Consider the following 72,089-nt stretch of genomic DNA (forward strand, 5'->3'; position numbering starts at 1 on the left):
AGTACCTTTGGTCTCGCATACCCAGTTTTCGCTCCCCGTCAGGGATGGGTGATACAGCCCAATGAATGAGAGGGGGAACAAGACAACTCGAGGAAGGTGTGTGCCTGATGGAGGCATTGTCCATATGTAGCCGCGTGAGTAGGGATGGGGGGACGAGGGTTTTAGTCGCTGGTATGGACCCGGTCATAAGTCATGCGAGCCAGCATGGCATATGCATCCGGATCACGGTGATGGGGAGCAGCATACGCTGCCGCGCGGAACTGATGTCTGACGCTCTCCAACTTGTTGTTGATGAAGGAGCTCACCCAGCGAAGTACACAGGGACGTCTCGTTGTTTTGTTGCAATTTGTCGTCCTGTGAGAGCGTGGTAATCTCGGTTATCTCGGGGGAGATGTCGTCCGTAGGTGATAGAGGTGTATCTTGCGGCGGCGGGGCTGTTTTTCTGACCAATCTTTCCGGTATCCAGAGAGGTTCTCTTCCAGATTCCTGTGGGAAGACACAGACCGCGCCTCGGTTCCAGCATAATACCGGATCCGGGCCGTACCACTTTCCCGTGAGGACATCTTTCCAACGGACATAGCCTCGTGAAGATGGCTCCTTTAACATGTGTCTCTCAGCGGGGGACATAGAATGATCTGTCAAATTCAAAAAGTTTATAGTAAACAGTGCAAGGGAGAGGCGCATTCGAGGGGTTTTGCCCGTGGCAATTCCCTCCTTTTGTTTTAAGAGAAAAGCCTTGAGGGTTCGATGAGCCCTTTCAATTATGGCCTGTCCCTGAGGGTTATAAGGGATTCCAGTTTTATGTTGTACCTGCATACGGGTGCAGAAATCTTGGAATGATTTACTTGTGTATGCAGGACCATTATCTGTTTTTAAAGTTTTTGGTTTGCCCCAGGCTGCCCATGCAGCAAGGCAGTGATTAATGACATGGGTGGTACGCTCACCCGTCTCCAGAGAAGCAAAAATTACTTGGGAACAGGTGTCAACTGACACATGAACATACTTTAAGGTCCCAAACTCGGATATGTGGGTGACATCCATCTGCCAGATATGTCCTGGTAGTAATCCTCGGGGATTAACCCCCACCGAAGGCACAGGGGTTAAAGTAGGGCATGCGGCACAATGGCGAACAATATCGCGAGCGGCAGCACGAGAAAGACCGAATTTGGCGGCAAGGGTTTTTGCGTTTACATGGAACTCTGAATGAAACTGGATAGCCTGCTCTTCTGGGGAAGAAAATTGGAGTATCCAAATGGGGCGTGTGGCTTGATCAGCTATAGCATTGCCTGTGGTCATGGGTCCAGGTAAGGAAGAATGAGCTCTAATATGAGTAATAAAGAAAGGAGCAGACCGATTCCAAATAGATTTTTGCAGGGTGAGGAAAACTGTCGCTACGGAGGATGAAGAATTGACTAGTCCTGCGGCCTCAAGGATAGACACAGAATTAACCACATAGCGTGAATCAGACACAATATTGACAGGTCCGGGGAAATCAGAGAAGACTTGGTTAACTATAAGAAGTTTAGTTACCTGGGGGGAGTTAGTAGCGAATTGGAATGTTTTTGGCACAGATCCTGAAACAACATATGCACCGACTCCTGTTTTAGAACCGTCGGTATACACTACTGGGGCTCCCTGTAAGGGCTTTTGGGATGTGGACTTTGGAAAAATAACTGGGTGAGACTGAACAAAGGTTAGCAAAGGATCAGAGGGTGTTCTGTTTGTAATAGTTGCGGAAGTGGAGCAGACTAAAACCGCCCAAGCATCAGTACAAGCGATTAGCACACGTACCTGTTCCATGGAATAGGGGACAACAATGGTGGATGGTTCGCGTCCAAAATGTTGGATAGCCCTCTGAATGGCTAGGAGAGTTATCTCCGCCACTGCCACGGGATAGTAACTAATAGATCTAGTAGATGACATTGAGGGATGGATCCAGAGGAGAGGCCCATCCTGCCATAGGACCGCGGTGGGCTGTTTAAGGGTGTCGAGGACCCAAAGAGTAAGGTCTCCCGCAGGGTCCCAACGTTTTAGGGCAGCTTTACTAAGGGCATCGTTGACAATTGACAGTGCTTGTTTGGCCTCAGAGGTGAAGGTTCGGGGGGAAGTAAGATCCGGGTCTCCTTTAAGTATATTAAAGAGGGGCTGCAATGCAGCATTAGGAATGTTAAGGTAGTGCCTAATCCAATTGATATCCCCTAAAAGTTTTTGTAAGTCATTTAGAGTGGAGATAGCATTGATTTTTATTTGAATTTTTTGAGGTCTAATTTGAGTAGGGGCGACTATAGCCCCAAGATAAGAAACTACAGACGACAATTGCACCTTATTAGGTGCAATATGCAGCCCTGCCCCTTCCAGCACTTGTTGGAGTGTACTGTATAAGGCCAGGAGCCTCTCTGCTGTGGGGGCTGCACACAGTAGGTCGTCCATATAATGTAGGCACCTGCAGTCGGAATATCGGTCTCTAAGAGGTTTTAGTACTTGGGCTACATAGACTTGACACATGGTGGGGCTATTAGTCATACCCTGAGGCAAGACTGTCCACTCCCAACGCTTGTCCGGTTGTTCCTGGTTCTGGGTGGGGACAGTAAAAGCAAAACGTGGGGTATCCTTTTTGTCCAATGGAATGGAAAAGAAACAATCCTTAAGATCTATTACAATAACAGGCCATTGGTTGGGAAGTGCCGAAAGCAGAGGAAGACCACGTTGCACAGGGCCCATAGGCTGCATCTGTGCGTTGACTGCCCTAAGATCATGTAAGAGTCTCCATTGACCTAATTTTTTTGCGGATGGCAAAAATAGGCGTATTCCATGGAGAGGTGGATGGGATCAAATGACCAGCGTTGACCTGCTCCAAGACCAGAGTGTTGACTGCCTCCAGTTTCTCCTGAGATAGGGGCCACTGTGGAACCCAGACGGGTACGTCCGTTAGCCACGAGATGGGTAAAGGCTCCACTGGTTTAGGAGGCGAAACAGTGACCCCTAGGAAAAACCCAGGCCAACTTTACTTGGTCTTTGTTTTGGTTCAATGGGGGAAGGGTGGCCCTGGAGCTGGACACCGAGTCCCTTGCCTGGGACGTAACCCATATTTTGTAGCATAGATCGTACTGCAGGGGAAGTGGTGACCAAAGCAACATCCATTTCTGCCAGGACGTCTCTCCCCCAAAGGGAAATGGGTAGAGGTAAAATGAATGGAGAAAACTGTCCTCTATGACCCTCGCTATCCTGCCATGACAACAAGGCTGCACTGATTTTTGGGAAATGAGCAAAACCAAGTCCTTGTAAGGTTTGTTCCGCCACATTTGTAGGCCATGTACTAGGCCAGTCCTTTGTTGCTATAATGGATTTGTCGGCTCCTGTGTCTAAAAGTCCCTTAATGTCCTTGCCATTAATCTGCAACACTAAAGTGGGACGTTCATTTAAAAGCATATGTAAGCCGGTAAAATTAATGCCAGAGGACCCAAAGTTACCAGTGCCGCGAACGTGGTTTTTAGCTGGGATTAAAGAGTGAAGACTGGGCAGTAATAACATTTGTGCGATACGGTCTCCAGGATTGATTACTAAAGGTCCCTGAGGGGCCTGAACCATGATCTTTACTTTACCAGTGAAATCAGAGTCAACTACCCCGGGGATCACAGCTAGCCCTCGGAGGGCGGCGGAGGACCGACCCAACACTAATCCAACCGAATCCGGGGGCAGAGGACCGGAGCAGTCGCTCTCCACTAATTGTACCCCCATCTCCGGAGTTAAGAGGAGAGGGGAGGTGGCGCGGAGGTCCAGGCCTGCGGACCCGTGAGTGGCACGGGCTGAGGGTGCACTGGGTGTAGCGCAGACACGGGAGGTGGAACCTGAGAGTAGATTTGATTTTGGGGGCTCCTCGCTGGGTTGGGGAGCCCCCTCTGGCCGTTTTTTGGCCCCTGGGCGCTACCTGTAAGTGGGTTGCCATCGATATCGAAAGCAGAACGGCATACCTCTGCCCTATGAGGGCCCTTGCGGCAACGGCGACAAGGCTCTATGCCTGAAGGCTGTGCCGTGGAATACCCATGGCTGAGATTGGGGCAATCGCGTTTTCTGTGACCCGGTTGATGACATTGGAAGCAAAGTCCTGAAGATATGGGGGGTCGGGTCGATTTAGATTTTGGACTGTTTTCTTTGACTTTTGCCAGCATCGCAGCTAGGCCCGCATTAGTAAGTGGCCCACCGGTATCTCTGCAGTATTTTAACCAGGAGTCCAGAGATTTATGTCTATATTGTCGAAGAATGTTTTTGCACTCTTTATTAGCCTGCTCAAAAATAATTTGTTTGACCAGTGGCTGAACGTCAGCCTCGGAAGGGAAAATACGCGACGCAGCCTCAAGTATGCGAGCGACAAAATCAGCGAAGGGTTCGGCCGTGCCCTGAACGATCTTGGTGAGGTGGCTAGCTGAGTCACTTGGATTGGACGCCTGCCTCCACGCACGTTGGGCACAGTTGGAAATTTGCCTGTATACTTGTCTAGGGAATTGGGTCTGGTCAGCCTGATAAGGTCCACGCCCTAAAAGCATATCAGCATTCCACGTAGGGTGGCCGTCCTCAGCATTTTCATCTGCCTGGTCATGACAGCACTCTGTATTCATAGATTGCCACAAAAGAAAGCCGCCTGGACTTAAACAGGCCCGAGCCAATTGGGTCCAGTCGCTAGGTGTTAAAATGGACTGGCCGACTGATTCAAGGAGTGACAATGTGAATGGGGCTGTGGGTCCATAGTCATGGACCGCAGCCTTAAGTTGTTTTAATACTGTCATGTCCAATGGTTCGTGCCGGGCCTCTCGCGTGCCCAAAGCCAAAACAGGGTAAGCCTGAGCGGGGGCAGCGGGAGCGCCAGTTCGCAACTGTTTCCAGGCTTGTTGATGAAACTGTCTGCCTGAAAAAGGTGGCACATTTGGGACGTTTAATGGCCATGGCGGCACGGGTGTTAGATGGGGCTGAGGCACGCCTACATGACCGCCAGTAGGAGGCGCTGCGTCTTTAATCTGATGGGCGGGCACGACATCGATAGGAGGAGCCGTAGGCACTAGAGGGCGTAAACAGGCATCTTTTAACTTTTGCCGCAGCTGCGCATACGTAGGAGGCGGGGATTTAGGATCGCCGTCCCCTTCCCCCTCAGACTCAGAGGAGGCGGAGCCACATTCGGAGCCTGAGGCCAGTGAGGAAGTCTGGCATCCCGTGTCCTTAAATTGTATGAGGTCCCGGGCGCCGTCCGAGCTCTGAGAACGAACTTCCTCGAGAGCCTCGCGAACCGCCGTAAGAGTCGGGCGGTCCGCTCCCACCGACCTCTCCTCTTGGAGGCACGCCCGCAGTAGTTCCCATAAGGGGAGAACAACGGGGTCGATATCGGGTTCCTGGGGATCGTTAACTGTGCGCCGGAGATCCTTTCCTAATTTCTCCCAAGACTCAAGAGTTATTTGGCCCTCGTGGGTGAGCCACGGCGCAAAGAAATCAACACTTCCAAGGAACCTGACAAGTGTGGTCTTAGAAACCTTAATCCCTTTGCTACGCAATAATGCTTTTAACGGATTAAGCAACATTGAATGGCTAGATGAATTTCCCATTTTCAGTTTAAAGCGGGAAGACACGTCCGCTATCTTATTTTCAGTTTAAAGCGGGGGAACAAGTCTGCTATTCTTTCAGTTTAAAGCGGGGAAACACGTCCGCTATTCTTTCAGTTTAAAGCGGGGAAACACGTCCGCTATCTTAGGGTGCGTCCACCCTCCAACCACGAGATATACCTCACTCGCGGGGCCCAGACGGTAAGACTGATCTCGCTTACCTTCTACTTACCGGGCAACGTAGAGGAAGCTCCCCGTACGGGCCACCAGCTGCTCGGCGCCGTCCTCGTCCAGCAAGAGACAGAGACCGAACACTTTGCACGGGGTTCCTTTATTGCTCGGCAAGCAGGAGATCCAGCTTCGATCTCTTCTGGGCAGGAACTTCCCTTACATCCGCGTAGCAAGGGTTTATATGCACAATACACGTCACAAATCAGGTGATAGGCTAGAAGCGCGGGGATAGGACAATCTCGTGGCAAGGCGGGAAGGAGCGAGCTAGAGCGGGAAATCTAAGGCGGGAAGGAGCGAGCAAGAGCGGGAACTCCCTGAGATGAGGAAGAACCCGGAAGCAGGGAGTCGGCGCCATCTTAGGGGCACGGTTCCTCCGGTCTGGTTCCCTACATCCTGATATACCCTAAAATTTTTTAACTCATGAATGAAATCCTCTACAGGTTTCACCCAGGTTGAGAATTCTGTACCCTTACTTGGCATTGTGATGAGTCAGATGGGTTAATAAGTAGTCAGAGTGGTCCTAGTGGACATTTAGAGTGCAAAATGCTTTCTTCCCACAAAATTATCTTTCTTAAAAAATTATTTGAAAGGCAGGGTTACAGAGAGGCAGAGGCAGAGAGAAAGAGAGAAGTCTTCCATTCGCTTGAAATAGAACATGACCCCGATTTCACACTGGTTCACTCCCTGTCACGAGCACCTACTGTCACGCAGCTCGACAGTAGCGAGTGCGACATACAACGCACAAGGGAAGAAAGGAACAGCAGGACACAAGACTGTCTTTCCAATGAGAGATTTTATTGCTTACGCACCAGGGTTTTTTTATCACACTACTCATCAGCATGCTCACTGAGGTCAATACACTTATCAGTATCAATATACTTATCAATCTATACTAATTAATACATTTATCAATAAACTTAACACCACTACTTAACCATGACTTATCTACTTAACTTAGCTACTTAGCTTAATGTAGCACTATTCCTTTAATGACTAGAGGACTACTGGAATCAACACCATTAATATCAATATCAATAATACTACTTGAACTTATTCATTAATCCATAGATCACAGTACACAGTGTTAAAGTAATTTTGAGGGCTATCTAATTATAATAGTATATGTATATCAAAGTCTCCAGCATTATTTACAGATACCTTGCATAGGGTCAAAACATAGTTATATTACACATGAGTAACATTATTTGTAAAAGCTGTGTTTTCAAGACTCGTATCATGGTCATGAAAAAGAGTGTCAGTGTTCAAGGTCCAGAGCTCCATGTCTCAGCAGAGATGGATCTCGGATTAGTCACTTACAGGCAGGAAGTCCTGGGAAGGTTGTCACTCTGGGTAGTAGGCTCAAAGTTCCCAGGTGGACAGCCAGGTGAGAAGTTGGAGAGGTCCCCTGCTGAGAGGCCTGGTCCGGCTTTGTGGTTAGGTCTGGCAGCAGGCTGATAAGGACTCCAGGCAAGGTGGTGAGGTGGCATCTCGGCTGGAGTTTTGATCCCGTAGTTGCCTTGTGTCGCTTAGCAAGGAGGCTAGTGAGCTGGCGCTTCAGCTCCAAGAGTGAGGAGATCCAGAGGTTTGCTCACACTGGGCCACACACACACACACACACACACTCACACCCACACACACACACACAGTTGGGTATTACAGCTCAGGGACAGCTCTGCAGGTCAGCTTGTGCTGCTACCTGATCTGTGCAGAGTCGTGGGCTGCCTCTTCAGCTCCAGATGTGTGGAGATCCAGAGGTTCACACACACCAGGCCATGATCCCGGAGAGGATGAAGAGTGGTGCAAGAGCTCCCTTTTTATCATCGTTTTCGGAAGTTCTCCAGCTTGCCATCCTCCAACTTGTCCAATCAATGCTGGTTCCTCCTTGCTTATAGTTGAACTGTCCAGTCAATATTTATGTTTCCTGCGGTATTGTCCATAGCACACTGTTATCTGACTGACCAGAGATGTCTGCCTGGCGTGATTAGGAGTGTTTCCCTAACAGCCATTAGGCATTGCCTCAGCTCCTGACTTATAACTCCACTTTGCTTTTTATTTTCGTGGCTAGTGGTAACTTCTTAACTCAGTGTTTTACTGTGTCTCCACAGTTCATCTCCTTTTCAGGTAAGCGGTGATCCGTGACTCTTTTTTAGATTCCTGTGTGATTTTTCACACTCCCTAAATGGCCCCAATGGCCAGAACTGGGCCAATCTGAATCTAGGAGCCAGGAGCTCCTTCTGGGTCCCCCACATTGGTGCAGGGGCTCAAGCACTTAGGCCATTTTCCAATGCTTTTCCAGGATATTGCTGAGAGCTAGATTGGAAGTGGAGCAGCCAGGTCTCGAACCGGCGCCCATTTGGGATGTTGGCACTGCAAGCAGTTGCTTTACCTGCTATGCCACAGTGGGGACTCCCAAAAGTTATCTTTAGCAAGATCAAAAGTGTCTGTCCCCCTCCCTGAAAGCTTCCAATTTTACCATGAGAATAGCGAAGGAGTGGTGATTCTTTGAGCTCCCTGTTTACTATAAAACAAATTAGGCATCCCACCCTTCTGATGGCTCTTTTGTTTTATCATGAGCAAGCCAAACAGGGTAAAAAATTGCAAATCATGTATTTTAGTGGGTTTGTCCCCACCTTATAGATAAATGTCAAGCTGATAAGTTTTTTCTTCCCCCAAATTGTGCTTAAAAATTCCAGTATCACCAACACCCTTGGGTTTTACCTCTCTTGGAGCCCCCCTCCAGGCCACTCTGGCTAGAGGTCTCTGACTCTAATAAATCTTGCTTTTAAATATTTTTAAATGCTTCCTCTCTGCTTGTCTTCTTAAAATTCTTCTTCCATGTGAGACAAAGAATTAAGATAATATTTTTTCTGCTGCTGTTTCACTCGTTATAGCATTGCCAAAAACAATTCTTTAAACTAAAAGTAAAATTATTTTTAATCAATCATGCTAAGGGACTGATTTTCTTTTCTAACATTTCTGTGAAGAATATTATTAAAATATAGTTTCTACAAAAAAAGTATACGTATTATTTTGTGCTTTGGCCAAATCAAAGAACATGCTATTTTTTTTCCCTGGAAATTGTGATTTTTGTGATATTTTCTGCTTTTTAAAATTTGTAATTTCTTGTCATTTTGTTTCTCATTCTATGTAACTATTTACTTTCATATCTAAGTTTTAATGATTTTTCCATTCCTCCCCATTATGTGAACTCCCAAATTGTATAAATGTCAACTCTATCAAAATTTGCATTTTAAGGCCACCACAAAACAAATCAAACATTGGAGTTAGAGGAAGGGTTTATTGTCAGGTGGGGGGAATCCTGACAGGCTAGGGGGAGAGGACTAGAGAGTAAGAGAGAGGAATCAGGAGGGAGAGAGGTAAAGAGAGGACATGTGTGTGGGAAGCAGGTCTTGTTATACCTTTGCAGGGAGGCAGGGAAGTAGGAGAAGTGAATCCCATTAGGATGGGGGGTGGAGCTGACACCTGTGGTTGGGCCATTTGGTCACCTGACTTCCAGCAGTGGCAGTAGGGGCTGGAGCCAAGGATGATGTCCTGGATGTAAGTCATTCCACAGAAAAGACTGCACCATTTTACTAACAACATTCCTGCCTATTGTTTTTTATAAAACAAGTGTTATATGGGATTACATCAGCCCCAAAAGTCCAGGAGGGGTGGAGGGATGATGATCTGTCTTTAGAGCTACTTCTTGCTGACATGGGGTGACAAGTTACTCTCTGCTGGCATGGGGCAATGACTCAAGCCTCTGTTTCCTAGGTGAGGAGCTGAGTATATCCCTATAGCAGCACTTGGGTGACTGCCTGGTTGGTGAAGGCTTTGGTTCTTTCCATTATCAACTCCTGTAAACAAACAGACAGGGTAATATAAAAGACAGGGTGAGAACAGAAGCCAATGCTCCTAAGAGTGGCATTAACCAAGTAATGAGAGGATTTCATAGAGGAGTGGAAACAAAGCAGTCTCTGAACCCTTGTGAAGACTGATGGATGTGGTTTGAAGCTGAGCCCAACCAAGACTGGGAGAAAGGCCACTCATCTCTTGCAAGTGTAGGGATTTGTCTGTAGAGAAATTTCTGAACAATCACACAACATTAAGTGTGGGGTGGGGAGGGTCATCAATACATATGGGTCAGGAGCAGAGCCTTTGATGTTAGAGTAGAGGCTATGATTACAAAGGAATGAGGCACCAAGTGGGCCAGACAGGGTCTAGAATAAAAGACCGGCTCATTAGAGGACCTAAGAAAGCTGATGTCCAAACTATGACTAAGTTTTCCAATTGAGAGGCCAACAGAAATTGACAAAAGGGGCCTGATAATAGTCAGGTGGGTTTTAAGGCTTTGCCAGTTATGAGTCCTAGGGCTATCTACCTCTTCACATGGGGTACATCCTAAGGGAGGTGTGAACCTCCTGGGGAAGGCACCCTGTTGACTTCCATTACCTAGCTGGCGCGGGAGGAGAGCTGGCCAGGTAAAAGCAGGTGGCATCTCTAACAGGAAATATACAGTTCTGTCTGCAATGTTACTGACACTACTTGGCCATCCCCTCAGCATTGGTGGTTACTTTGGAAGCTGGGCTGAGTGAAGGGCTTTTCAACTTAGAGCCACAAGATCTGTGGCTCTGTCTTGAAGTCCACTTCTAGTGACCCAACTCTTGGTTGGCAGAGCTCCCAGGGCTCTTCATAAGCTGACTTCTGCTAAAGCCCCCGGCTTTCCACATCGAAAACCAATGCAGTGTACTGGCCCGTTGGGTCTCCTTGATGGCAGATCACCCTGCAAAGCAGCCATTAATTTGCCTTCCACCTATCTTTACATTGCTTCTGATGCCTAGCTTTCTTTTCCTCCTGGTTTTTGTTAAAGCAGACCAGAGGATGAAAGTCAAGGAGGTGCTCAAGCCCCATCTCCAATGTTGGTGCCTAAACTAGAAGTCTATTGTCATAGGCATGATCTATTTTTTTAAAAAACTATATCATTGTTTTCCCTTTTTAAAAGATATTTATTTATTTGAAAATCAGAGTTACACACAGATAGAAGGAGAGGCAGAGAGAGAGAGAGAGAGGTCTTCCATCCACTGGTTCACTCCCCAGTTGGCCACAATGGCTAGATCTGAAGCCAGGAGCTTCCTCCAGGTCTCCCACATGGGTGCAGGGGTCCAAGGACTTGAACCATCTTCCACTGCTTTCCCAGGCAACAGCAGAGAGCTGGATCAGAAAATGGAGCAGCTGGGACTTGACCCAGTGCTCATAATGGATGCCAGCACCACAGGAGGTGGCTTTACCCCACAGGAATGTTCTGATAGTAGTTTTTCTGTGAGATAGACAATGCCCATGAGGATACCTATGTCTTCACTTTAAAACTTTCTCTCCCTTTGTTTGGTCTGAAAGGGAGCTTTTGCCTATTTGCAATGCCCATGACAAAGTAAATCTAGCTGCAAAATTATAATTTAAGCTCTCCTTTTGGCTATGCTATTATTATAGAAAAGGGTTAGCTATTCCTTTTATAAGGACTAAAGATCAAAGTGTACATCCTGGAGATTCCTTCAGTATAGAGCCAGTTTCCCACCTGAAAGAGAATAGAGATATGAGGGAACAAGTCAACTGTAGAATAGAGAAATGAGGAAGCAAGTCCCAGAATGCTTACTGACAATAGCAATATCAAATGAAGACTTAGCATACAATTTTAACTGTTAAATAATAACTTATGAAAACATTTATCAGAAGTTCTAATGCCTTCTATAAATTTTAAGACAAGAGTACATGTATTTGGAAATATCACTTAAATATCTATCACGGTGTAACTTGTTTGACCAGCAAACTCAAGCACAAACATGTCAATAACTTAAGCAGTTTTAGTTTCTTTCTAACAACAAATTTAAAAAAACTGATACAAAGATTAAGGTCATACAAACCAACATGTATCTTAGATTAACTTAGCAGTTAAAATTTATGAGCTATTTTTTATCTATAAGCCAATTAAAAGTTATTGTATGTAGACATACAATATATATACATGTATAACATAACATTATAAGATAGAACAATAAAACAGTTTCAGTAATAGCTTCTCAAAGTCTTTAATTGTTTTTTTAAATTACTGATCAATTTGAATTACTTACTGCTCTTAGTAATCTCGATTAACCATATTTTCTCTCAGTTGGAACCTGTAGTGCATTATCGGCTTCATCTTCTTACAGAGCCATCCCAAAGTACTGAATGTAGTAGAAGTCATTGGAAAAAAATCTCTCAGAACCTACAGGAGGACAGTTAGACACAGAACCAACAATGTTTAGTTTTATGAGCAGCAAATCTGATATACAAAACTGTAGATGACAAAAGACTTCAAATAGCCATGTTTAAAATTATAAACCTATTAACTAACAAGAGGCACTTGCTTACTACACACAATATTTTCGAAAGTACGTGTAGGGTTTTACAAAACATTTAACCCTTTTAGGCCTCTGGGCCTTTCTCATTGTGATAACTATCATGTCTGATAACAAAGAAGATCATTAAACTCTTTAAACTTTTGAACATTTGTATAAGTAGCATTTTACATTATCATAACTTAAAATTTAGCACCACTTCACATCTTCACAGTACCTCTAATGTAATCCAAATAGCCTGATTAGTTGGTGTCTCCACAAGATGAGAGATGGGGCTGACACTGTGGTGTAGTGGGTAAAGCCAGTGCCTGCAATTCTGGCAACCCATATGGGCACTGGTTCAAGTCCCGGCTGCTCCACTTCTGATCCAGCTCTCTGATATGGCCTGGGAAAGCAGCAGTAGATGGCCTAAGTCCTTGGGCCCCTGTACCCACATGGGAAACCCGGAAGAAGCTCCTGGCTTCTGGCTTCAGATTGGCACAGCCGATTGGGGAGTGAAATAGCAGAAGGAAGATCTCTCTCTCGCTCTGTCTCTCCTCTGACTTTCAAATAAATAAATAGATCTTTAAAAAAAAAAAGATGAGGAACATATCCTTTGACGTTTTCAGTGGCCCAACTGGAAATATCAAAGTCCAAATTCTTTGGGACTTTGATTTTTTTGAATGTCTTTCAAGGATGCCAAGAAGGCTGAAAATATCTGGTAGAAACAGGATCTCTTAACATCATGACATAATATAGACCAGATTTAGTTACTGTTACAAGGTGATTAGTCAGATGCTTTAGAATGAGTGTATATTCAAACAAACCATAACTTTTTTTTTTTTTGACAGGCAGAGTGGACAGTGAGAGACAGAGAGAAAGGTCTTCCTTTGCCGTTGGTTCACCCTCCAATGGCCACTGCAGCTGGCGCGCTGTGGCCAGCACATCGCACTGATCTGAAGCCAGGAGCCAGGTGCTTCTCCTGGTCTCCCATGGGGTGCAGGGCCAAAGCATTTGGGCCATCCTCCACTGCACTCCCTGGCCACAGCAGAGAGCTGGACTGGAAGAGGAGCAACTGGGACAGAATCTGGTACCCCAACCGGGACTAGAACCCGGTGTGCTGGCGCCACAGGCAGAGGATTAGCCTATTGAGCCACTGCACCGGCCACCATAACTCTTAAAAACTCAGTCGTTCCTAAACAGTCAAAGCTTAATGGGACATTACAGAACACAAGACTACTTTAGCAGTATTCTCTTTGGTCATTCCAAAAATTGGAAATAAGAACTTAAATTAGTTAGCACATGGAATATCCCACAACTTGGAACAATTTTAGCAGAATCAAAACTATGGAAGAGAAAATAGCTTACTGGAACTGGCTAGAAAACTGGCAGAGAATCAACAATTAAACAAAACTATTAAAAGGAGATGCTGCAGGTTTTATTGACTAGCATATATGCATTATAAAAACCTCATTGCTTTAATAGAGAATCAAATTCCACTTCTGTCAAATAGACTAAAAGATTTTGGTTTCCATCTGCTGATTTCCTTGATTTACATTTTGAAATCACCCTTTAGAATTCTCCAAATTAAGACATTTTCTAAATATGATAACACATTGAATTTCAACCTTAGTTACTTTCAAACAGTGTTGAACTATTTTCATATGGACAATTTATGAAAACATTAGTAAACCCAATAGTTTTTCTATGGAATATAAGGTGTTAAGAGTACCATCATTTACATTTAGACACATTTATCTCATTTGACTTTACCCAATTTACATTTAGTAATTACACCTGGATGACTGAGGATGCTGGTATTACATTATCTGAATTAAGGTCAAAATTACTGTTATATAGAATTCTACCCTTTTTATAAAACTCTAGCTATAAATCATTGACATTAAACCAGAGATTGCAAAATCCACCTTAGGGGCTATAATGAGTACTTATTACCCATTGTTATATCATTGGAAACCTGCCAAAACAAATTGTAAAACAAGTTCTGTAAGTTACAAAACAATATTTTTAAAGGTAGTAATCTCCCTGTATTCAAAAGAGGGAAATTTCTTCAAACTCAATGTCTAGTTACAGTTTATCAAATTTTCATACATGAAATTGCTATTTACCAAAGACAACTTTTTAGGGTTTACTTGAATTTTTTTTTTATTTTTTGCCAGGCAGAGTTAGACAGCGAGAGAGTGAGCGAGAAAGACAGAGAGAGTTATAGACAGTGAGAGACAGAGAGAAAGGTCTTCCTTCTTTTGGTTCACTCCCCTAATGGCTGCTATGCCTGCGCTGTGCTGATCCAAAGCCAGGAGCTGGGTACTTCCTCCCAGTCTCCCATGTGGGTGCAGGGGCCCAAGCACTTGGGCCATACTCCACTGCCCTCCTGGGCCACAGTAGAGAGCTGGACTGGAAGAGGAGCAACCGGGACTAGTACCCGGTGCTCAACTGGGACTAGAACCCGGGGTGCCAGCTCTGCAGGCGGAGGATTAGCCAAGTGAGCTACGGCGCCGGCCATTTGAATTTGAGTCTACTTTTCTTTCACCAGAAGAACACCATAGGCCAATGATGCCCTAGTCAACAGTCAGCTCTTTGGGACTGCCTCTGAAACAAAATATTCAGGCAGCTGCCAGACAAATCCCAAAGGTGACTGTGGGCTAGCAGCCCATGTGCCAGGGATAAGAAGTCCATTGGAGATTATCACCATTATGTTAGGTTTAACGGGGGAGAACATCCATCGGAGTAGATGGACACCCCTCTGGTTGGAGAGAGAGATTTTTAAGGAGGAGAATCTGATAGGTGACCGAGTAAGGGGCAATTAGGGAAAAGGAGATATATCCAGAAATAGTAATTAACCTGGTGAGCTGGCTGGTTTGAAGGGCCAATCTAGGAAATGGTCACTAATGGGACCAGGAAATCTAGTTTGTATGAATTGAGCAGACCTGGTGAGGTCAGCTTGACTTTCAGTTACCACATAGAGGAAAACCCATCAAAAGACCTGATTATCCTGCGTGGCTTGCTCATGATAAAAAAGAGCCATCAAAAGGGTGGGATACCTAATTTTTATTGCAGTAAACTGGGAGCTCTGAAGGATGGAATCACTACTCCCTTGCTATTCTTCTGGTAAAATTGGAACAGGAGGTGGATGGACAAAGACCAGTTGGAGGACAATCGCTGAGGGTGAAGGCACAGAGACAGCCCCTTTGCTTCTCTTGGAGGAGGGTGTTAGAGAGGATCATAGATAAGACAGGGGGAGTAGACTTTGGACAAGGGCTAATTCTGAGGTAAGGTAAGAATTCCTGCGTGAGAAGGGGAGGTACAGTGAGCTGAGACAGAGCTGGAGCAGCAAACATAGAAGAAAAGGGTTTTGGCTTTTTAGTGAGAGCTTTGGAAGTTAAGAGAACTTGAGCTTGAGAAAGTTCAGAGCTGAGATAGGAGAAAGCTTAGACATAGGAAATTTTTTCCACTTTCTCAAATGCTCACAGAAATGATACAGATGTTGAATAGTGTCAGGGTCAAACATGGACTGGTCATTGGATTAGGAGACAACCAAGAGGAGGGTTGGACAGAACACAGGATGGAGAAGTTCCCATGGTGAACCATAGAGTCAGATTGGCAGATATTGGGAGACCCCGAGATCACAGCCATCCAACGAAAGGATATGAGAACAGAGGGCAGGGGTTGTTACCCACCCACCCACTGGAGCCCAAGGCCTAGCCTGTAGAAAGAAAACAGGGGGTTGAGTCATCACGCACACACACTGTTGCCTAGACACAGAGTCTGAAGAGGCACCAGGCCATAGGTGTTGTAGTGCACAGCACCATGACTTCGAGGAGAAGTATAGTAGAACCAGAACCCATAGTAGAGGTTACTGTGAGAGAATCCCCTGATGCACATCTTACCTCAGGATTTTAAAGGCCGATGTGTGGATGGAGATCACAGTGCATTCAGTGGCATGTAAGGAGGTCCAGGGGTGTGTTTTGTGACTAGCAGAAAATCAGGACCCCAAAGCAGCTCAGATTGCTGAAGGGAGAGCAAGGTTGATGGAAGAGCTTAGATCCGAGTCACAGCACCAATGTAAGGCCACTGCCGAAACATGCCAAACACCTGAGTTAGAGGAAAGGTTTTTTTGTCCCGGGGGGGGGGATGGCTGATGGGCCAAGGGGAGAGGGCAAGAGAGTAAGAGAGAGAGTAATCAGGAGGGAGAGAGATCAAGAGAGGGCATGTGTGTGAGAGGTAGGTCTTGTTATACCTTTGCTGGGGGGCAGGGAAGTAGGAGCAGCAAAATTCATTAGGGTGGGGGTGGATCTGACACCTGTGGCTATGCCATCTGGTCACCTGGCTTCCAGCAATGGCAGTAGGGGCTGGAGCATAGGATGGTGTCCAGGATGTGAGTTGTGCCACAGACAAGACCATGCCATTTTACAAACATGCATCCTCCTTGACAAAAATGCATGCCAGAAGAAGAAATGAATACTGACCAAGCTTGACTTTGGGGTTGACTTGTCCTTTTACCTTAAGCATATTATTTAACTTAATTAGGTCTCTTTTTAAGGACCCTTCTACCCATGTTGGCATTGTTGATTTTTATCTGTGACTCAAGCTCGCAGAAAGTAAAAGTGAAAGGAATTCCACCACCATTTTTTGTTTTGCAAAACATGCAATGGGAAGAATTATCCTTTCTTGTATGACAAGACTGGACATTGACCCTCTGAATTCCCATTCTTTTCCTCATAAATGATTAGCTAAACTGTTTTATCCACTGAGATCAGCAGGAAGAAAGTTGCTGTTAACCTAACTTTGGTTAAACTTTCCTCCTTCCTCTGATTCCCAGAACTTTGACCTATCTTCAGCCTGAGTAGGCCGACCGGCCCTCCTGCAAACAGGCTGGTCTCAGGGTAAAACAATCTCTGATTTGCAACCAAGTGCTACACTTTCATTGCACTTGAACCACACCTGGTTCTTTCTATTGTTAATTACCCCTCTCTGCAAAAGAAAACCCCTTTTTGCCCAACTATGAAGACACTTCCAGACCTCTTATAGTCAGCATTCTCCCTATTATAATAGTCCTTTTCCCTCTCTTGTAATAATCCTTTTGCATAAAAGTATCTCCTTACTTAGTTCAGCTTTTTTGTTGTTGTTGTTGTTTTGCAATGCAAAATTTTGTCCGTTAAAGGGTTAGGAAAATGCTGCTGACATGTCATCTGTACTCCTCCAAATCTACTCTTCCTACAAGGGAAGCTACTGGATCAGTAAAGAGCACAGAAGCTCTTTAAAGCCCCATATTTGATCACTTTTATGCACTGAAAAGGCACCATTCATGTCTGAGTCTTTTATAAAAGTCAGCCATTCAATGAATGTTCACCTAAATATTGTACATTACTCTGAGAAAAGTTTTCCTGAATTGAAAATTCCATGAAAGCCTGGGTTACACTATTCCTTTATAACTAATGTAACATTTGGGAGCAGATAGATTTCTTTCATGACAAAATTCATATGTTGAAATGGTTTAAATTAAAGACATAACTGCAGGAGTAGAGTATTATTTTGCTCTGCCAATTTTTCACATTTCTGAAATTCCCTAGAGGTTCTGTAAATGGCATTTCTGACAGCAAATGTTTTTAAAAGCCCCAAGGACCCTGAGAAAACCACATCACAAAACATGCAGAAGATATTAAAACCCAGAAACTTTTAATATATTAGAGTTAGAAGAATTTTTTTTGGCTAGGTACTTTTCTCTAAGATTGATCCTCTGCACACCAGCTGCAAAACACCACTGACAGCAGCCATGTCTGAGAGGACATAAAGCAGGCATGTCGATAGTCATGAGAAGTCAGGAAGAGTTTATGGGGCAAGTTTTTAAAAGGAAACCTCCAACTTAATTTCTATATATAAAGCGTTCATATGCTATTTTAATCTTTATTACAAAGTGCGCAATAGCAATTTATCTTATTTTATATTGTTTCCTGTGTTTGTGAATTGAAGGACTTCTGAAAATTTACCTGCTAAAAAACTAGGAAGTGAACAACCCTGACAATGGTCACGCCATTTTAACTACCCCAGCACTATCTTAGGGAACTCTAGTAAAACATTTCCTGGAAATTGGGCCGAAACCATAAGTCAAGGGCAGGCAGCTGCGGTTTGAGATAACGGCGCCAGATAAAGGCATGGGAAGCACCCAACCGCCCCTTATCTGTGGGTCCCGGCAGACGGCAAAAGTATGCAAGGTATTTTCTGCATGCCCCCACCCCATTGTCTTATTGAAACCCTGTAACCACGCTTTTTTTTTTCTTTTCTGCTTCTGTATCCCCCACCCTGCTTGCTTAAGAAACTGCCCGCACTTCCCTAGCCCCTTACCCAGTAACCATTAACATATCCAATGGAATTGTAACACGACTAGATATGCTAATGTTGTGGTTTTAAGCTTTAAATACCCTGTAAAGCTGATGTTCGGGGCCGCTCTCTCTGCACTACACTAGAGGGTGCTGCTGAGACGGCCCATTTGCAAATGAAATAAACTTTCCTCTTGCCTTTGCATCGATTGGAGTGGAGTCCGTGTTTCTGGGGTCCGGTCAATTTGTGGGACGCCTGCTTAAGGGGTCTTACAGAATCACTTGTCTCCATGAGACCAAGAGCTACTTATGGGCCGGACCTGCAGTCTTCCATTGATTTCTCAGAGGAATGGGTTCCAGGACACACTCCCACCGTTCCCTGCACATGGCTACCAAAATCTGTGGATTCTCATATATATAATTCTCATTATATAAAATGTAGCGGTATTTGCATGTAGTCTTTGCATATCCTGCCATATAATTTAAGTCATATCTAGATTACTTATAATGTACAATATAATGTAAATTCTATGTAAATAGTTCTTATACTGTATTGGTTAGGAAATAACTAGAAAAACAAAGTCTGCACATGTTCAGCACAGCCATGTTCTTTCTTCCAAATACATTTTCTAAAACTTTTTATTTATTTATTTATTTGAGAAGTGGAGAGAGAGACAGAGTGAGCTCCCATCCACTAATTCACTCTCTCAGTGCTCATGAGAGCCAAGCTGAAGTAGGGAACTAGAAGCTCAATGCAGGTGTCCCACATGGGTGGCAGAGACCCAACTTCCCGCTGCCTCCCAGGATGTGCATTAGCAGGATGCTGGAATTAAAAGGGGAGCTGAAACTAAAGCCCAGGTACTCCAATACTTGATGGGGGGATGGCGTGTCCTATTCAGCTTCTTAACTGTCCCCCAAACATTTTTTATCTGAGGTTGGTTGAATCATTGAAGTGGAACCCATAGAAACAGAGGGCTAGTTATTTATAATTTCTCTTTGTGGCTCAGCATTGAGTAGAGACTGATAAATGTTTGGAATAGAACGACAAAAGATATTTCTGTCTGTGCATTTGTTCTCTTTTTCTTTCTTAGTGTTTCTCTCCCCTTACCGCTGCTTCTCCTTTCCTTTGTGAAAACACCAATTGTAATAGATACTCACTTTAAAACCACAAAGAAGCAATCATACACTCACCACCACGTTTAAAATGTATCATGAACTAGAACCTTTACAACCCTTGAAGTTCACTCTCCAAGTGGAGCTGTTTTTGGCACCCTCAGCTGTGACTACCAATCTACATTTTGCACTAATTATTCTTTTACTTTTCTTTATCGTTCTTCTACATACAAATGTATCCTTAAACTATGCTGTATATTCATCTTCCTTGAGTATGCCCTAAATGAGCAAAATGTGTCCCGGGACATTCCCTGAACCAACAGCACTGAGATCACCTGGAAGTTTGTTAGAAATACTGAATCTTTGGCACCGCCACAGAATTCTTGAATCAGGATTTGTATTAAGCAAGATCTCTAGCAGACTCACATTAAAATGTAAGAACCACAGCATTGCTTGAGAATAGCATTATATATTTATTTTATGGCTACCATAATTAATTATGCTAATTAATAGTGCTAATTACCTCCAATTGCTTTGCCTGTGAAATTTATTTGATTTCTATTTATTTGCTGTAAAACTTTTATTCACTCAACAAATGCCTATTGTGTGCCTTCTATCTGCTAGGCACTGAAGTAAATACTTAAGATTATTCAGAGAACAAAACAGGAAAAAAAAACCTCTTACACTTATGGTGCTGACATTCTTTTTAAAAAAGCTTTTAGAAACATTATTTATTTATCTTTGATGTTCTTGAAAAGACAGAGGCGCAAAGGGGAGAGACAGACACAGAGATCTTCAATTGGTTGCTTCATTCTTTAATGCCTGCAACAACTGGGGCTGGTACCAGGAGTCCAAAACTCAATCTGGCTCTACCATGTGGGTTGTAGGGACCCAATTATTTGAGCCATCCATCGGCTGTTGCTTCCCTGGGTGTACATTAGCTGGAAGCAAGTACTCCAATATAGGATGTGACGTACCAAGCAGTATCTAAACTGCTATGACAAATGCCTGCCCCAAGGCTTAGTAATGAGGAGGAAAAACAAAAACTCCCCAAATAATAAAGACACAGCTTGTGTCATAAGTGATAAGTGCATTGAATAGATGGAATTGTGCCTTCGGAATTCACGTGTTGAAGTCTTATCCCTCAATATCTCAGTACGTGAGTGTATTTGGAGTTATGGTCTTTAAAGAGGTAAACAAATAAGTTAAAATGCGACCACTGGAATTGTTCCTAATCCAATCCAAATGGTGTCTTTATTAGAGGAAATCATGACACACAGAGAGACACCAGGGATGAGTATGCACAGATGAACGAAGCACGTGAAGACAAAGCAAGAAGTTAGGTTTCCATTAGCCAAGGAGGGAAGCCTCAGAAGAAACCTAACCTGTGAAGCCTTGATCTTAAACTCTCAGCCTCCAGAACTGTGGTGCAATGCGTTTCTGTTGATTGAGCCACTTGGTCTGTAATAGTTTGTTCAGGCTGCCAGAGATAAGACTAGCAGAGTGCTGAGAAACAGGAGCGAAGTAAGATAGAAGGGAGTGCCAGGAAAGGGCATGAGTGCACTTTTAAATAGGTTGGTCTTGGTAAATTACATTGAGGAAGTGTCCTTTGACCACAGGCCTAAAGGAGTGAAAGAACTTTTCATGTGGGTATCTGATAAATCCTCCAGTCACAGGAAAAACTAGATGAAGGATCCAGGTGGAGAGTGTGTATTGGATATTTTCATGGAACACCGAGGAAGCCGGTATAGCTGTAGGACAGTGAGCAAGGGTGAGAGCCATAGGAAATGAATGCAGAGAGCTAATAAGACTTTGGCTTTTACTCTCACTGAGATGGGTAGAAATGCCATAGTGCTAGCAGAGGTTTAGCATGATCTGACTTAGATTCCGAAAGTACTACTCTGGTTGCTGTGTGCAAGACAGAATGTAGAACCTAGCACACACACACACAAAGAAGCAGTGAGAACAAGTAATGCTAAACTTCTACAAGTCACTCAGAAAAATAATGTACACATATTTTATTATTAATAATATTAATAATTATTCTGTAGATCATTTGTTGCAAATACATACTCTCAATTTGGTCCTTTTTTCCTAGTGTATTAATTTCTAGCATCTAAATTTCTTTTTTATTTAATGGTGAGCTGTTTGAGTGTCTTATATGTGAAAACTTCAAGATCATGATGATTACCACTAGATTCTAAAGGTACTTTATTCTTAAAAACTTTAATTTAAATTTATAGATGTGTCATTATTTCATCTGGAATTGAATTTTGTATATGGTTGCAGGTGGAGAACTAATTTCATTTTCCCACATGGATGGCCATCATACAGTACCACTTAACAAATAGTGTAGTCCATAGTTATCCATGATGTTATGTGAGCTTTCTTACTGGAACTGTTAGTTCATTTGTCTATTCTGGATCATTCCACACCATATTAATGAATCTACATTTTAAAATGAGTCTTTATTTCTGGTATTTCCTACCTTTGTTCTTGGGGGACATTTTACTTATAATTCTTTGCATCCATGTCATTCTACAACTAACTGAACACCAAAAAGGAAACCTGTTGAAGTGGACACTATGAGAAACAGTGACTTGATCAGCCCTTGTCCTGATTGTTGAAAAACAACTTAATACTTTATCCCTTTTAGTATTTTTTTGTTCTACTTAATATTATTGAACTCTTGGCCGGCGCCGTGGCTTAACAGGCTAATCCTCCGCCTTGCGGTGCAGCACACCGGGTTCTAGTCCCGGTTGGGGTGCTGGATTCTATCCCGGCTGCCCCTCTTCCAGGCCAGCTCTCTGCTATGGCCCGGGAAGGCAGTGGAGGATGGCCCAAGTGCTTGGGCCCTGCACCCGCATGGGAGACCAGGAGAAGCACCTGGCTCCTGGCTTCAGATCAGCAAGATGCACCAGCCGCAGTGGCCATTGGAGGGTGAACCAACAGCAAAAAGGAAGACCTTTCTCTCTGTCTCTGTCTCTCACTATCCACTCTGCCTGTCAAAAAAAAATATTATTGAACTCTTTAATTCACACACAATTACTCTTAGGTGTTTAAATTTAACTGAAAAGTGATCCCTGTTAAATATAAGAGTGGGAATAAGAGAGGGAGGAGATGTACAGTTTGGGACATGCTCAATCAGACTTGCCCCAAATGGTAGAGTTAGAAACGTGCCAGGGGATTCCAATTCAATCCCATCAAGGTGGCATGTACCAGTGCTATCTCACTAGTCCAAGTGATCAATTTCAATTCATAATTGATCATAATGATAGGATTAAGAGTCAAAGGGATCACATAAACAAGACTAATGTCTGCTAATATTAACTGAAAGAATTACAAAAGAGAGAACGCTCCAACATGGGAAGTGGGATACACAGCAGACTCATAGAATGGCAGATGTACTAAACAGCACTCTGGCCTCAGAATCAGCCCTTAAGGCATTCGGATCTGGCTGAAGAGCCCATGAGAGTATTTTAGGCATGGAAAGCCAAAACACTATGGCAAAAAAAAAAAAGAAACTAAATGAAAGATCTCTGTGAGTGAGATCCCAGTGGAAAGAATGGGCCATCAAAGAAGGAGGTGCCTTTCTCTGAAGGAAGGAGAGAACTTCCACTTTGACTATGACCTTGTCTAACTAAGATCAGAGTTGGCAAACTTAAAAGGCTTCCATAGCCTTGGCAACTCATGACAAGAGCTTAGGGTGATTACTGATGACATAAACAAGAGTTTCAATTTGTTAAGTCAACAACAGGAGTCACTGTGCACTTACTCCCCATGTAGGATCTCTGTCCTTAATGTGTTGTACAATGTGAATTAATGCTATAATAAGTACTCAAACAGTACTTTACATTTTGTGTTTCTGAGTGGGTACAAACTGTTGAAATCTTACCTAATATATACTAAATTGATCTTCTGTATATAAAGATAATTGAAAATGAATCTTGATGTGAATGGAATGGGAGAGGGAGTGGGAGATGGGAGGGTTGCGGGTGGGAGGGAAGTTATGGAGGGGAAAAAGCCACTGTAATTCAAAAGCTGTACTTTGGAAATTTATATTTATTAAAAAAGTTAAAAAATGAATGAATTTCTGAATTTTTCTCTATAAAGATTGTCCTTGTTATGTTAGACTCACCCATCATATACTATTTATGCATTGCAATGCCTCCTGGTCCTGCTCTGTCAGCATAGGCACTACTCCAGGGCATTACAGAAGATTTTAGGTTTAAGTGAATAGATACATTTGTTATACACATGAGTTTTTTTTTAAGATTTATTTATTTATTTGAAAGACAGAGTTATAGAAGGAGAGGGCCATACACCGAGATACACATGGGGAGGGATGGAGGAAAGAAAGAGAGAGAGGGAAAGAGAGAGAGAGAGAAAGAGAAAGAGAGAAAGATAATAGTCTATTCACTGGTTCACTCCCCAATATTCCATCCACTGGTTCACTTCTTAAATGGCCACAACAACCAAAGCCAGGAGCCTGGAACTTCATCTTGGTCCCTCATATGAATGGCAGGGTCCCAAGCACTTGTACCGTCTTCTGCTGCTTTCCCAGGAGCATTAGCAGGAAGCTGGATCAAGAATGGAACAGCTGGGACTCAAGTTGACACATGGGATGTCTTGTGTGGCAGGCAGTGACTTAATTCACTGTGACACAATGCAGGCCCCTACATGATTTCCTTTGTGACCTTTGAAAGGTTTGTAAAAGCATGACTCTGACAGTAAATAGTTGATATGAAGTGACCACTAAATTGTCATTTCTAGTAAAATTCTCTGTTCTTTCCTCCTCTACCTCTTCATCATTATAGTATCATTAATCCAACAGAAATAATAGCTAAAATATTATTTATTGTTAAGTACTTCTTTAGTTGCTCTGGGTATATTTTGGTGAAATCCTCTCTACTCCTACAAGATGCACAATATCAACTACTATCAGAGATCAGGAACCTGGATCAGAAAGGATAGTATTCTGCCCATGTTAACGGTTCAAAAGGGAGGTGTATAGTAGTAAAATAATCCAGAACAGCTTATGTTAATTATTAAGGCCTTTCTTAGTCTTTGCCAATTATTATTAGAAACAAATGGCTTCATAGTCACTACTTTTTATATTCTGCTTCTGACAATCTCCATAGAAATTTAGTGTAAGAGAGAAAACACACAAATTGCAAGAGAGCATGGCTAGCTGCCAGGAATTGTCAATGAGCTAGTCTCTCACCACCTAAACTTCTACAGTATTTTGTTGAGCATACTCAATATGTCATTTTGTAAAGCCAAATCATTTTCCCTTCAAAGTTCAGACCTATCTCGAAATAGCATCATAAGGATGAACCAATCAGACACCAAAGATCTCTGAGAATATATTGTACTAGATATACATTGAGTAGATAAGTTTCCAAGGTTAAAAATTGTGCTTCAAGATTTTGTTTCCTGTTATTATTTTTCTTTTAAACTGAAGGTGAGTATTGAAATACTTGTCATATAATACAGTCATGCTGCTAAATTCAAAAAAGCCAAATAGGTTTTATTTTTTAAAATTAAATATTCCCATTTGATTTTAAATCACAATGGTTCCCATGGAACCAAAATTATATACTTCAGCATAATCAGAGCCATTTATAAGTAATCAGAGTCTTTTAGGAAATATGTTTTATATATCCCATTGAATGATCATTAATTATTATGCTTATTTCTTTTATCATGTTCAGTTGGTTATTTAATTATCTTAATTCTTTAAAGGAATCATCCAAGTATGTCCATGCTTGATAGTATAATAAGAACTAGGGGATTTCAAAAAAATTAGAAATTAAAATGATAGAATATATAGTTTCTTGAGAACCTTTAGAGTTCACATTTATATCTACATGTAAAATATCATGGACATAAAAGACAACTATTAGACAGTATAGAATCACATAGTGATGTAATCAGAACCATATTATAGACATCTGTAGAGAGCTTTTTAATTCTGAGATTTATTTCAAGAAATATCAGTAGCAAATTAAATATCATTTCTAAGGTCTGATGTGATATTTCCTTTGTTTTGACAGATGACAGCTCAAACTTCATGAAAAAGATGTTTATAAGACACTAGATGTCACAAAATAATGTATTTTGTGTAATTAAAAATACAGAGCACTTCAAAAAATTTTGAGAAAATGAAATTAAAAGATAAGTTCAGGGACAGCATTTGACACCACTGTTAAGATGCCACTTGAGATACTCACAATCCATACTGCAGTGTCTGAGTTCATGTCCTGTCTTCACTCTTGATTCCACTTTCCTATAATGGAAACTCTGGGAGGTATCTAATGACCACTCAGTTATATGAGATGCTATTGTCCACGTGGGAGACCTGGATTGAGTTACTGGTAGTGGTTGTTGCCATTTGCCATTTGGGGAGTGAACCAGAGAATGAGAGGCTCTGTCTGTCTGTCTGTCTCTCTCTCGCTCGCTCTCTTTTTTGCTTTTCAAATAAATTAAATAAATGTTTTAAAAAATATTTATTTATTTATTTGAAAGTCAGAGTTGCAGAGAAGGAGAGGCAGAGGCAGAGAGAGGGAGGGAGGGAGGGAGGGAGAGAGAGAGATAGAGAGAGGTCTTCCTTCAGCTGGTTCACTCCCCAAATGACCACAATGGCTAGGGCTGGACCAGGCCAAAGCCAGGAGCCAGAAGCTTCATCCAGGTCCCCCTCCCATGTGGGTGCAGGAGCCCAAGGACTTGGCCAATCTTCTGCTGCTTTCCCAGGCACATTAGCAGGGAGCCAGATCAGAGGCAAAGCAACCAGGTCTTGAACCAGTGCCCATATGGGATACCGGCACTGCAGGTGGTGGCTTTACCCTCTGCATTATAGCACTGACCCCATAAATTTTCTTTTTTTTTTAAAAGAAGATAAGTGTGTTTTGCTGCATCAGTTTTTTTTGAAATCCATGCATACTCTTTTTATAACATATATTTTCATGATTTTTTGAAGATCATTTATATATATGGATCTAGAAATTTTTGCACCAAAGTAAATATATTTTTAATCCCATTCTCCATGAACTTTTTGAAGTATGCTCATCTGGACCTATATTAATGAGGATTCTCCAGGGAAACATAACCAGTGGTTATCATAATTATTGGCTACATATGAGTGCTATGTCTGTCTCTCTGTCTCTCTTTTCCCTATCAATTGATATACCCATAAGTCTATCTATAACCTTCTAACTATTTATTTTTTATTTTTCAACAATCTAATGAAGTACATATATATATATATATTTTTATACTTCAGGAGAATTATTATGAATAATTGGCTTATGTGATTCCAACTTTGAGCTTGGAGTCCCAGGGAGGTTAATGGATTAATAATAATTCAGTGTGAGACCAAAGGCCTGAGAACCAGGGGAGTTAATGATGTTAAAATTCAGTGTGAGTGGTGGAAAAATGAGATGAGATGCCTCTGTCAGTGAGTCAGAAAAAAAGAGTGAATTATTCCTTCCTCTACCTTGGTTCTGTTGAGGTCCTCAGCAGTTTGGATGATTCCTACACTGGGGAATCTACTTTTATCATCTGCCAATTCAAATGATAATCTTATGTGAAAATACTCTCATAGACAAACTCAGAAACAATTTAATATCCACACTCATGGCTAGTCAAGATGACACATAAAATTAATCATCACAAGTCTACCTTTGTGCAGTTGACACACATGTGTACCTCTTTCATCCATACTCAATCCTCTAGTAAAGGCATTAACCAGGCCCCAATGTCACCAAACATGATACAGCTAGCCTACATGCAGTCCTTACAACTTAAAATGTTCTTACCCCAACCCCAAAGAGGAGATTTCTCCTGATATCTTATAACTGAAATGTTACAATGTAAAATTCACAACACTTAAAAACTATGGCATAAAAGCAGTATGTCTTATGGTCAAAGCAGGTGTTTATAACTAACTGCCTTCTTTTTCCCACTCTATATTCTCTCTACCTTCAACTAGCATCTCAGCTGGCTGCCCTTCTTTATATGATGGAGCAACCCGAATGTTCATTCCTAAAAAGCATGGGCCATGATTATCTCTGCTTGTTGTGCTTTCCCGTTCACCTTGGCACGGCACATGGTAACACTAAATGGCACCCTAAGGTTTCTGCTGGGTTTCAGGTATAGTCTTCTTTGCCTGTACTGTAGTGTAGTAGTCCAATTTTCGTTTAGCAGTCAGGATCAGTCATCTCAACCAACACTGTGACTCTCAGTCTATTGATTCAGAGGCGTGAGAATTCCCAAATGGCCAGAAAGTAGTCATTATTTCAAGTGCAGTGGAATAGAATCATTGTTATGTCTCCTGGTAGAAGCATTCCTCCCTCTGGGCTAGGACCACAAGTACAGCAGATTGTAAAGTGGCAAGAACGGGAAACAAAATTCTTTTTCTAGTGGGTCCACTAGGAGTAATGGTGAACAGTGTTGATTTCCGGACCATCAAATACTGAAAATGGGAGAAACATTACTATACACTGAGGTGATAGAAAAAATATATAGCATTCTAGAGAACTTTGCCCAGCTCTGTAACATGTTGTCACCTAGTTGTCATTGTTACTAAATCTTAAAAAGACCGTCTCACCTTTTTATCAAACCAACATTTTTAAGATGATAAAAAATCATAGTAAAGTAGTGAATTCCATGAACATGGCCTTATTGGCACACTTCTTTCACAATCAAGTGACTTTGGTGGTCTGAAGCACTGCAGTGTGAAACATCATGATGATTATGTAAGTCCACAGATGGTAGTTCTGGCTGATGCACTGAGTGCAGGGCAGGTGAATCCATTCCCCGAGTACACATCTATTCCACTAGCAACAAAATGTTGTCCTTTTCACGATGGAAGTAAGCCAGTGTAATGAACTTGCCACCAGGTAGCTGGCTGATTATCTTTGGGAAAGGTACCATGCGGAGAGCTCAGAGTTGATTTATTTTACTGGGAGATAAAATTCTCAATGGTGGCTATAGTCAGATTTGTCTTGGTGAGTGCAAATCCACACCACTGAGCAAACATCCATCCATGCCACTATGACCACTTTGTCCATTTGCCCATTGCCAGTGACAGGGGTAGCTAGAAAAAGAGGCTGACTGGTATCTGCAGAATAGATGATTCTATGCACTTGATTTTTAAAAAGATTTATTTTATTTATTTGAAAAGCAGGGTTATAGAGAGAGAAGGAAACATGCAGAGAGAGAGAGAGAGAGAGAGAGAGAGAGATTTTCCATCCACTGACTAACTCCCCGAATGGCTGCAACAGCTAAAGCTGGGTCTGGCTGAAGCCAGGAGCAGGAGCTTCTTCCGGGTCTCCCACGTGGGTGGCAGGGGTCCAAGTAATTGGGCCATCTTCTGCTACTTTCCCAGGCACATTAGCAGGGAACTGGATCAGAAGTGAAACAGCCAAGACTCAAATGGTACCCATATGGGATGCCAGCACTGGAGGTAGTGGCTTCACCTGCTGCACCACAACATCAGCCCACACTTGATTATTAAAATCTTCTTCTGCTGAGGTCACCCTTTAGTGAGCACATTCACATGAGACATAAATATCTTTACATCTTTTTGCTGATTTACAGAGTTCTAATCATATACCTCTCTCCCAAATTTCCTTGTCATTCTTTCTATGATCATAATCCTTCCAAGTCCCTGACCCTCCGGCCAAACTACTGGTCACAGTCCATAAATCAGCATACAGTTGCATTTCTGGCCATTTCCTCCTCCAAGCAAAGTGAAGAATCTAGTATACTGCTCAAAATTCTTCCCACCAAAAGGATCTCCCTTTGTCCCTGTCCTTCAGGGGTGTCCTGGAGTAGGGCTGTAGAATTGAAGCTGTCCACTTTGGGATGATGCCTGCATATTCCATAGAAATGTTCATAAACCAGACATGAATCTTCTTTTCCTCTGTCAATTGATCAAGAGATATTCCCCATGAGGCCATAAATCATAGGCTAAGGGAGAGAAGGCAGTGTACCAAGTGTGAGAATAACAAGTGCTTGGACCACTTCATGTAACTTATTTGTGTCTTTAGGGCCTGCTTGACCTTATCATATGCATGCAACTACCACTGATTGAGTGCTGCTATGTATCCTCAGATTTTTGGCTTGGTGGTTCAGCTAATACTCATTTCATGATGGGTAGCTAAGATTGCATTATCAGTTGGTGGCCATAGTTAAATGTTCAATCTCTAATACAGCCTAGTTTCTGGCTAAGAGTTATTTCTCAAAAGAAGAGTAGTTGCCCGCAAAGGATGGCAAAATCATGTTCCAAAATCCTAAAGCCTTGCACTGCAAGTTACCTACAAAGGTCTGCTAAAGGCTTCAGATAGCATCGGAATCTCTGACTTATACTTGTATGACCATTGGATCTGTTGGATCGTATGGTGCCAACACAGAGCAACTTGCACTTAAGGGGCTATTGCAGAGCCTTCTCATGTTGTAGGCCCCACTCAAATCTGGTAACTTTTTTAGTTATTTGGAAAATAGTATGGAAGAAGATACCCAAATGAGGAATGTATTGCCTCTAAAATCCAAAGTCCACCAGGAAGTATACCTACTTGTTGGTTTTAGGCAGGGTCAATGCCGCACCTTACTACTCACCTTAGAAGGGATACCTCCACATGCTCCACCCACACAATTGGATCCCTGGAAATTTGACTGTGATAGAAGAACCAAGAAATTAAGTCAGATTTATTTTCTACACTCTAATACACAAATGTACCAGTTACTCTAGAGTAAGTAGCTACGTATTACTTATGAGGCCCAATCAGCATAATTTCATAAGACACCAGTGTGATGTCTTGTGGAAGGGAAGACAGTAGAGACCATTGCAAACTACCTTACGAAGTAAGGCTGGAAAGATAATACGCCCTTGAAGTAGGTCACCGAAGTTGTATCACTGGCCTTGCCAGCTGAAAGAAAATTGCTCCTGGTGGGCCATATGGACAGGTTTGGAGAAAGGGCATTTGCCAGATCAATGACTGCCAGGTACCAAGGGATGTTTTAGTTTGCTCAAGCAATGAAACTACATCTGGTAGAGCAGCTGCAATTGGAGTCACAAGCTGGTTAAGCTTAAGATAATCCACTGTCATTCTCTGAGATCCATCTGTCTTTTACAAAAGCCAAGTAAGAGTGTTGAATAGGAATGTGGTGGAAATAACCCCCTCTGAATTTTTCAATTCCTTGATGATGGCACTAATCTCTGCAGTCCATCTAGGGAAGCAATATTATTTTTGACTTAATATTTTCCTGGATAAAGGGAATTCTAGTGGCTTAAACTTGACCTTTCCCACCATAATAGCCCTCTCTGCACACGTGAAAGGAAAAAAAAATACTTAGAGTTCTGTCAGCAGCTAAGTATGTCTCTTCCAATTATGCATTCTGGAACTGGGGAAATAACCACACAGTGGTTTCAGGGAAATACTGGACTTGAGATACTGGACTGAGATGGACTTGATTCAAAATTCCATTGATCACTGGACCTCTAAAACCTCCTACTCTGCAAGGTGGGCCATCATGGTATCTTAAAAAATTGGTTTTGAGAGACAAAAAACATACACACACAGAAAGAGAGATAGAGACAAGAGAAAATGAGTGTTTACAATCACTGGTTCACTACACAATTATCTGCAATGGCTGAGTTGGACTGGGCTGAAATGGGAGCCCAGAACTCAATTTGGATCTCCCATGTGGGTGACAGAAACCCCAATGTCTTGGGCCATCACTGCTGCCTGCAAGGGTTTGCATTAGTAAGAAGCTGGAGTCAGGGGCTGGAGTCAGGGGCAGAGGTTGGATTGAAACTTAGGTACTTCAGTGTGGGATGCCAGTTTCTTAACTAATGTCTTAAAACCACTAGACTTAATGCCCACCCCTAATATGGTATTTCAGATCTCCCAGAATCAGAGTCAATTCAGAGTCAATATCCAATGGTCTCCCAAAGATATGAATATTTTATTTTCTCCAATATACAGTTTCACTGGTAGAAAACTGGAGAAGTTTGTGAGAAAGATTAGCAAAATAAATTTCCAGTAGGGTACAGGAGACCTGCATCAAGTGGACCTGTCCTCTTCATTAATGTGGTTCTGGGTCCATATGCTGTTTCAACTATGAGAAGTTATTATGATACCTCAACTTTCTGGCTTTATTATTCAAGTGAGACTTCTGTTCACTTGACCTATAGCATTTCTGCTTATATGGATTGAGAGAGGATTTAGTAGGTTTCTTATCTGTCTCATTTCTAGGAACACCATTACCAATTTGCAAATACCTTAGGTCTGCAGGAGTCAGATTATTCTGATTGCTGCTTTGACTCTATCATCTATTTTGGTGGCCATGGCCACTTCGTCTTTGGCATTTGAGTGCTGCCACATGGCCCCTGCCACCTGGGATCCAATTATTCCCATTTAGGTTTTCCAATTCAGTGACTATGGTTTGCACTGTGAGGTCTGGCATACAGAGAAGGACAATCACGGAGCTCTTCAAAAATGCAAATATTCCCCTTAAAAATGCATTCCTCACAGTAGTGGTGAAAAGTATCTCCTCTGAATGCTTCCAGTGGGACGAGTATGTTTTAAATGACAAATCCTCTCTAGTATTCCAACTCTCTAAGCCTTTGAATCCCTTCCATTGCATTGAATCAAGCATGCCTGGCATTTACAATTTGCACATGGAACACCTTGTGGTCCTTGTGTCAGTCATCCAACTAAACTGTCAGAGCAGCTTTGAATTCCTGAGCTACAACATTAAATGTAGAATGTCTACCTAGTGTGTCCATGTCAATAAATTTAGCATGACCCAACTTTATATTTGCTTCACCATTATATTTGTTTCACCATTATCACACTCTTAGTATCCAGTCCCACATATATTCCTTGTATTTATATCTATGTAAATTAGAAAACTCAAGTAGTTCTTTTGGAATGAAATGTGTCTCTTGATGAGGCACACAGTAAACCTCAACTTTAGGAGACTGATAAGATTACAGTCTAGTTGTAGTTCTAGAAGTCTTGGGTATGGATTATGAAAAGAATCAACACTGTCAGGAGAGATAATTACAGTTCCTTTGGGCAATGCAAAGATAATTCCATACAGATGGAGTTGAAAAGACTGGCATTATGGTGCAGTGGGTTAAGCTGCCACTTGCAATGCCAACATTCCATTGATATGCCGGTTCTTGGCCCAGCTGCTCTGCTTCCTATCCAGCTTCCTAAAATATGCCTGGGAAAGGAGCTGAAGATGGCCCAAGTATTTGGACCTCTATCACCCACATGGCAGACCTATATGGAGTTGCAGACTCTGGGCATCAGCCTGGCCCAGCCCCAGCCATTGTGGCCATTTGGTGAGAGAACCAGAGGATGGAGAATCTCTTTGTTTCTTCCCCTCTCTCTCTTTCTGTCAATCTGCCTTTCAAATAAATAAAATAAAATAAAAATTTTAAATGTAGTTGAAAAAGGAGATACCACAGAGGGTGGGGAGACTACTCCCATTAAGCTTAGTTCTCTGGGAACAGGGAGACTAATTTTACTGGATGTGATGGGACTTCTTTCACTGGGGGTGGGGTACTGCTTCCCCTGGAAATGAAAACTCATTATAATTTCTGGGCTTTAATATTCCCAGCTTTATCAGGATGTTTCCACACATTTTTCATCCAAAATTATAGGACCCCATTCTTTCCTAATCTAACAGTTGACACCCTATGTAGTTACGAGTTCAATTTGCATGTAATTCTGCCAGTCACATGACGAAGCTCTGTGTTTCATTCTCAGTAATTTCAGGCCTGAGGCTACAAGTGATGAGTCTCTTTGGGGGCACACATAGAAGCTCTTAGGTTATTTATATAGAACTTGAGGCAGAAATTCATATCACTGAGATTCTCTATTCTTGAAATAGGAACATTCAGAGCAACCAATCTCATTGTATTTGTCAATATTCTTACAGTATTTGAAGGTATCATATACAGTTATCAACTCCTTGCTTCTTATGAATGGCTGTTTAAAAGTATCCAATGTGGATACAACAGACTATCAGAGTCTTCCTTACTACCAAAAGTAGCATTTGTCATCTTTGAAGATGATCATGATAGAAAACCAATTCCAAACCCCAGAAGCAATTCATAAATCTCTTCATAAAATTCTATTTCTCTTGATTCACTCTGGGTATCAAAGCCTACATTAGTCAGTGTTCTCCAGAAAAACAGAGCCAATAGGATACACAAGATCACTTTAAACAGTTCATAGAAAAAAAGGGATCAAAAGAGAAGCTTATTTTTGTACAGTAAATATTTGAAATTTCTGCAGTTTTTGATAGTATGCATTTCTGTGAGCTTGTTGAAACCCTTCATGTGCAAAGCTTTTTTGCACCAAAATAAACTTATCTTCTAATTCCTTTTTCTACAAACTTTCTGAGTTACACTTGTTTATGGGTATATGTATACACACATATTTATTTGTATGTGTACATTTAAATATGCATACATATGTGTGTATTCATATATGTCTATCTACCCACATGAATATATATCTACATACCTAACTACAACACATAAATGAAGATGTAGTATGAGAATTCTTTCCAGAGGTTGTGGAAGCAGAAAAGTCTCACGATCTACCACCTGACAATGTGAGATCCAGGAAAGCTGGTAGTATAACTCCGTCCAAGATCCAAAGACTGAGAATCAGGTGAGCCAATGGTATAAATTCCGGTTTGAAGGGTGGAGAAAATGAGATGAGACATCCCATTTCAAACAGTGAGACAGAAAAAAGGGAATGAAATCCTATTTTGTCATCCGCTTGTGCTATTCAGCCCATTCACAGATCAGATAATGCTCATTCACTTTGAGGAGACAAACCTACTTTTTGAGTCAATGGATTCAAATGCAAGTCACCTTCAAGATCAACCTAGAAATAATGCTTAATTTAGACACTCCGTGGCCAGCCAACAGATGAAATTTAACTATCACAAGTTATAAATTAGGCGTGATTTAGATACATTCACATTTACAAACCCGAAGACAGATTTCATTTCCCAAAGAAGCAATAATAAAATAGGGGGTGGGATTATGAATTACAATAGTCACCACAATGTAATTAGCTTTGTCAAACACAAGAAATATGAGATTTTATAGTATTTCTATTATATGAAAATTCAAATTCCTTGAAAACAGATGCAAGCCTATATTATTATAATAAATACACTGGCTTCTATAATTTGCTTACATTTTCCTTATTATGCTTATTTAATAAACACAATAAACACTTTAATAGCACTTATAATATGACAAAATTATTACACCAGTTTTAAGCATCTCACAAATATTCATTCAATTAATTCTTATGACAAAGCTATGGATTAGTTACTGGCATTGTTTATAGTTTAAAAATAACTCTGTTTTAAAGATTCATTTATTTATTTGAAAGCCAGAGGTGCAGAGAGAGAGGGAAGGATCTTCCAACCCCTGGTTCACTTCCCAGATGGCTGCAATGGCCAGCTTTGGGCCAGGCCAAAGCCAGGAGATGGAAACTTCTTCCGGGTTGCCCACGTGGGTGTCAGGCATCCAAGCACTTGGACCATCTTATGTGACTTTTCTTAGGCCATAGCAGAGAGTTGAATGGGAAGTAGAGTAACTGGACATGAATTGGGGACCACATAGGAAGCCGGCATGACAGACAGTGGCTTTACCCACTATGTCACACTGCTGACCCCTTAAAGATAACTCTAATTCTTTAAGAAACTTTTCTTGTAATGGTCTGGATAGTAAACACTTTACAGCAATTTCCAGATAGTTGAACATGTGGAGGTTCCTACAGGGTGGTGTACCCTTTCCCACATGCCTTGTCCTATGCCTCTCCTCCATCTGGTATTCATCAGTTCCTTTGTAATATCTTGTAAAATAAGCCAGTAAGCTTTTTTTAAAAAACTACATTTCAGAGACAACACAGATTTTTGTCACATGCTATCATACTTTTTATAGCTTCTTATTTTAAAATATATTTATTTATTTGAGAGGCCGAGGCCGAGAGAGAGAGAGAGAGTGAGATTTCTTCCATCCACTGGTTCACTCTCTGAGTGGCTGCAACAGCCTAGTCTGGGCCAATCTAAAGCCAGGAACCAGGAGCTTCTTCCTGGTCTCCCACATGGGTGCAGGGCACAAGGCCTTGGGCCATCTTCTACTGCTTTCCCAGGACACAGCAGAGAGCTGGATGCGAAGAGGAGCAGCCGGGACTAGAACCAGGGCCCATATGGGATGCTGGCTCTGCAGGCGATGGCTTTACCTACTACACCACAGCGTTAGCCCCATAACTTTTAATATATATATATATATATATATATATATATATATATATATATATATACCATTGTCATATATATATATATATATATATATATATATATATATATATATATATAAACCATTCTTTGTAAAGGGCCTTAAAACAAAAAAAAGGAGCAAGGTCCAATCTTGGATGGATTTGTCCTACTGGATTTTTTGCAGACCTCAGGTCTAAAATGTATCATGCCAAATGTTCTTTTCAACTCAGGTTTCAAGGCAAGGTGTTACCTGCTTGAAAGCTATAAAACTGGAGTGAGCAAGAACATGTTGTTGAGGTCAGCATCCTACATGGGCTCTGGTTTGAGTCCTGGCTGCCTCACTTCCAATCCACATATCTGTTAATGAGCCTGGGAAAAAGCAATAGAAGATGGCCCAAGTGCTTGGACCCCTGTACCTGCATGGGAGATCCAGAAGAAGTTCCTAGCTCCTGGCTTTGGATTGGCCCAGCTCCTGCATTTGCAGCTATTTGAGGAGTGAACTAGCCAATAGAAGACCTTTCTCTCTGTTTCTCCCTCTCTCTCTCTCTGTAACTGCCTCTCAAGTAAATAAATAAATCATTCAAAAAAAAAAAAAAAACAGAAAAAAGTACCTGTTGTGTATCCTTGGGCATCCTCACTCTAAGGACCCACTCTTTCCTTCTCTGAGTTTACGACTGGAGGAAGGGTATGGGTTGACACAGATTGGAGTCTGGCTTTCCTGCGATGTGATATTCATTTCCAGTTAGACTCACTCCAGTGTCACAGGTTCAAACAGAAATCTTAACAACACAGTTACTTCATGAAACGATGATATTACAAATACCAAAGGAGACAGAGTCGTTAGACCATATAACTGTTCTTTTAAAATGATTCTTTTGGGATTTACACTGTGGCGTAGTAGATACAGCCACTGCCTGTGATACATCCCTATGGACACTGGTTTGAGTCCTGCTGCTCCACTTCTGACCCAGCTCCCTGTGAATGGCCTGGGAAAGGCAGTGGAAGATGGTCCAAGTGCTTGGGCCTCTGCCACACATGTAGGAGAGCCAGATGAAGCTCCAGGCTCCTGGCCTTAGCCTGGTACAGCTCTGGCTATTGTGGCCATTTGGGGAGTGAACCAGCAGACAGAAGATCTCCCTCTCTCTCTCTCTCTCTCTCTCTGTCTGTCTTTCTCTCTCTGACTTTAAACATTTTTTTTTAAATTTTTAAATGGTTCTATAAATTTATCATAAACCTAATATATAAATACTAAAAATAATAATGAAAAATTTTAGTGATATGAGGCAACAAGGATTCACAAATTAGTAGAAATTTTAGTCTTAAAAGCATAATTTTTGAAAGGGGATAGATAACTACAGAAATACAGATGCAAACTGAACTAGTGGGTTGGAAAACTATATTGACAAACCATCCCGAAGGGACATAGAAGTGGCATAAGAAATAGAAAATGCAAAAGAAGCAAATTAAAAGAGCTAAAAGTTAGAGAATGTTAGAAAATACATGTATAAGTGCTAAATATGTGCCAGGAAAATTTAATCCTCAAGACACAGGTGTACAAGCCTCAGCATATTTACAACAGAAGGACTCACCTTAAGACCTCTTTGGAGGATCTAATCAAATCAGAACAGAAACAAGTAAATGAGATGCTGCAATAGTTATACAAAATGAGGTTGATCAAATAACTTGACAAAAGCTTGTTGTTGTCGTCTAAAAATACTGCTGATAACAAAGAAAAGAATAAAAGATTATATTCATAATTACCTAGAATCCGAGTGATACAAAACAGCAACATGATATCAGGGGCATGGGTTGTTGACAGATCAAGGGTATGAGAACATCTAACAGTTTTCTCCAATTAAGAGAAAGGTATAAATATTTGATATAGATATCTGTGCATCTTTGATTGTGTGTGTACGTGTTTAGTAACGATAAGCATAAAACACATTGGATGAGTCAAATTCAAGTTAAAAGCCAGGATGGTAGAAACAATTCTAATTAAATACTCACAATAAGTATTCTCAACTAACTATTTAAAAGACGATGCTTTAGGGCCAATGTTCAGCATAGCAGTCAAGCTGCTTCTTGGGATGACCACACCCCATATCACAGTGCCTGGGTTTGGATCTTGGAACCCATTCTAATTCCAGCTTCCTGCTAATGTTCACCATTGGAGGCAGGAGAAGCTTGCTCAGATACTTGGACTCTTGGGGCCGGTGCTGTGACACAGCAGGTTAACGCCCTGGCCTGGGGCACTGGAATCCCATATGAGTGCTGGTTCAGAACCCGGCTGCTCCACTTCCGGTCCAGCTCTCTGCTGTGGCCTGGGAGAGCAGTAGAAGATGGCCCAAGTCCTTGGGCCCCTGCATCCATGTGGGGGACCCAGAGGGATCTCCTGGCTCATGGCTTCTGGTTGGCGCAGCTCCAGCTGTTGCGGCCAATTGGGGAGTGAGCCATCGGATGGAAGACCTCTCTCTCTCTCTCTCTCTGCCTCTCCTTCTCTTTCTGTGTAACTCTGACTTTCAAATAAATAAATAAATCTTTTAAAAAAGTATTTGGACTCTTGTCTCCAGAGTATACTGAGTTCCAGGTTCCTGGCTTTAGCTTTGCCCTGCCGTGGCTGTTGCAGGCAGTTGCAAAGAGTGACCCACTGGATAGAAGTATCTTTCAACCCTTCTCTCCCTCTCTCTTTTTCAAATCAGTCAACAAATGAAAATAAAGAAGTTAAAAATGAATAAGTAGGGCCCAATGTCATGGTGCAGTAGGTTAAGCTGCTGTCTGTGATGCCAGCATCCCATATGTGGCACTGGTTTGAGTCCCAGCTGCTCCACTTCTCATCAAGTTGCTTGTTAATGTGCTTGGGAAATCAATGGAAGATGACCCAAGTGTTTGGCTCCTGCCATTCATGTGGGAGACCCTCATGGGGCTCTAGGCTACTGGCTTCAATCTGGCCTAGTCTTGGCAGTTGCGGCCATTTGGGGAATGAACCAGCAGATAGAAGATGTCTTTCTCTTTTTCTCTCCATCTCTCCCTCTCTCTCTGTAACTCTGCCTTTCAAATAAATAAATCCATATTAAATAAATAAATAAATAAACATGACATTAATAATAGTAATAGTGTGAGGAGTCAGAGGGGTTAAAGGCAGTTGGAGTGGTCCTGGTGGAAACTGAGGGTGCAGAATGCTTGCTTCCTCTAAAAGTTGCCTCAAATTTGTGAAGTGTTCCATATTAAAAAAAAAAAAAGATTAAAAGTGGCTGCCCCATTCCTTAGGAATTTCCAATCTTACCATGAGAATATCAAGGTAGTGGCAGTTCCATCCTTCTGAGCTCCCAGTTTACTATAAAGCAAATTAGGTATGCCACCCTTTTGAAGGCTCTTTTGTTTTATCATGAGCAAGTCAGGGTAAAAAGATTGCAAGTGAGGTCTTTTGATGGGTTTGTCTCTGTCTTGTAGCTGAATGTTAAGCTAAGATTTTTTTTTCTCCAAAATTGTGCTTAAAAACCCCAGTACCACCAGCCCCTTTGGGTTTTGCCTCTTTGGAGCCCCCCTCCAGGCCACTCTGGCTGGAGGTTTCTGACTAAAATAAATTTTTCTTTTAAATTCTTTTAAATGCTTTCTCTCTGCCTTGTACGCTTGGAAATTCTTCTTCTATGTGAGACAAAGAACCAAGGTAATCTTTTCTCTGCCATCATTTCTTCATCCATAACATTTTGGTGCCGTGACTGGGATAGCAACTCCAATGTGACACAGATCCTGCTCGAATTTGATTCCAGCCAGCATAGGATCATCTCTGGGTGAGCAGGGAGAATTTCACTCTCCTCCGTAGCAACTCTCTTATTTTCTCAAAAACATTTTTTTAAAAGTGATTAGCATGGCCTTAAGACTCAGGGGTTAGGCTTGCTGATTAGGCCAGAGCAATCATGTGGAGCTGAGACGCTATTCTAACCTCTCCCATCTCTGGTGTGGATTGGCCCTTCATGTGGGGCTGGGAGAAGGCCTTGAGACAACTGATGGATTCTGGCTGGGGCTACATTCCAGTGCTTCTAGAAGGTCTCTTGGCTGGATACCAGACCCCAACAGCTGGAATGATATTGGACTGGGAAATGCACTTTCCTGCAGGGAGCAAGTCCCCTGCTCTTTTGGAGTCCTCACAAGCTGTAAAGCCAGAGGCTTCACTCTCCATACTTCCTGTTGCAGCTCTAGGAATGTTGGTCTGGTCCAACTCAGCTTCCTTTCGTGGGTATTGGCCCATTGTGTGGGACTGGGAGAAAGGCTTGGTGTAACTTTATAATTCAGGCCAGGGCCACTCTCTGGTATTTTTCAAGGACTCCCTGACCAGAAACCAGACTCCGACATCCTATTAGGGTGTTAGGCAGAAAACTGCACTCTACTCTTCTTTCTTCAGAGATCAAATTTCAGTGAGACTGGGTGCAATTTGGAGTGGGTCATGGTGTAGGAGTTGGAATCCCCAGCTTGCTAAATGCCGGTTCTGCTTTTGTACTCTGGCTGCTTGCTTGCCTGCTATGCTCCCCTGGAATTTAGGACCTCCTGCCCCCCACCAGCTCCCCTGGGATTTATGGCCTGATGCTTCCTGCCAGTTCCTTCCAGTGCCATCTCCTTTGAGTGGCCTTCCCGCCACATAACATATATAGCCTTTACGTTTAAATGAACCAATGAACATGTTAGGTCCCAATACCTTGCCATATACAGAGTAACCTATGTAGGAGATGACCTGCTCCCTTGTAAGTGTGAGGCTATAAAAACCTCTCTTATGCAAACAAGAGGGCCTTTTTCCTGTGCACTGCTAAAGGGCTGTGTGCTGGTAGGGGGTCCCAGCCGCCTGGTAACAAATAAACCTCTGCTTTTGCATCCACTGTGCCTTGTGTATTGATTGGGAAATTCGGACTGCACAATGGGCTCTGGGCTCCATGTCTCAGTGAGTTTTTTCTTCACTTCAGATCCCGACAAGATCTCTGCCTCTCTGAGTCTCTGGGTAATAATCTTTTCTCTACCGCCATTTCACCTGGAACAATAGTAGTTGACCTTTAATCTAGCTGTTAAGGTACCCATGTCCCACACTGAAGCGCCTGGGGTTGAATCCTGGCCCTGACTCCTCACTCCAACTTCCTGCTAATGAAGACCCTGAGAAGCAGTGTTGATGACCCAAATAATTGGATTCTTTCCTGCCACATGGGTGACCTAGATTCTGTTCTCAGCTCTTGGCTCCAGCCCCAGACCAGCTGCAGCTATTGTAGGCTGTCTGCCACTGAAAGAAATCCATAACTAAAAAAATTAGTAATAAGAGTAACAACAACAAAAACAAAACTCAGCCAGGAAACAACACACAGGTAAAAAGACAAAAACTGTTGACAGCAAAAGAATTGAAATCAATATGCCTTCAAATTGTTAACAAAAACATCTGGTTTATTATTGTTTATACCACATGACATACAAGTATGAAAAAAGGGGCTGGCGTTGTGGCATAATGGGTAAAGCCAGTGCCTGCAGTGCTGGCATCCCATATTGGTTCTGGTTCAAGTCCTGGCTGCTCTACTTCTAATCCAGCTCCCTGCTAATGTGCCTAGGAAAGCAGCAATAGAGGATGGCTAAAGTGCTTGGACCCCTGCACCCACATGGGAGACCCAGATGAAGTTCTTGGCTCCTGTTGAGGAGTGAACTAGCAAATGGAAAATCTCTCTCTCTCTCTCTCTCTCTCTCTGCCTCTCTGTACCTCTGCCTTTCAAATAAATAAAATAAGTCTTGAAAAAAGAAAAAAAGTTAGAAAATATGAAAAATATGAAAAAAGCACCATTAGGAAAAGAGAAATAAAGATATATATAATTAAATATATATAATATTTATATATTTATATATATTATATATAATATATTATATTATAATTATATAATGACAAAACATTCAATTCATCAAGACAATAAAATGATTCATATTACATGAACATCTAAAAATGTCATCAAAACTATATATAGCACAAATTGAACTAAAGGAAAAAACAAAAAAAGTGCACTTTTATTGTGGGAAATTTGGAGACTGTTTTATAGGCATATAACATTCATAAACATAAGTACAGAATAAAGAAGGGTAAAGAGAGGCTAAAAGAATTATGGTAAATAATAAATTAAAACCACAATCATGGGGCCAGTGCTGTGGCGTAGTGGGTAAAGCCACCTCCTGCAGTGCTGGCATCCCATATGGGTGCTGGTTCGAGTCCCAGCTGCTCCACTTCCAATCTAGTTCTCTGCTATGGCCTGGGAAATCAGTAGAAGATGGCCCAAGTTGTTGGGTCCCTTCACCCACATAGGAGACCTGGAAGAAGCTTCTGGGTCATGGCTTTGGATCAGCGCAGCTCCAGCCATTGTGGCCAATTGAGAAGTGACCTAGCAGATGGAAGACCTCTCTCTCTCTCTGCCTCTCTTTCTCTCTGTGTAACTCTGACTTTCAGATAAATAAATAAGTTTTTTTTTTTTTTTGACAGGCAGAGTGGATAGTGAGCGAGAGAGAGACAGAGAGAAAGGTCTTCCTTTTTGCCGTTGGTTCACCCTCCAATGGCTACTGCGGCCGGTGCATCTCGCTGATCCGAAGCCAGGAGCCAGGTGCTTCTCCTGGTCTCCCATGCGGGTGCAGGGCCCAAGGACTTGGGCCATCCTCTACTGCACTCCAGGGCCATAGCAGAGAGCTGGCCTGGAAGAGGAGCAACCGGGATAGAATCCGGCGCCCCAACCGGGACTAGAACCCGGTGTGCCGGCTTCGCAAGGCAGAGGATTAGCCTGTTAAGCCATGGTGCCGGCCAAATAAATAAGTTTTTTTTTTTTTAAAGCCACAGTCATATATTACCTCATGCCTGTTAGAATGGCTATCATAGATTTTAAAAAGAAGATAAAAAGTGTTAGTTATAATGTGGAGAAAAGAGAACCCATAAATGCCACTGCTGGGAATGTAAATTAATACCATTTTTAAGGAAAATTGTATGGGGGTTCCTCAACACATTAAAAGAATTACCAAATGATCTAGCAATACTACTTCTTAGAATTTATTTACAAAATTTAAAATTAATGTGTCAATGAGATGTTTACGCTTCCATGTTCATTACAGAAGTATTCATGACAGCCAACTTATAGAATCGAGATAAACTAAGTTTCTATTAAAGGATGACTGTTTAACGAAAATGCTCTCTCTCCCTCTGTCTCTCTCTGGAATACTGTGCAGACTTAAAAAGGGAAGAAATTCCTTAATTTGTGACAACATGGATAAGATTGGAGAACATTATGCTGAATGAAATAAACTAAACACAAAAAGACAAATACCACTTCTCACTCATATGTACAGTCTAAAACAATTGAACTCATATAAGCAGGGAGTAAAATGGTTGTTAAAAGGAGCTGAGAGGTAGAGGAAACACGGAAATGATAGTGAAATGGTTAAAAAGTCTAAGTCAAATAAGGTTCTGTACATTCAATATCGCTGAGAGTAAATTTCTCACATACTCATCACAAAAAATGGTAAATTTAAGAGATGATGGGTGTATTAAATAGCTTAATTTAATATTTTCATAATAAACACTGTATTTAAAAATGATTATACCAGTTTGTATCCAATAAATACATACAATTCTATTTTGCCAATATATAGTGAAACAAATAAATAAGTGGATATTATGAGAGACTCAGGAGAAGAGGAAAGGGGCAGCGAGAGCATTTGAAGGAATAACAGTGGAAAGTATTCCAAATCTGAGAAGAGATGTAATACAAATCCAAGAAGCTCATTGTACATCCATAAAGATAAACTCATAGAGACCCACACTGAGACACACTATATCAAATGTTCAAATACTCTTCAGCCAAAGCCAAAGAGACTCTTGAAAGCAAATAAATAAATAAAAAACAAAAAAAAACCAAATAAATAAAAAACAAAGCAAGTTACTATATACAAGGAATCCCTTATAAGAATACCAGTAACCGTCTTAGGGGAATGTTTGGAGATCAGAAGTGCTAAAAATAGTGGTTGCTTACTGATAGTTCTGTCTCCAGCAAAACTACTTCAGAAATGAGAGAAAGTAAAACATGGCCAGGAAAACAAAAACTCAGAGAATTTATTACCACTAGACTTGCCCCATATAAAAAGCTGAAGGAAATCCTACAAGGTGAAATTAGACACTAAGCAGCAAGTCAAAGCCAACCCAAAATTGACTGTGTAAGTGTAAAATGAAATAGTATACAACTTCTAGAAGAAAACATGAGAAAATGTGCGTTACCTTGAATTTGGTGATGACTTCTCTATACCCATTGATAAAAAAGCTATGAAAAACTTAGGCTTTATTAAAATGCAAAATTTTTCCCCAAAGAATATTTTTATTTAAGGAATACAGACTTCATGCATCTCATAATTGCAACTGTAGGAATATAGTGATTTTTCCCACCACACCCACCCTCCCACCCACTCTCCCACCCCTCCTCCTCCTTCCTCTCCCATTCCTAGTCCCATTCTCCACTAAGATCCATTTTCAATTAACTTTATACAAAGAAGACCAACTCTATACTAAGTAAAGAGTTCAACAATTTGTATGGAAAAACAAACCAAGCAAAACCAAAAAACCTGTTCCTCAACAACTGAGACAAAGGCTGTTCAAAAGTTATTGCATCTAGAAGTTAATTTCATTTCTTCTTATATTTTTAACTTAACTTTAAAGAAACACCCAAGAATAATACATCTTTTGTGAGCACTTAGACATAACTATAACTTATGAGACATAAGAATATCTTCAATTTAATACATTAAAAGAAAGTAAGTCCTTGAGAACAAGTTTTATCATTAATTAAGGAAGCACCTGAGAAAACAAGCAATGGAGTTGCACACTTAGGCATAACTAAAACTTATAAGACATAAGGATATCTACCACTTGATCCACTAAAATGAAATAAGTCTTTGAGAACTAGTTTTACTGTTAACTCTCATAACAACTCTTTGAGGACAAGGTCCTGTATGAGAAGTTAGTGCACAATGACTCCTGTTGTTAATTTAGTAATTAACATTCTTATGTATGATATCAATGATTACCTGAGGCTCTTGACATGAGCTTCCTAGGCTAAGGAAACCTTTTGAATCCACAAACTCTGACAGTATTTAGATAAGACCATAAGCAAAGTGGAAGTTATCTCCTCCCTTCAGAGAAAAGTACCTCCTTCTTTGATGACTACTTCTTTCAACTGGGGTCTCACCCACAGAGGTCCTTCATGTAGGACATTTTTGCCACAGTGTCTTGGCTTTTCATGCCTGAATTGCTCTCCTGGACTTTTCAGCCAGACCAGAATGCTTAAGAACTGATTCTGAGGTCAGAGTGCTAGTTGAAGTGATTGTCATTTTTTTTGAATCTCCTCTATGGACAGCTTCCTATGTTGGAGCATTCGCTCCTTTTTAATTATATCTATTATTATTACCATATGCTTAATTCTATCTACATGATCATTTTAATATTTAATCCTATCTATATGACCACTTTAACATTCAATCCTAGCCATATGATCACTTTAACACTTAAAATGCTATTTTTACCATCCAGTTTAAGGGGATTTGGGGCCCCATGCCAAGTTTTTAAACTGTACACTTAGAAGTAAGTCCATAGGAATGCATGCAGAACTATACAGCTTTACTTTTACAAACTTCATACACTTCATAATTACAACTTTGGGAACATGGTGATTCTTCCTACTGTGCCCGCCCTCCTATCCACACTCCCACCCCTCTTCCTCCTCTCTCTTTTAATCTCACTCTTATTTTTTACTAAGATTTATTTTCAATGAACTTTATGCACATATGATTAATTCTATGTTAAGTAAAGAGTTCAACAAATAGTATAAAAAAACCCAAAAACTGTTCCTCAACAGTCAAGACAAGGGTTGTTCAATGGCATTGCTTCTCAAAGTGTCAATTTCACTTCCACAAATACCCTTTTAAGTGCTCTATTAGTTATCACAGGTCAGGGAGAACATATGTTATTTGTCCCCTTGGGACTGGCTTATTTCACTAAGTATGATGTTTTCAAGATTCATCCATTTTGTTGCAAATGACTGGATTTCATTTTTTTTTACCACTGTGTAGTATTACATGGTTCATATATCTCATCATTTCTTTATCCAGTCTTCAGTTGACAGGCATTTGGGTTAATTCCATGTCTTAGCTATTGTGACTTGAGCTGCAATAAACATGGAGGGATGCAGATAACTCTTTCATATGCTGATTTCATTTCCCTTGGGTAAATTCAGGGAGTGGGATGGCTGGGTCATATGGTAGTTCTATATTCAGATTTCTCAGATATCAACATACTGCCTTCCATAGTGGCTTTACCAGTTTACATTTTCACCAACATTGGATTAGTCTACCTTTTTTCCCACATTCTCATCAGTATTTGTTGTTTGTGGAATTCTGGATGAAAGCCATTCTACCTGGGGTGTGGTGAAACCTCATTGTACTTTTGATTTGCATCTCCATGATGGTTAGTGATCCTGAGCAGTTTTTCATGTGTCTGTTGGCCATTTGGATTTCCTATTCTTTCAAAATTTCTCTGTGAAAGACACTGTCAAGATACTGAAGACAATGCACAGACTGAAAGAAAATACTTTCAATACTTGTATCCAAAATATACAAAAACTCTTAAAACTCAAAAATGAGATAACAAACAATTTAGTTTAAAAATACTTTTGAATTATTTTCTGAAATGGTAAATAACTAAATAAACAGAGTAGGTGGCCGGCGCCGTGGCTTAACAGGCTAACCCTCTGCCTTGCAGCGCCGGCACACCAGGTTCTAGTCCCGGTTGGGGCGTCGGATTCTATCCCGGTTGCCCCTCTTCCAGGCCAGCTCTCTGCTATGGCCTGGGAAGGCAGTGGAGCGTGGCCCAAGTCCTTGGGCCCTGCACCTGCATGGGAGACCAGGAGAAGCACCTGGCTCCTGGCTTCGGATCAGCGAGATGCACCAGCCGCAGTGGCCATTGGAGGGTGAACCAATGACAAAAAGGAAGACCTTTCTCTCTGTCTCTCTCTCACTCACTATCCACTCTGCCTGTCAAAAAACCAAAAACAAACAAACAAACAAACAAACAAAAAAAAGAGTAGGTAAAAGATCTAAGTAGATACTTTTCCAGAGAATAAAGTGCTGACAAATAAGCATATGAAAAGCTTCTCAACGCTATTTGTCATTAGGAAAACATAAGGTTCAACAGCAAGTGGATAACACTACATACTTATTTAAAAAGTAAAAACCAAAATAAACACAATTCAAATTATTGAAGGCACAGAGTAAGAATTCTTACTAATTTTGATAGGCCTGCAAATTGGTATAATCATTTAAGGACATAATTTGGCAGTTTTTTTTTTTCTTTTTAAAAAGTTTACCATAGGGATGGTGCTATGGCATAGTAGGCTAAACCTCTGCCTGGGGCACTGGCATTCCATATGGCTGAAGGTTTGAGTCCCAGCTGCTCCATTTCCAATCCAGCTCTCTGCTATGGCCTGAGAAAGCAGTGGAAGATGGCCCAAATCCTTGGGCCCCTGAACCCATGTGGGATATCTGGGAGAAGCTTCTGACCCCTGGCTTTGGATCAGCTTAGCGCTGGCCATTGAGGTCATTTGGGGAGTGAACCAGCAGGTGGAAGTCCTTTCTCTCATCTTTTCTTCTCTTTTCTCTGTATGTAACTCTACCCCTCAAATAAATAAATAAATAAATAAATAAATTCTTTAAAAAAAGGTCAACATAGTGTTAGTCTCAAATTCAGTACTGCACAATTATATGCTAACTTATTAACCTAATTTGAAAATTTATTCCCATGTAAAAAACTGCAAGCAAGCATTTATATAGCCTTAGTCACAATTATTCACAATTATCAAACTTTTATTTCCTTTAAAATTTGAGCATTTAAAATTCAGTATTTCCTGTAAAGCTTGATTCAATAAACAAATTCTGATACATTCAGATGGTAGAATATGATTCAAAAATGATGAAGAAAAATGAACTCTCAAATCATAAAAAAAGTTGTTTAATCTTAAATATTTATTGCTACATGAAAGAAGCCATTCTGAAAACATTACATACTACAATTATAATCTGGAAAAGCCAAAACTTTTGAGATTGCAAGAGACATTGCAAAAAAGACAAGTTCAGAGTAAGGGAAGGAAGGCTGAATATGTGAAACAAACATAGGAGACATTTTAGGATAAAAAAAAACCTATTCTATCTAATACTATGGTATCATGTCAAATGAAATAAACCAGAGTTAGAAGGAAAAATACTAAAATACTGTCTGTTTTCTCTATGTGGAAACTAAAAAAAAAATAGTCAACCCACAAGTAGAATAATGATTTATAGAGTCTGGAAAGTGTGCTAATGTTTCTGGAAAAACAGTGGAAGATGGCCCAAGTGCTTGGGCCCCTGCACCTGAGTGGTAGACCTAGAAGAAGATCCTGGCTTCTAGCTTCAGATAGGCCCACCTCTGGCCATTGTAGCAATTTGGGGTGAGCCAGAGAATGGAAGATCTCTCTCTGACTCTCCCTCTCTCACTTGTTCTCTATGTACATAGTGTGTACATTGCATGAACAATTATTATGCAAATAAAAAATATATGGGTTTTGCTCTAGGTTTCCAGCACAGAGCTCCAGAAACCCTTAGATTTTTGACTAATAGAGTGTCTTTGCTATTTTAATAATGTGGCTCACTCTGTGCCCCTAGAGAGCTTCACAATAGGAGTTTGGTATCCCAAAGTCCGATCTCTTGATTGAAGAGTTGAAACTTTGAGTCAGCCTGACCTTTACTGGGGGCAGACATTGATTTCAACCACATAGCCTATTATTTATCCATCATGTCTATGTAATCACACCTAAATAGAAACTGGACACTGAGGCTTAATTGAGCTTTTGACTTGGCCAGGAGGGTAATGCACTAGGATTTTGTGAGGAAAGGGCCCAGAACAGTCTGCATTGCTGTATCTATCCATTCATTTGGCAGTTCCTGATCTGTGTCTGTTATATTAAAACTGTAATCATTAGTATAGCCATTTGCTGAGTCCTGTGAGCATTTCTAATGAATGATCAAACGTGAATGGGTAGTGGGAGTCCTCAACTTTGTAGACTTCTAGCCAGGGCAGATAGTGGCAGGTATGAAATTATGGTAGTTTTGTGAATGACTGAGCTCTTAAATCTGTGGAGCCAAATACTGTCTCTAGGTAGCTAGTATCAGAACCAAATAGTATATTCAGATGGGAATGAAACAGAACAAAAGCATAGTTGGTAACACATGATACTGCATTTACCTATACCCATTTTATAGCACAGAGAGTAAAGAATAGCAGATACAAACTTTTCAGAAATCATATAGGAGATCGATGTATCTCAGGATTGAATGGGGATTATGACAAAGCAATCTGATTCTGTTACAATGTGCTGACCTATATAATTTTGGAAATGAGTGGAGTCTCTAATACTGAAGCCAAAAAGAAGTTTGCATAAGCAATGTTCTGAGTTGACAAAGGGGTTTTGTGAGGAATTAGAAGGGTTGACAGGCAGATATGGAAAGGGTCCCTGTTCTTAGAATGAGGAATCAAGAGATAAGACTAGTCCATGGAAAAAAAACCTCTTGTTCTCAGAAGAACCACCAAAAATTTGCAAAGAGCCTTCTTGCAGAAGTATCTGGCCCCTGGCTCTTTGCCTGATAGCTCCTGAGCAAAAGTCCTTAGTCACAAACATCCAGAGCAAAGGTTCCTAACCAAAAACACAGCACAGCAAACCTGGCATCTGTTGATTGGCTGTTATCCTGGCTGCCTGATAGGTTATTATCGTGGCCTGTGGTTGCTTGTTATCCAGGCCTACTGATTGGTTGTTTTCCCATTCTCAAGACTGACTGAAGCTTCATCCTCTCCAACACTCTACCTTTAGGTACCAATCAAAAAGGGTCTTAATTCCAGTGCCTCATTGATATCCCAGCCAGCCAATCAAACAAATCTTCCCATTTAACTGGATAAAAAGCCTCTGGTTGCTGCTGTAGCTTGGCATGCCCTCTCTTGGAAACCTGTCTCCTGACTAGCAGAAGATCCTTTGTTTTTTTTTCAACAAACCTACTTTTATTTCACTCACTCTTCCTTGTTTGTGACTTCATTTTCACTCACCTGTGACAAAGAACCTAAAGGAATGTGATACCAGATTCCTGTCAGTTTCACACAAGGCTATTGCTTAAGACTTTTCACACTACTATGCATTAGTACTGGAAAGGAATCATTTAGTAAATGGATGGTAGAAGGTAGGAACCAGATTTCTCACAACTGAACTGAGAATATACAAATAAGCAGGTAGTGTAGGCTAGGATAATCCATGTGGTGATGGATTAGAGTTGGAGAAATCAGTATGAACTTAAGTTTAGTTCAATATAAATATAGAAGGTAACAAATAGAAATATCTATAGATGTGTATATATACACTGGTTAGTATACATGCATGTATTTCTTTGTTAGCTAAAAGGGCCTAAAAAAATAATATCCCAGTAGCAAACAGCATGCCTAATTTCTAGTACCATCCTTCAATGATAGGATCAGGGCTCCTTGAAGAGCTGAATGATGCTAAGTCTGCAGCAGAAAATGTAGATGATGATATTGGGGCATTTTGGGGGGTCATAAAGTAGTGAATTGCTCAGTGGAAAAAATGATGGGATCATATCAAAGAGCACAAGAACCAACTGAAAGAGTTTACAGTGCCCAATGCTGGTATAATTTGAGCAATAAATTATTAGAATAAGTAGTGTTGGATTAAGTCCAAACTGAAGTAAATAACAAATCTGTTAACTTAGTGAATGGGTAAAGGGACAAATCATCCACATATATAAATTCCAAATATATGTACATAATCTTCCTTAAAGGAGAGTAAAATAATTCCTTAGTCCTTAATGTTGGGCTGTGCATGATGACTTCTTTCCAAATAGTATAGTGTAGAAGGGGCAAAACAGAGTAACTGTAAGAGCAAAAGTCTAATAAACACTATGTAAACCCAGTGATCAATATCAACATCAATAGCTGTAATTCATGTTGATAGTGTATACTTTGGTATGATGCAATAAATGTGGCATTTTGCATCTGATCTTCCCAAAACTCATTACTAAAGTTTAATAATAAATGAAAAAAAATAATAAGGAAAACCTTCGAGAAACACCAAATCAGGGGCCATCTATAAAATAGCTACTCAGCACTCTTCAAGACTATCAAAATGATCAAAAATAAGAAGTCTAGGAATGGTCATAGCCAAAGGAAACCTAAAGAGACATGATAACTGAATTTATTGTATTCATGATGGATTCTTGGAACTTTAAGGCGAAGACTTTAGGGGAAAACTGAAGAAATCTGAATAAAGCAATGGTGTATCAATTTAGGTTCATTAGTTGTTACAAATGTACTCATTGAAATGAAATGAAGGAAAGCATTCTGGAAAAAATTAGTATATCTTTTAGGAAGATTAGATATGTAAATATAAGCATAGAATCAAAAGAAGAGTAAAATTATAAATATGAGATTTAGGAAAGTCATTACTTCCTTTTGGGGAGACAAAAGGAAATGTTGAGTAATGTATATTGGAATCATAAGAATAGCAGGAAATTAAGAGGCAAAGTCTGAAGCTGTAATGGGAGCAAAGTAGGCTGTCTGCGTATGTACGGCCCGTGCCATAAGGATGTCTGAAGAGAGATAAATTTGGAATAATTAATAACCTGGTGAGAAGCAGTTTAGAGTGAGTCTAGGAACTGAATCTGAGCTCTTTTAGTAGCTGGAGATCCTGTGAAAACAAGGGAACAGCTGTTGGATACTCTGAGGAAGCATTAACTCAATCATGACAATTAGAATTTCCTCGCAAAAAACTTTGCTTTAAGTGCTGTTGAGGAAAATTAAGCAAGATGAACTGAAAAATACTTTGGTTACTGTGTACAAACAATGAATCAAATCAGAGGTAAAGTTCCCAGGAGATGGGTTTAAGAGCATCTGAGACTTTGCAAATTATCAAACACAACAAAGAATAGTCTTTCTATTTCCCCTCTCCTCCTTATCTTTCCACCGAAATTCATGAGTGTTTGGGGGGGGGGGAGAGGGGTTATGAGAGGCTACACTGACTAGTCTGTAAGGTAGATCTGAGGTTTAACTCATATACTTTTGAACTCAATGTACACAAGGTACACCTTAAGCATAATTATCATAGTAAAATCTAGACATCAGTCCATTTGGGGTCCACTGGAAGTTACAGCAACCTGTAATAACAGCAGCAGGAGAATAAAAAGAAAAACAATAGCCTTTCTAACAAAAGGCTAGAAAGTGCGCAAAGTCAGTAATTCTGCATATTGGATTAAAGTCATTTTATCTTGGAGGGCTAGGTACATAGCAGGAGCTTCTTAAATATTTGCCAAATCAGGCATTCCCTGGCATTTATTTATTTTTTTTTATGTTTTTTTTTTAAATTTTATTTAATGAATATAAATGTCCAGTGTACAGCTTATAGATTACAATGGCTTCCCTCTCCCATAACTTCCCTCCCACCCACAACCCTCCCCTCTCCCGCTCCCTCTCCCTTTCCATTTGCATCAAGATTCATTTTCAATTCTCTTTATATACAGAAGATCAATTTAGTATAAAGATTTCAACAGTTTGCACCCACATAGAAACACAAAGTAAAACATACTGTTGGAGTACTAGTTATAGCATTAAATCAAAATGTACAGTACATTGAGGACAGAGATCCCACATGAGGAGCAAGTGCACAGTGGCTCCTGTTGTTGACCCAACAAATTGACACTCTAGTTTATGGCGCCAGTAACCACCCTAGGCTCTCGTCATGAGTTGCCAAGGCTATGGAAGCCTTCCAAGTTTGCCGACTCTGATCATATTTAGACAAGGTCATAAAAGACAGAGTGAGGATAGTAACTAATGATCCTAAGAGTGGCATTTACCAGGTTTGAACAATTATACAGCATTAAGTGGGGAAGAGGACCATCAGTACACACAGGTTGGGAGTAGAGCCATTGGTGGTAGAGGTTATGATTACGAAGGAATGAGGTCCAAGTGCGCTAGACAGGGTCTAGAACAAAGGACAGAGTCATTATTAGAGGAGCTAAGAAAGGTGCTGTCTAAGCTACAATTAAGTTTTCTGACTGAGAGGCAAATAGAACCTCACAGAAGGGGCTTGATAATAATCTGGTGGGCTTTAGGCCCAGACCTATCTATCTCTTCACATGGGGTATATCCTAAGGGAGGTGTGAACCTCCTAGGGGAAGGCACTCTGTTGACTGTCATTACTTGGCTGGCCTGGGAGGAGAGCTGGCCAGGTAAAGGCAGGTGGCATCTCTAACAAGAAATTTACAGTTCTGCCTGCAATGTTGCTGACCCTACTTGGCCATCCCCACAGCTGCAGTGGTCACTTTGGAAGTTGGGCTGAGTGAAGGGCTTTTCAGCTTAGAGCCAATAAGATCTGTGGCTCTGACCTGGGCATCCTTCGACTCCAGGGCAGGTCCATTTCCAGTGATCCAACTCTTGGCAGAGCTGCCAGGGCTCTTCACAAGCTGACTTCTGCTGAAGCCCAGGCTTACCACATTGAAAGCCACTGCAGTGGACTGGCCTGTTGGGTCTCTTTGAGGCAGATCACTGTACAGATCAGCCATTAATAGGCCTGCCACCCATTCCTTCTGATGCCGAGCTTTCTTTTCCTCCTGGTTTGTGTTAAAGCAGACCAGAGGATGCAAGTCAAGGGAGTGCCCAAGTCCCATCTCTAATCTTCGGTGGCCTGAACTATAAGTCTATAGTCACAGGCATGTTCTGTAGTAGTTTTTCTAAGGTAGACAATGCCCATGAGGAAAATTCTATTCTCACTTTAAAACTTTCTTTCCCTTTGGTCTGAAAGGGAGGTTTTTTCTACTTACTGTATACTTCGCTGATGGCGAAGTAAATCTAGCTATGAGATTATTATTTAAGCTCTTATTTTGGCTATGCTATTACAGAAAAATGTTAGCCATCTCTTTTATAAGGTCTAAAGATTACATTGTGCATCCTACAGATTCCTTTATAATAGAATTAGTTTCCTACCTTGAAGAGAATAGAGAAATGAAAGAACAAGTTGGGCTTAGAATAGAGAAATGAGGGAGCAAGTCCTAGATTGCTTGCTGACAATAGCAATATCACATGAATACTTAGCAAACAGTTTCAACCATTAGATAACAACTTAAGAAAACATTTACCAGAAGGTCCAATGCCTTCTATAAATTTTAAGAATCATGTATTTGGAAACACCTCTTAAATATCTAACATGGTGTAGTTTGTTTAACCAGTAAACTTAAGCACAACCATCTAAAATGTTTTTAGTTTCTTTCTACCAACAGGTTTAAAACATATGATGCAGAGATTCAGGTCACATGAATTAAAATATATCTTTGATTAATTTTAGCCACTTAAATTTATGGACAATCTTATCTATAAGCCCATTAAAATAAAACTCTTAATAAAATTTTCCTATGTGGACATACAATATGTGCACACATACAACATAATAGACCAATATAGCAATTTTTAATAATAGCTTTTAAAATCACATTAAGATAACTATCATGTCTAGTAACACAAGATCATTAGACTTTTTAATTCTCAAACATTTGTATTAATAGCATTTTCCATTATAGAAACTTAAAATTTAGTGCCACGTCACATCTTGACAGTACTTCTAATATAATCCAAATAGCCTGATTAGTTGGTGTCTCTATAAGATGAGAGACATAGGTTCTTCGATTTTTTCAGTTGTGCCCAAACTGGAAAAACCAAAGTCCAAGATTTACTGGAAATTTTAGAGTCCAGATTGTTTGAAACTTTGATTTTTTGAATGCCTGTCAAGAATGCCAAAAGGCGTGTCGTGGTGAGGATCTCTTTTGGTCATGTTTATTAGGGATTCTATGAGCTTCCTGTATTAGGATGTCTCTGTCTTTCTCCAAACCTGGGAAATTTTCTGCTAGTATCTCACTAAAAAGGCCTTCTAATCCTTTCTCTCTCTCCATGCCTGCAGGTACTCCTAGAACCCGAATGTTGGTTTTTTAAGAGTATCCTGTAGATTCCTGACAGTATTTTTTAGATTTCTGATTTCTTCTTCTTTTCTTTGATTTGATTGTTTCCTTTCCTGTTCTCTGTCTTCTAAGTCTGATATTCTCTCTTCTGCTTCGCCCATTCTGTTTTTAAGACTCTCTAATGTGTTTGTCATTTGATCTATTGAATTCTTCATTTCATTATGATTTCTCGTCATTATCACCATTTCTTGTTCCACTAGTTGTTTCATTTCATTTTGATTCCTCCTTAATATTTCATTTTCACGAGAGAGATTTTCTACCTTGTCCATTAAGGATTTCTGTAGTTCAAGAATTTGTTTTTGAGAACTTCTTAATGTTCTTATCAATTTTTTGAGATCTGCTTCTTGTATTTCTTCAATCTCCTCATCTTCATAATCTTGAATTGGGGTGTCTTTTTCATTTGGGGGTGTCATAGTGTCTTCCTTGTTCTTGTTAGCTTGGTTTTTGCGTTTGTTGTTTGGCATGTTGGAGATATTTGGTTTCTTCACTGTGGTGTTTTTCCTGTTACACTATGGCTCTATATTAAGTGGACTGTCTGCTTTCAGTGGTGCCTTAGAGGCTTGAGATGAGCGTGGACTGAGAGCTGTGTTTGGTTCCTCAGGGCTGAGGGTGTGTCAAAGATGACACTCCCAGGTTAGGTGTGGTAAATCTCTCTCTTTTTTGATTCAAAAGGGAAGTAATTCCGCACAGCTGAACGTAATTGGAGGTAGTTAGCAGGCAAATGATATACCCACAGGAGCCAGAGATTGGAAGCTCTTGCCCAAGGACCACACAGGGAATCTGTGCTGCCCTCAGTGTGGGCTCCAGTTCTCCTGCAGTCTCCCACTGGGTTGCCAAGTTAGATCCTAATCTCCTGTTATTTCACCCCCCCAGAGTCAGGTTTTTCTGCTAGGCTCAGGGCCGCTGCAGACCTGAGGTCGCCCTGCTTATGACGTATGTCCAAAATGGCGCCTGCTCTTTGTCTTGCTCGCCCTTGAGGGGTGAGCGGAGAGAGAGAAACTCGTGTCCGTAAAGGTCACTTTTTTTTTTCTCCCTCTCTCTCTTCTAGTTAGCCTGGTGAACTCTCCCCCATGGAGTTTCAAGCCTCGTTCCCTCTAGCCTCCTCTTTCCGCTTGCCCACTGCTGTCTCGGGCTATTGATGTTCAGCTCACCTCGAGTTCCAGCGCTGGTGTTTTGAGTCTGCCGCTGGTGTCCCGAACTCAGTCCCTGGCATTTAACACAAAGACCTAAACAATGACTCATTTTTCCTCATGTTGCACTGCTTTTAAAAATAATATAATTTTTTAATGTGTTACTCCTGCCCCATTCTCCAGCTTCTGCTTAAGAGAAATAAGAGCCCATATCCAAGTGGTTAGTTTAATGGTCATGCCTTGGGGCCAGAGTTCTGGAATGGCAGTTAAAACACCAGCACCCCCTACTGACGTGTGTAAGTCCCAGCTGCTCCAATTCAGATCTAGCTCTCAGCTAATGCATTGGGGAAAGCAATGGATGATGGCCAAGGTTTTTGGGGCCCTAACACACATGGGGGAGAACAGAATGGAGATTCTGGCTCCTGGGTTTGGTCTGGCTCAGATCTGGCTTTTGTGACCATCTGGGGAGTAAACTAACAGATAGATCTCTATCTGTCTCTCTGTCTCTGTCTCTGTCAGTATACCTTTCAAATAAATAAATCTTTAAGAAAATGATCATGCCTTCTTTTCTGTCAGAATACCGCTAGCTTCTTATGATGGGCATATCTGTATTTCAACTTGAGGTTCGAAATGTATTTGCCTAACCTAACCTTTACTAGTTTGAAGTGTGGGTGTACTATAAGTAGCAGAGTTGTTTGTTCATTAAATTGAAAAATTTTAAGGCAAGACTTGCTAATGTAGCTATTAAGTACCCTTAAGAAAATCTCAGGATTCAGTTAGGTCCATACATGAAAGTAAAATAATCTTACTGTCTACTCTTTTTCTCTTCTCACTTGCCCACAGCCATTACCGTACAGACATAAAAGTGTTAATTTCATCATAATGTATTAGAAATGGTCACAACACAGGTTAGTGTCATGGTGTCATTGACAATTTATGAGGCTGGATGCAACGGTGAGAAGAGAAGGAGTGGAGTTTTATTTGAGTAGGAAACAGAGAAGTTCCCAGCAAAGGGAGGGGCTATTGAAAGAGAAGCAGAGCCAGGGGACTGGTAGTCTAAGGGTATTTGTATCTTTCTCATGCTTCATCTCCAAAGAGCAAACGTAGTAGCTATGCATTAGCTATTGTGAAGGCAGGGGAAGTCTTAATGGAACCCTTTCTAACTTGTTTTTGTCGAAATCTAATTCTGGTAGTCCTTGGCAAATATTTGTCACAGTGGACTTCCATCCTGTCTCGTTCAATGCGAACATGCAGGGAACTATAGTGTGTACATGTTGGCAGGGATCTGTGACAAGGAGTTAGTCTGGCCTGCTTCTAGTCTCTGACTCCCTCAACAGTATTTGCTGAGAGATATGTGCTTGATAAAATCCTATTATTCTCCAAGCTCTTGAACCACTTAGGGCTCATGAGTCAGGGACGTGTCCTATTTGTGCCTTGAATAAAGAGAACCTAAATGAAATTCAAAGCCATGAGGAAATCTAGAGTTAGTGGTTGTGTATGTAGACTGAGGTTAGCTTGTGAATTCTTTGTGGGACAGAAGGCCAAGAAGTGTTTATAATTCAGCCTGGCAGAGTTTGCTCTTAAAGAGCTCTGAAGAGTCTAAAAATTTGGCAGGAGGTTAGGAATCTTTGGCATAGAGCCACAGCTTAGAGAACCTCTCTGAGATGGCTTTCCCTTCTGACTTTTTCCTAGACTACTAACCTAGCATTGGAGGATCACAGCAGTATGTTGTCAATCGACCTGACAAAATCATATGTCATGTTTCATGGTGGCACTGGTTTCAAGAATATACAGATGATTTCTCGCAAAAGGAAAATGAAGAATATCTAGTGTGTTTTATTTGTATGCTTCCCTCGAAGGCATAACCTGTCTGAACTGACAGACTCAATTCAGGAAAAAAAAAAAAGGAAAGGAAAATACATTTTTTACTATATATAATAAAAAGTACATATTTTTAGTAATTTTAATAGCTGTTTTTGGAATTTTTGTTTATTTGACAGGCACACACACACACATGGAGAATTTTTGATCTGCTGGTTCACTCCCTAAATGCCCTCAACAGCAGGGACTGGGCCAGGCAGAAGTTGGAATCAGAATCAGGGCTGAGATTTGAAACCAAGCAGTCCAACATGGGGTGCGGGCATTCCAAGGGGTGTCTTAACTGCTTTACCAACCACTCCATCCCCAATAGCTTTTCTGAGTTGGCTATTGTATTAGGTTTACTGTTTAACAAACTAACAAAAAGCATAATAGTTTAAAAAATGATCAGCTTACAGTTCACTAGGTCTGAATTTCAGACACGAATGATTTGAGTTCTCTGCTCGAGGTCTTACAAGGTTGAATTTACTATGTTGGCAACGTGGTGTTCCTTTCTAAGAGTTTTGAGGAAGAATCTGACCAGGTATCTTATCAGGTTAATTCTGGTTGTTGGCAAAAGGTAGTCCCTTGTTGTAGAACCCCAATTTGCATTTTATTGCTGGCAATTTCCGGGGGACTTTCCTCAGCTACAAGAGGTCACAGTCAAATCCTTGTATGTGGCCACTCCCGCCTGCAGAGAGCAAGGGTGTGCTGAATCCTCATGCCCTCAGTCTCTCTGAGGTTCCTTTTTACCACCAGCCAGAGAAAGCTCTCTGTTTTTAAAGGGCTCATGAGATTAGATTGGTCCTTTAACTCAGACCCACTAATCAGCAAACTTAATTGAATCTGCAAGATTTCTTTTGCCACATAAAGTAAAAATCATGGGTGTGTTATCATATTTACTGTCTAGGAAATTTGAGAAAGGATTCTTAAGGGGTTGTTTCGGAATTCTGTCTACCATAATAATTTATATTAATTCCGGGTGACTGTAATCAGATAAAGCTTATTTGTTGTGCAGCTACTTGTGATCCTGCGGTACATATCCTTAAAAATGCAACAATGACGTTGGCGTCGTGGCTCAGCAGATGGGCCTCTTCTGGTGATGCTGGCATCTTATATCGGAGTGCCTGTTCAAGTCCTGGCTGCTCTGCTTCTGATCCAGCTCCCTGTTAATGTGCCTGGGAAAGCAACAGAGGATGGCTCAAATACCTGGGCCCCTGCCACCCATGTGGGAGACCCAAATGGAATTCCTCTCTCCTGGCTTCGTACTGGCCCAACTCTGGATGTTGCAGTCATTTGGGGAGTGAACCTCAGAATGGAAGATCTCTCTCTCTCCCCCTTCTTCTCTCTCTGTTAGTCTGCCTTTCAAATGAATAAATAAATATTTAAAAAAATTATTAAAAATGTAATACTATTTGACACACAGTCTAAGAGTTCTTTAATATCTATCTAGTGTGCAGTGAATAATTTTCAAAGTTGTTTTTATCTGACAACTAAAGTATAAACATATCAAATCTAAATACTGTCCCTGCTCTAGTTTTAGCTTCTTAAGTCCTTCACTGCTTTACATAATCACTTTTCTGTGATATTTGAAATGATTTATTTCTAATCTATTCTGGTGAAAAATCTGTTCAAAATGAAGTGAAAATTCAGACACTTAACCTAGTTTTTTAAAAAAAATCTATCATTGTTATTATAATTAAAAATCTAATGTATAAGAATATACATAAATACATTTTAATGTATTTCATTATCAGGAACATTATCTTGTATGTGAAACGTACTTTTGTAATTTGGGGTGAAAAAATTAAGACACATTGTTTCCAGTGCAAATTATAATGCCAATCATAAACTTGGGACATGCATTGTTAATTCAATACTAACCATTTACTGGTGTGCACGACCTTCCCTATACCACAATTGCATGTCCACATACAGCTGACCCTAGATTAACCTAGGAAAGTTTTATGATCTTCAGGATTCATAGCGGTCAAAAATATCAATGGTGCATTTGCATGAATCACTAAAAACCAATATGTTCTATGCAGTCTTTAGTACATACTTTTACTAAGAATAATTCGTTATTCATCTGGAATTAAAATGTGACTGAGTGTTCTGTACTGTATCTAACAATCCTAAATGAAAAGAACTCAACAAAAATCTGTTGGCAATGCCAAATATTGCTTTTCCTCCTAAATTTCTTCCACTGCAAACATACACTTTGAAGGCTGCAAGTTTTTTAAGAATGCAAGTCTAGGTGAATCCAGTTGTACTTTTAATTTCCTACACACCAGAAACTGCCGGTTGGAGAAAATAGTTGTGGGGTACTGAGTTTAGAAAGAATGGATTCCTTTATGTGTAATAAGTTATAAAGTTTTAATCCCCACAAAATATAATAGGGGCATATATCATTCAATCAATTTACAGTATGAATTCAGTTATTTTACATTATACACACAAAGGTACTTCAAAAAGTTCATGGAAAATGGAAGTAAAACACAAGCTTTTTTCATGCAAAGAAATTTTGGAATTCATTCATAGTTTCTTCATAATACACATTTCCATGAACTTTGTGAAGATCCCTCGTGTGTGCGTATCTGTGTGTGTGTGAGTGTGTGTGTGTGTTTGCTAATAGTTGTAAATTTGGGTAGACATTGTGACACAGAGGATTAAGCTGTCACTTGGGATACTCTCATACCATATCAGAGTGCTGAGGTCAAGTCCTGGCTATTCCACACTTCCAATCCAGCTTCATGCTAATGCCCCTGGGAGGCAGCAGATCATGGCCCAAGTACTCAGGTTCTTCTAGTCTGGCCTTGCACAGTTGAGGGGGAGAAATGCAGATGCTTTCCCATGGTCACTCACACAGGTTGTAGCATTGCTAGTACTGAAACAGGGCCTTCTGAAGATGAAGATACTTTTAAAAGCACAGAGGTGGGAAGGCAAAGGGATAAGAGGTTGTTAAAGGCTGAGATAGTATCAGGCAATGGTATTAATGGTGCCTCGTGCCTAGAACTAGGTTGGGTACTGTAGTGACACAGTGTCTTCAGTCCTCATGCGAGCCCTGGCAATCTCAGAGTGGATCAAGCCATGCAATGATATATTGCCAAGGCCAGGGCTAGCTCTTTGCCTATTTGAAGGAAGCATGGTCCTGAGGCTCCTCTGGTACATTGCCTCCAGGCACATTCCCTTTGGCACTGTTTTCTTCATTGCTGGAAAGATCCTGGAGATAGACAACCCCAAAGCCTTTGGAAAGAAGACAGACCTTTAAGTGGAGACCCTGGTGTGCAGGCTTGTGGGACACAATCTCTTCTTCTTGTTCCCGTTCTTATTCCTCTCCAGGAAGAACCTCATCTGAAGTGTCTCCATCTGAAGTATCTTCTGAGCTCTGGTCGTTGCTCTGGCTAGGTCCTGTAGGTAGCCTTGGCAATGGAGGTTAACTGAACAATGCCTATCTGTTCAGTCATCATTTATGCAAGGCCATAGAAGCCATAGAAACTAATAGTATAACCCACTTCACATACAGATATAGCAATGGTGCTGTGGTGGTAAGAACTATTTTTGGGATTTAATTGCTTGAGGCCTCACCTGCACAAATCACCTATTGAGGTCTTCCCCTTCCCAACTGCCCATGCTCCCTAAAATTCACTTAGTCTAAATGGAGATCAGCCGTAGACTCTGAGGAAAACAACATCAACAAAGAGCTGCTGTTGCCTTACATCAGCATAGGGCACATGCTCCCCTTGGAGTTAGTCCCTGCATGGTTGTAGGGACTCTGCCTATCTACTGTTGCTGAGACATACAAGCTGGATGCCCTGGAAGACCTTGGGCAATATTGCTGGACAGCAGTGATTAGAACCCTTGCTCTTTTGCACATGAACTGTGTGGTTTTAGGTCATTCGCTTAACACCCTGGACATCAGTTTCCTCATGTACAGGCTGGGGTAGTTTGAGCTTCTGCTTCAAAGGGCAGCTTTGAAGATTGATTGAGGTAATCTACACAGAGTGAGAGTTCCAGGCTGGATCAGATGAATCAGCACCTGGCATCAAGTTTCCCAAACCGTAGCTGAGTGCTCAAGGCCTCTGGAACTAGAATTGTGCAAACCAGGTTGCTAGGAAGGTCATGGTCACTTACGGAACCAGTGTAGAAAGAGTCTCCGTGCTCCACATGGAGAACATAGCAGGAATCTGATTCACGTATTCTGGCACCGAATTCCAGCTATTGCTTCCAGGCCTCACTGTTTCTCTTCCCTGAGCCTCAGCTTCACTATGTTTTATATATCCTCTAAACATATTTATTACAATAGTGAAGTTTGCCAGAAAAACTCACATTCCCTACCATGTATCCAATATGATACTGTGAATAATCCTAGTCCTTCTCTATATTGATTACCTTATTAACAGCTTTGGTGCATCGTGAAGACAGCAATCAAGTCTTTTTTTTTTTTTTTGACAGGCAGAGTGGGCAGTGAGAGAGAGAGACAGAGAGAAAGGTCTTCCTTTTGCCGTTGGTTCACCCTCCAATGGCCGCCGCGGCTGGCGAGCTGCGGCTGGCGCACCGCGCTGATCCGATGGCAGGAGCCAGATGCTTCTCCTGGTCTCCTATGGGGTGCAGGGCCCAAGCACTTGGGCCATCCTCCACTGTACTCCCTGGCCACAGCAGAGAGCTGGCCTGGAAGAGGGGCAACCAGGACAGAATCCGGCGCCCCGACCAGGACTAGAACCCAGTGTGCCGGCGCCGCAAGGCGGAGGATTAGCCTATTGAGGCGCAGTGCCGGCCAGCAATCAAGTCTTATCTGTCCTTATCCTCAGTACTGAATCTTTAAACAGCAGACTCAGTTTTCAGAACTAGAAAGTCTGGCTCCTGAGCTGGTGCTCTTAACCACTGCCTTTTAGCATCTCATCTAACATCAATCAGCATCACCTTTAATTCAAAATTAGTTTTCTATCACTGCCTTAGTCTGTTTGGGCTACTCTCACAAAACACCATAAGCAGAGTTGTTTATAAACAACAGAAATTTATTTTTTACAGGTCTGGAAGCCTGAAAGATGAAGATTAACATGCTAACTGATTGGGTGTCTGGTTAAGAATTTTCTCTCTAGCTCATGAATGGTGCTGTCTTAGCCCTGTCCTTCCAAAACTCTGGTTCCTTTGGCCCCTTATACTGTCATTCATAAAGATGCTGTGTTTGTGTTCTAATCATCTCCCAAAGGCCCCACCCCTACTACAAGCACTTTGGGGACTAGGTTTCAACATATGAATTGGGAAGTGGACACAAACATTCAGTCCATTGCAATTATATATTTCTCTGCTCCAAAGTTATCTGAATGAGGGCATAAATGGCTGGTGGTAGTGTTCTTGCATCTATTTAAAGCAGCCTAAGAGTAACCCATGAACCATTGCCAAGTAGAACATCATGCTTGAGTTACTTTAAGTCTTTTTAGAAGCCTTTGTGATTCTTTTTAATCCTACTTTCAAGAGTCTTGCTCTGGTTGTTTCTGAAACACTAGTTGTGGAGGATTGATTAACACAGTATATGAATCTGAAGTTGAAGAACTATACTGGTTTGATACTAATTATAGCAATGATACCAACACATTTTTCTTCCTGTTTGATGTGAATAAATCTCTTTGACTGGTTTAGTGTATACATTTTCTAAAGTTGCCCTTTAACAGGAAAAGATTATTTACATTTAGAAGGCCTCTAGTTTTTCCCTCTGGTAGTAGTTTCCAGTGGTCTTTCATGTAATTAAAAGTAATTTTAAGAAATCATTGACAAAGTGTAAGTTAATAGAAATACTCAGTAAATTTCAAAAAAGGAATCATTTGCTAAGTCTTAATGTCCTCTATAAAAATCCTTCTGAGGTTGATGCTGCATAAAATACTAAATTGTGCTCCATAATTTTAACATGTCATAGTAAATATTTTCATTGAAATTAAATTTCAGTCAGATTCTAAAAGCAGTAAATATTTTTCTATCCCTCATTCTTTTATATGGAAGTTTTAATAATCATTGCTTTTCTTTAAATATATTTATTGATTTGAAAGGTACAGTTACAGAGAGAGAGGGAGAGAGAAGAGAGGGAGAGAGGGAGAGAGGGAGAGAGGGAGAGAAAGCTTCCACCTGCTGGCTCCCTCCTCAAATGGCCCCAACTGTTGGGATTGAGCCAGGCCAAATCCAGGAGGCAAAAATTCCATACCGGTCCCCCATATGTTGTGGCAGGGACCTAAGTACTTGGGTCATCTTATGCTCCTTTCCCAGGTGCATTACCAGAGAGCTAGAAAGGAAACGGATCACCCGGGACTCCAATTGGCACTCATGTAGGATGATTGCACCACAGGTGGTAGCTTAACTGGCTATACCACAACACAGACCCTGGTGATTATTCTTATTGAATTGCAAGAACCCAAGTAACTTTCTGACTCCAATAAGAAGTATCAGTGCTTTTACAATTTTGTATATTTTTGTAAAATTTATTTCAAAATTATATATATTGACTTCTCTATGTTTCCTTTCCTACAGTTATCTCTTAAACCCAGTCTAGTCACACTTTCATCCCAACCACACTTTCATCTCAACCCTGAAATTGCTCTTGTCTAGACCATCAATTATCTTAACATTGACAAATCCAATGTCTACACCTCAGCCTTCTTGCTACAAAGTTATTGGCAAGATTTAATGCAGTAATTATATTTTCTTCATTTGACTTCTCAGATACCACCAGTCTCTCTATCTTCTTTTGTTTTAGAAACCTTTTATTTAATGAGTATAAATTTCATAAGTACAACTTTAGGAATATAGTGATTCTTCCCAACATACCCACCCTCCCACCCTCATCCTCACTCCACTTCCTCCTCCCAGTCCCATTCTCCATTAAGATTCATTTTCAATTAACTTTATACACAGAAAACCAACTGTATACTAAGTAAAGAGTTCAACAATTTGCATACACACACACAATATAAAAAACTGCTTGAGAAAAAGTTTTATGTTGCTCTCTGTCAGCTATCTTGCTGATTCTTACCCATCTCTTTAGGGTCACACTGGTTTGTAACCTTTTTTTTTCCTCTCCATGCATTAATATCTTAGGGATGTCATCCAAAATTATGTCTTTGTATAACATCTGTATGCTGACAAAGCCCAATTTTTTATATCCAGTCCAGACATCTGTCACAAACTCATTTATTCCCAAATATGGTTTATTTTTCTGCTTCTTTTTGCATGACTATAAGCTTCTTGAGGGAAGAGATCTCTATTTTATTTACTAATGCATTCCTACTCCTAATGCTAGAAAGGTATTTGAGAAACAGTAGAGACTTGATGAAGAACTGATGAACAAAAGGATGAATGAATAAGCTATTATATATACATATATATGTGGCTTCTTGCAAATCATGTGTGAGAAGGAGAAGAATGACAGAGAGAGAGGGGAGAGAGAGAGAGTGAGATATTGATTCTACAAATATTTGATTAAAGCACTTTGTTATCTTGTTCTTTTCAACATCTGGATAGTGTAGATATTTTCTATTAAATATAGAAGCCTCTCATAATTTAAAAAAAGTGCCCCGATCTTATTTTATGCAAAATTACAGTAAAATTAACATTTCAATTTTATATATGTGCATGTTTTAGGAAATGTCCCTTTAACTGTAGAAAAGATTTACCCAATTTTCTTAGATGGCAATGATCTCAACTTAATGATTGCAACTTGGTTCTTAGTTCCTCTCACACTAGAAACAGAGATATAAGTAACTGAATGAGAAATAAAGCAATAGAAAAGTCTTCTGCTGATCTAGGTAAAAAAGGAGATAAAGAAGCAAAGAAGAGAAAGAAGCTTCTTGAAGCTGATGCCTTTCAGAACTTAAGTTGAGTCCTGTTTTTGAACACCGTCTATGACTCCCTGCAGTCAACCTTAAAAATACATACAGAATACAAATTGTATTGAGTTCTGTAAAGTGCAGAAGGTGAAGGGCTGTTGTTAGTTGGAGTTCTTCCAGAAGACAATTCTGTCTCAAACAGTGTGTGGTTCTTACAAGAGGTTAACTTCCCAGCATGAATATGACACTAAGGAGCTAATCATCAGTTTTCCTCTCTCCTGACAGAGCTTTTCATCCACAGTGGAACTTTTCTCTTTCTCTTTCAAACTACGTTCAGTTGTAGTCCCTGCAGGAAAGTCAGATCCCTGTTGATTGTCCTCCGCTCAAGGAGAAGAGTTTAATCTTTATTTATAGCGTTTGTTAAGTACCCATTGGACACTGCAAGGTCAAAATCCTGGGCAAGACCAAAGACTTGCCCAAGGTATCCAGAAATAAGGCAACCCTTGCATCCTCTAGAAACTTATCTTCTAAAGTACAGGTTCAATCCTCTTTGAGGTCACTATTTGGAAAAAAAATCAGAGGCACAGCATCTGAGGAATGAACCCATGGCTATGCTTTCAATTGCTCTACTGAAGGGAAGCCTAGGACCGGAGGTAATTACACAGAAGCACACTCAGCCTGTGTTGTGATATTCTGACGTTGTGCATTTCCATTCTTGCAAAGCAGTGACTCTCATGTTTGATTGCCTGTTAGCATTACGCAGAAAGCTTTCAAAACTCCAGGTGTCAGATCTTTTTCTGGCAAATCAGAATCCCTGGAGATGGAACCAAGATATTAGTAAGTTTAAAAAAAAACTCATAAAGTGACCCCAATGTGCATCCAAATTTGAGAACCAATATTACAAAGAATACCTGCTTCATGGACTAGAACCACATTACACACTTTAGAAAATGTATGGCAAGAGCATCAGTCATGCTAATCACAAAATAATTATACCAATTCTTTCACCACTGTTCATTTCATAGACTTCTTCTTTCATTTTTGAGTGGATTTATATTTGATTTTCTGAGATATCTGTAAAATTCTGCCATGAATTTGCAGTTATCCAACCCAAACTAAATAGACAGTTCTTACTAACCTTGCTATGGGGTGAAACATACTTGTTTATCTGGGTGTGCTGAAAAGCACAAGCATGAGCAGAATCATCTTATTTTTATGCTCACTTTCTTTTTTTTTTAATTGACAGGCAGAGTTAGACAGTGAGAGAGAGAGACAGAGAGAAAGGTCTTCCTTCTGTTGGTTCACCCCCAAATGGCAGCTACGGCTGGCGCGCTGTGCCGATCTGAAGCCAGGAGCCAGGTGCTTCCTCCTGGTCTCCCATGTGGGTGCAGGGCCCAAGCATTTGGACCATCCTCCACTGCTCTCCCAGGCCACAGCAGAGAGCTGGACTGGAAGAGGAGCAGCTGAGACTAGAACCAGGCACCCATATGGGATGCCGGCACCGCAGGCAGAGGATTAACCAAGTGAGCCACGGTGCCGGCCCTATTATCACTTTCAATGATCTTTCACCAATCCATAGACCATCTCTCTCTGAATCAGGATCTGTGGGATGGGTCCAAGGTTCTCTATTTTTAATAACCTCTTAGACAATTCTGATTTACACTAAAGTGTAAGAGCCACAGACTTATTTCACTCTTTAATTAATAGCAACAAGTAAATAAGATAAAATAAATGGAAGGAATTCAAAACTTCTAAGGTCCAATACAACAGAAATCATACCAAATCAATGATTTTAAAAAGTTGAAAGCAAATTACAAAAATGTTATCTTTGGGGCTGGCATTGTGGCATACCGGGTAAAGCAACCACTGCAGTGCCAGCATCCCATATGGGCACTGGTTCCAGTCCCGGCTGCTCCACTTCCAATCCAGCTCCCTGCTGATAGCCTGGGAAGACAGTGGAAGTGCTTGGGCCCTTGCACCCATGTGAGAGACCTGGAAGATCCTGGCTCCTGGTTTCGGAGAGGCTGAGCTCCAGCCATTGCAGCCATTTGTGGAATGAGCCAGCTGATGGAAGATCTCTGTCTCTTTCTCTTGTTCTGTAACTCTGCCTTTCAAATAAATAAATCTTTGAAAAAGATTATCTTCAAAGATAAATTTATATTTATGTCAACAAGCAAAGAGTCATTTATAAGAAGCAATTTTAGGGGTCAATGTTGTGGTACAGTGGGCTAGGATGCCACTTGTGATGCCTGCTGGCATAATATCAGAGTGCCAGTCTGAGTCCCAGCTTGTTCAGCTTCCCATCCAGCTTACTGTTAATGTGCCTGGAAAAGCACTATCTATCACTTTCTCTCTCTCCATCTTTCTGCCATTCTGCCTTTCAAAATAAATCTTAAAGAGAAAAGAACAATTTTAATGTAACTAATAATAATGACTTAGAAGTACAGTTTTCTTTGAAAATTTTTGCCACTGGAGTAATTGGGAAAAGTAAATTTTATAATTTGCAGTAGGGTGGAAAGCATCATATATCTGTTTCTACTAATTAAGTACAAATCCAGTGATATTGTTTGACACTTAAAAATTCATATTTTAAAGAAAATAAACTTTTCTATCTCTAAAAATAGCTTGGATGTTTAATACAATTAATGCCTATACATTATAAAATTTAAAGTGCCAAAAATCACAAGGAAAATAAAAATTCCCAGAAGTATCATAATTTTTGCATAAAAGGAATGCATTTATGTATGGAAGTTCAAATAAATAAGAGAATTAATGTTCTGTATCTTGCCCTTCTTTATTTAATAGCACAATGGTACATTTCTCAAGAAATAGAATTATATGTCATAATTTTTTTAGATTTATTTATTTATTTGAAAGGCAGTGTTACAGAGAGGCAGAGGCAGAGGCAGAGAGAGAGCGAGAGAGAGAGAGAGAGAGAGAGAGGTCTTCCATCCGCTGGTTCACTCCCTAATTGGCCGCAACAGCTGGAGCTGTGCCGATCCGACACCAGGAGCCAGGAGCTTCTTCTGGGTCTCCTATGTGGGTGCAGGGGCTCAAGGACTTGGGCCATCTTCTACTGCTTTCCCAGGCCATAGCAGAGAGCTGGATGGGAAGTGGAGAGGCCGGGACTCGAACTGGCACCCATATGGGATGCCAGCACTGCAGGCGGTAACTTTACCAGCTATGCCTCAGCACCAGCCCCTATGTTGTAATTTTTAATGACTGTATGCTATGTTAGTACCAGAATCCTTTTAGTCAGTACTCATCAAGAAGTATTCAGGTGACTTTCACATTTTTCCTACTACAAATATCTTCATAGATCCTTATGTGTACATATTTCTGACCAATTGTCTTTTTAGGGGAAATCCCCCAAATAAGGTTTTTTTTCTATGTCAAAGAGAATGAACGCTTCACATAGCGATTTACATTGCAGACAAACTCCCCCCAAATTGTACTGGAACAACTGAGATTTTCCCTTTTTTATATTCTCAGCAAGCCAGAGTTTCGTCAATATTTTTGCTTTTTTCTTCTCATTTTTCAATAATTATCCCACAATTGTTTTAATTTCCTTTTCAACATACTAGTAAAAGGGTAAGTATTTCTTTTCTTTGTATTGACCTTGGTGAAAGGAAGTTCAAGTTCCTGAGCCCATAGACAGTCTCTCACCATGCCACCATAACACTTGGTTCATAATCTTATTGAGTAAGTACCAGGATGGCTGGGGAACGAGACCAAACTTCATGGAATGATGATCATCCTGAACAACTTTTTAGCTGATTCTCTGGATTTTTCCAGAAATATGATAATCTCTTCTATAAATATTGACAATTTTTCCCTCTCCTTTTTTAATATTTATATCTGTCAGATAACTCCTTTGCTATACTGAAGTAACTGGAATATCCAGGAAAAAAAAGTTAAACAGTAGAAATAGCTGTCTCTTTCCTATTGTTCCTACTTTAATAAGGTTGAGCATAATATTTCTCCTTTAATCGAATATTGGGATGTGTTTTGAGATAAATATCTTAATTCTTATTTTATGAAATGTACCTTTCCTGCAATTAGATATGGTTGCTGAATTTTAACAAATACCATTTATATATATGTAGATGGATATGAGACATGTCCCATCCACCCTATTAAGTATGATAAATTATTTGTAGATTTCCAGAAAATGGACTTTCTAAAAGTTAATGATAAAGCCTTTACTTTGTATATACTACTATATTAATCATTACCACTCTGAACTTTATTAATTCTATTTTCAGTTATGCATTAAATATTAGTATATAAGAAAAATTTCTAATTTCCTTTTTCATAATCTATCAGTTGTTAATTTAATTATGTCATTTCATTCGTATACTTTTAATGATAATTGAATTTTTTCATTTCATCCTGGAAGGGTTAAGAACACACTACCAAAAATATGACATTTTGACATTTGAGAAAACAGCAGAAGCAGGAAGATCTGCTTGAATTTCTTCTGGTGCTGTCACATGAAGAAGGTTATAAAAAAATTCTCTGACCTTTCTCTGAAGTAGATTGTAAGACCCTCCTTTCAGAGAGGTTCCCCCTGTTCCCAGAAAAAAGTAATAAAGACCCAGAGATGACAAGGAAGAAACCTGAACAAATAAGCCTTGTTATGCTGCCTTTGGCTTATTATTAAATTAAATATCACTTTGTCCCATCAAATGAAGATTCTTCACCAAGTTCATGGAAGCTAAATTTGAAAAATAAATTCACTTTCTGCAAAAATTTTGAAATCCACAGATAGGAAGGATCTTCAAATAATTTATGGAAAATACATCTTATGAAAAAAGCATAGATTTTAAATTTTTTTCACCAAAATAAACTTTTCTTTTAATTCTACTTTTTATGAACTTTTTGAAATACACTTTTATTTCTACCCTGCTGACATTGCTCATCAAACTCAAGTACAAAAATCCACAGTTTAGGCCGGCGCCACGGCTCACTAGGCTAATCCTCCGCCTTGCGGCGCCGGCACACCGGGTTCTAGTCCCGGTCAGGGCACCGATCCTGTCCCGGTTGCCCCTCTTCCAGGCCAGCTCTCTGCTGTGGCCAGGGAGTGCAGTGGAGGATGGCCCAAGTGCTTGGGCCCTGCACCCCATGGGAGGCCAGGAGAAGCACCTGGCTCCTGCCATCAGATCAGCGCGGTGCGCCAGCCGCAGCGCGCCTACCGCGGCGGCCATTGGAGGGTGAACCAACGGCAAAAGGAAGACCTTTCTCTGTCTCTCTCTCTCTCTCTTTGTCCACCCTGCCTGTCAAAAAAAAAAAATCCACAGTTTCCCCTGTTCCTTTGGGTCTTCATTTCTGAACTGTTCTGTGTTATGTATCTTTTACATTAAACAAAATGGTATGCTTTTGTCTTATTAATCTATCTTTTGATGTAGAGATCTAAGCCACGGCCTTAACAATTTTATCCCATACAATGCCTTGAAATCAACAGATGAAATTCATATTTGGCTCCATTTGGTTCTCTTATGTCTCTATTATTTTATTATTTGAGTTACTTGCAGTTCTGCTTAGCCCACAAATTTCTAAGTTGTTTGGAAGTTAGGGGCAATGACATTCATCAGTGTACCCACATCATGCCTAGTCTAATGCTCAAAACACTGAAAATTTACTGTCTCAATAAATTACTTCAGATATTTAAAGAAGTACTTGTTTCTTTCTTTTTTTTTTAAGATTTTATTTATCTGAAAGTCAGAGTTACACAGAGAGAGAAGGAGAGGCAGAGAGAGAGGTCTTCCATGCACTGGTTCACTCCCCAGTTGGCTGCAAGGGGCCAGAGCTGCACTGATCCGAAGCCAGGAGCCAGGAGCCTCTTCCAGGTCTCCCTCATGAGTGCAGGGCCCCAAGGACTTGGGCCATCTTCTGCTTCTTTCCCAGGCCACAGCAGAGAGCTGGATTGGAAGTGTAGCAGCAGGGACGCGAACTGGCGCCCGTATAGAATGCTGACACTGCTTTACCCACTATGACACAGCACCAGCACCAAATAGGACTGATTCCAAAACAACTGTCGCATTACATACTTGATGCTTTATTTCAATTCTCACGTTTGGTTTTTCAAAAAAATACATTCCTGGAAGATTCACTCTTCTACTTGATCTATCTGCATCAAGTAGCAAGATGCTTCTAGAAATTAATCATAAAGTATGATAAACGAATA

Source organism: Lepus europaeus, chromosome X, assembly GCF_033115175.1.
Source record: "Lepus europaeus isolate LE1 chromosome X, mLepTim1.pri, whole genome shotgun sequence".
Taxonomy (NCBI): domain Eukaryota; kingdom Metazoa; phylum Chordata; class Mammalia; order Lagomorpha; family Leporidae; genus Lepus; species Lepus europaeus.